Consider the following 72,089-nt stretch of genomic DNA (forward strand, 5'->3'; position numbering starts at 1 on the left):
TTGCATGTTGACATGAATAAGTCGCATGTCTACATAATTATGTTGCATGTTAAAAAAAAAATTATCTTGCATGTAGGGGCAGAAATATCTTGCATGTAGGGGGCAGAAATGTGCCACCAGTATGAAAATTAAGTAAAAAAAAAAAGTATCCGCATGTTATATTGATGGAAGAGCCAGAGACTCGGTTGAGAATTATTTAATATAGATGGCTTTTAAAAACCGGTTCTATCTAGTGTATAGTTTGTTTTGTTTAAATGTTTTAATAGATCCATCAGTCTTCATTATCTTCACCACTTTCCTTTTTAGGAAATCAAGGAGAAAATATTTAGTGGATGTAAATATTGAAATAAATTCAAATTATATTTGGACATATCAATTGGGCATTATATACTGAAATAGAGATTTCATCTGTTCAAAAGCGGTGAATCTAATCTAGTGTGCATGAATTTCAGATCAACATAGAAAAATGCTAAAAGCGTGAAGTAATATATCACCAAAAAACCGCAGCTGGGGCAGTCGGCTTTCAGCGGTACTAGTTTTACCGCCTGCCCTGAAGTTGGTCAATACCAGCTAGAACCAGAAGAAGGGTATTTTAGTTCGCATTATGTCAGACTGTTATGATTGTTAGATTTATAACGAAGAGACTATTTGCATACCCAAAAGCAAATTTTCTACTTAAGATGGAGGATGCCAAAGTTAGAGCTCTATGTGATGAATTTTGGCAATGGAGAATGCGTCAAAGTCCTGAGTTTGCCTCATTCTGTGGAGATCAGCGATATTCTCATTTATTGGATGATATCGACCCAGACAACTTCGAGGAATTTGAGGTAAAATTTTGAAGCATGCTATACCACACCCAATGTGTGTGTAATATTTAGAAATATTAAGACATTACAATATACAGCTGATCTTTGGTATTTGGATTATATCAAAACTAACGTCATATTCCAGGAACATAAAAATGTAAGGACCTAGCCTTGGAAAAGATTAAAAAATGAAAAGCAAAGCAGTGAGGACCACGGCACAGAAAATGCGTATATTATTATCATAGTTGTAAATGAAGAAACGATTAACACTGGCTTTATTTTGTTAGAAAAACTTTACTTTGTTGGAGAAAGAAGTTTTTCATAAAAAAAAAATATTCAGTGACATGAATTTGTTATTGTTTTGTTTGCAGTAACTTTAGCTAGTTGCTGGTGCTTTCTTCATATGACCTAGACAACTTATCAGCATAATATATTTATAATATATATATTATGTAACATTGTGTATTGCCCCTCCAGCATAGCTGTGGTCAAAATCTATCTGTTGACACTGTGTCCCCATGCAGTGGCCTGAAAAAATCCTCACTGCTTTGCTTTCTTGCTTAGAGATAAATCTACCCATTTAACTTATCATCGAAGAAAGGACACTTGCTTCTTGTTATCAACAATGATTAAGATACACCTATAGATATTGGGTTTCACCACCTACCACTAGATCTATGGGAGATCATTCTCAAATAAATGTTTCAGGGGCAGATTACTCTTCATTTAAAAGTGGAAAATAAAACCCTAAGTATTAATAAAATGTTTTTCTTTTGGATAACCGTGCCTTGCCAATGACAATTATGGTCATTTGAATATCAAATATGAGATATTGAATCTGTGAGAATCTAATTAGTTTTTAGTATTGTAGTAATTAGTTAATTAGTTTCCCTTAGTCCAACCATGTTAAAAATACATTTGTTCAAACATATATATAGAGTACTTAGAGAAACTATCATTTAAATACATGGTAGGCCACTGCATTAATCATTTAGGAAATGTACTGATTATGACTTTGTATTATTTTATAGGAAGATGTTTCCAAACTTTTAGAGAAGGCGGAGGAAATTCAAGTGAATCAGTTATCAAAACGTGCCAGAAATGCACTTTTACTCGTGAAGGACCAAATGGACACATTTGTTGACGGAATGAAGCATAAGTGGTTAAGAAATAGTAATATTTACTTCAAGGATCACAGACATAATTTGTTTTAGCATTGTTGAAGAAAGCTAACCAAATAAAAAAAAATAGAAAGCATATGATTATAATGTAAATGATATATGAAACTTTAAAAATATCAACAAAAAATATCAGAAGATATTATAATGATTATCAGTGCCAGAAAATGTAGTAGAGAGCATGGTTTTGATGAATAGGATAAAATTATGATATCTTAAGGATAGAATTATAATATCTTGTGCAATTCTTTCAGTTGGTATTTTCCAATCAACTTTATGGACGGCTTGCATGTAGATGCTCCCAAAGTTATGAGTACCTGTCCAACGAAAACAGTGGAAGACTTCAGAAATCTGAATAAAAGAATTAGATGTTATGAAAAGAAAGTGAGTGGGTGATATATAATCTCAATAAATGTTCCACTAAAATTGTGAATAATATCTTTATTTGAATGCTGCTTTACTATGATCCTGCTTTACTTAATGTACAAATGGTAATGAAATGTTATTTAAGAAATGATGTATCATTTTTAAACATCTATCGGGATATAAATACGGGTTGGTCACGAGATCAAATTCCATAAAGCCCGAAGGGCTTTATGGTAAATTTGATCTCGTACCAACCCGTATTTATATCCGATAGATGTTTTAAAATGATACATTATTACTTATATTTACATTTGTGACTTATTCATATTTTATGTTTTCCTGATTATAATCTTCAACGCGTGAAATGTTTTATTTTTCAAACCCAACGGCACGTATTTGATCCGTTGATTGCGCGTCGACCCTTTATGACGTCACTGAGAAATTACGTCGAACGTTTATGACGCGAGGAACCCGTGTTTATACGGATATAGATACGCATTGCTTTTAATAGTGTTATATAAAAGAAAACATTTGCAAATGTAAATATATATATATAATATACAAATTGATTCATGTATATACTTTAAACCTATGAACTGTATGGTTCTTGGTAATAAACAATACAATACAATACAATACAGCTGTCAGTGACATGGCCTAAATTTTCTGGGGGAAGAAAACGCATCACGACCTTTTGCAAATACAAAAAATAGCACATATCACTATGTAAGAGTTATTTCTTACATAATAGTTATTGAGAACAAGGAGCAATAAAATTATTACAGCTTCAATTATATCTGGTAGCAAAGTTGACAACTTGATTATTACCTGTCATCAAAGGCATAAACAGATTATCTACCAATTATTAATAAACAGTGCATGGCCTCCATTTTTTATGTTGATTTGTTGATATTTTACAAACCAGAGTAGTTAAAGAATTTGGATATTTTCAAAATCAGTAGAAATAGTAATTAAAAAAAAATATTGGGAGACATGACATGAAGGTTCAAAACTGGTAGCTAGGTCCCTGATAAAATTGGGAGAGTTGACAGGTACAAATGTATGCATATAGATTAAAATTATACCTATCATTTAAAGTTTCAGCTACAGTGTATCAATTATTTGAGGAATATAAATTGTCAATTAAACTTTTATTATACTTTTAGCACTTTGTTACCGTATCATTCACTTTGTGAGTAGAATATGTTTTTGTTTTCTTGTAGGCCAGAAGTTGTATACACCTTCTGAAAGAAGGGGTAGACCATGGTCATGTTAACCATCTATACTCAATAGTAAGCAAAATTTATATATTTCTTCAGTTCAAATAAATTGAATATTTTAAAAAGAGGTAAGTGAAAGCTTTCAGAGTACTGTCAAGTGTGTAACAGTGGTACAAACTATTAAAGATGGCAGATGAAATAATAATAATGATAGATAAATTCAGCTCATATTACTGTACTAAATGGTCTATTTTGTTGTGTGTATCATTTAGGAAGGTGTGCCAGAACAATTAGATACCATGATTACTGCTGAGCTTACCCCAGAAAAAGATGTTTTTCTAGCACCTTACAAAAAATTTCCCGCATCCATCGAGCCTTCTATAAAGTAAGTTAAGTAAATACTTACAGAAATGTAGTCAAGCTTATTATCTCAGATATGTTGTGATTGAGGAAAAAGAGTTCAAGATATCCAAGGATTCAAGGTACCAAGGTAAAAATACATAGAAAAAATAGATGGGTAGCATCTAACTTTGACATATACAAGGTACATGTACTTCAGACATCAATGTTGAGGATACCAAAGTTCAGCTGTATTTGTAATCTTACTGAATTAAAATCTTAAATAATGAAAGTATCAGGATATACTTCATATTCATTGGTACTGCTATAGTAAAGATGACTCAGTTTTTTTGTCAATTTCCAAATTTTCCTCAGTTACTAACCTAACACAGAGGAATATTTGCATTCAGATTTGGAATACATGTATATCCCATATCTAAGGCTATGTGTTGCCACTAAAAATTATACCCATTAAATACATCTGTTGTTGATAATTTTCTCACATGGCCTTTTAAAACTTCACTGCTTTGTCATTGCACAGAGCATATTTTATCACTTTAAACTATGAAACTTGTCTATTTGTTTTTGACATCATTTGTAGCTGAACAGGATGAAAACTAGAGGAGCTTATTCTGTTATGGTCAAGATCTAGTAAATGAGTTTAGGCCGTCTGTTTGGTGCTAAATCCATCATGAAGTCATAATTGATCTAAGTATACTTTACTCATACTTTACGACTGTAATAGAATTATGTAGAAAATGAAGCATTTTCATGTCATTGAATTAGAAATCATGTGAAAAGTAACTCTGATACCTATATTAAATTCTATTTCATTTTAAAGTAGATGTCAAGAAGAAAAACCGTTTTCTTTGAGACTGTGGGCAATATTGATACATTTCCTTTTTCTAAGATGAAAAAAAAACTCTGAAATTCATACTTAATCTTCATTTTGCATTGAAAGTGCCAGTTTAAAATAGGTTTTTTCATTGAGTTTCCTAAATATTATGTCACGATACACCTTATTTTACCAAGCTATATTTCTAAAGGATCATTGAAAGAACTCATTTCTCAAATTTTAAAATTAAGTAAGCACCTTTCATTGTCTAGATCTTGACCTTAAGATATATCTGTCTGTCTTTGTTTTTGTAAACATTTTTAGCTCACCTGAGCTGAAAGCTCAAGTGAGCTTTTCTGATCACATTTTGTCCGTCGTCTGTCTGTCTGTCCGTCTGTAAACTTTTTACATTTTCGACTTCTTCTCCAGAACCACTGGGCCAATTTCAACCAAACTTGCCACAAAGTATCCTTGGGTGAAGGGGGTTCAAGTTTGTTCAAATGAAGGGCCATGCTCTCTTCCAAGGGGAGATAATTAAGAATTGGTGAAAATGTGGTGTCATCTTTTAAAAATCTTCTTCTCAAAAACCATTGGGCCAGAAAAGTTGAAACTTAGGTGAAACCTTTATTACATAGTGTAGATTCAATTTTGTACAAATCATGACCCCCAGGGGAAGGATAGGGCCACAATGGGGGATTAAAGTTTTACATAGGAATATATGGGAAAATTCTTTAAAAATCTTCTTCTCAAGAACAACAAAGCCACAGTTAATCATATTATTATGGAATGATCCTCAGGTAGTGTAGACTCAAGTTTGTTCAAATCATGACCCCGGGGGAAGGGTGGGGCCACAATGGGGGATTAAAGTTTTACACAGGAATATATGGGAAAATTCTTTCAAAATTTTCTTCACAAGAACAACAAAGCCACAATTAATCATATTATTATGGAATGATCCTCAGGTAGTGTAGACTCAAGTTTGTTCAAATCATGACCCCCGGGAGTAGGGTGGGGCCACAATGGGGGATCAAAGTTTTACATAGGAATGTATAGGAAAATTCTTTAAAAATCGTCTTCTCAAGAACAACAAAGCCACAATTAGTCATATTGATATGGAGTCATCTTCAGGTAGTGAAGATTCAAGTTTGTTCAAATCATGACCCCAGGGGGAAGGGTGGGACCACAATGGGGTATCAAAGTTTTACATAGGAATATATAGAAAAATTCTTTTAAAATCTTCTCAAGAACAACAAAGCCATGATTAGTCATATTGATATGGAATCATCCTCAGGTAGTGTAGATTCAAGTTTGTTCAAATCATGACCCCTGGGGGTATAGGTGGGTCCACAATGGGGTATCAAAGTTTAACACAGGAATATATTGGAAAATTCTTTAAAAATCTTTTCAGGAACAGCAAAGCCATGATTATTCATATTGATATGGAAGCATCACCAGGTATTGAAGATTCAGGTTTGTTCAAGGCATCCTCCAGTAGTAGGGTGGGGCCATAATGGGTGATCAAAGTTTTACAAAAGAACATATATAGGAAATATCTTTAAAAATATTTTTCTCAAGAACAACAAAGCCATGATTAGTCATATTGATATGGAAGCATCCTCAGGTAGTGTAGATTCAAGTTTGTTCAAATTATGACCTCCCCAAGGGTATGCCTAGAACAGGCGATCAAAGCTTTACATATGAATATATAGGAGAAGAAATCTGCTGATGAAGAACAGCAGGGCCATATTGACTCAGGTGAGCATTATGGCCCATGGGCCTCTTGTTTATGCCCTGCCATGAATATAGAGTTTGTCATGTCCATCTGCCCTTCCATCTTTCCACTTTACATTTATAATAAGCTCAGTTTCAAAGAAATTATTTAAGATATTTTTATCAAGCTCCATATGCTGATACATACTGATGAGAGCTATTCCTTTGACCTTGACCTCACTTTTCATAAATTAGTGTGTAGCTCAGCTATAAAGAAACTGTTCAAGATAGTTTTATCAAACTTCATATGCTGATACATACTGAAGTGTGCTATTCAATTGCATCAACATTTTTTTGACCTAGACTTTTCCTTTGACCTCACTTTTCTTTAATTAGTGTTTAGCTCAGTTTCAAATAAATCATTCAAGATATTTTTTTTTTTCAAACTTAATATGCTAATACGTATTAGGGAGAGTTATTCAACTGCATCAAAAACATTTGACCTTGAACTTTGATTTCACTTTTCTTAAATTTGCATTTTGCTTAGTTTATAAGAAACCATTTAAGATATTTTATGTAAGCTTTTGCACTTATATACATAATTTGGTGAGAATTTATCGTCTATATCCAATTTTTAGATTTCAATATCAATTTTAAAGAAACTATTCAAAATATTCTCATCAAACTTCATACACTAATAGAAATTTTTATGTTGCATTACTAATATACCCTTGGCAGGGCATTTGTGTCCTATGGACATTTTTCTAGTTTCAAAATGCTGCTCCTAAAGTTATGATCTTATTTCTTACTGGCTACATGGTGTTGCCATGGTAATTGAAGTCCCTAAAATTTTCTACTTTCCCTTTTGAATGATGAGTTAACTGAGTAAATGGTGTATGAATGCTGAACGCAACTTAGTGTCCATTTATTAAACAGAGTGAGCACAATCAGTGAATGCACAATGATTGCAAGATGACCGATTTATATTTGGAATATCTCTGGTTTTTTCCTTGAATTGTACTTGCTTCATAATCAGGTAAGAAACAAAAAAGAGTAATTTTAAACAGTAAAAGATAAATGCAGAACTGTGATTGGTTAGAGCACTGTGAATGATACAGGAACTGTAATAAAGAAAATTGCTTTTTTTAAATGCTACTCCCCCTACAGTTTTTAGCAGATCTGAGCCAATGGCTCAAGTGAGGTCTTCTGATCGAAGAGTGTCTGGTCTCTGTCTGTCTGTCACCTGTACAGTAGTGTGTTTGTTAACTTCTAACATTTTCAACTTCTTCTTTGCATGGGAGGTAGGGTATGGCCATAATAGTAGCTAAAATAAAAGTTTTACGAAGGAATATATAAAGAAACATCCTTCAAAATTTTCTTCCCAAAAATAAAAAAAACTTTAAGTCATAATAATATCAAGCATCCTCAGATAATGTAAACTCCTGTTTGTAATCATGGCCTCCTTGGGATAGGTTGGGGTCACAAAAGGAGATCAAAATTTAACATGAGAGCTAGTATATTGGAAAAAAATTACATTTTTTTTTTATTCCTGAGCAGCTGGTCATAATCTGTTATATTAATATTCAAGTATCGTCAGGTAGTGCAGTTTTAAATTTGTTCTAATTATGGCCCAGGGGGTAGGTTGGGGACTCAATAGGAAATCTATAAAAGTGTACATACATGTAGGAATGTAAACTAATTACATGTTTAACAGAATTGTTAACTGGTAATGAGACTTTGCAGACTTGTAGATAATATTTGTCAAGGTGAGCTTTGTAATCTTTCATACCTGTGTTTTTTGAAAGCAGGAGGCAAGAGAATATTTTCAATTTTTATATTTTTGTTCATTTTTATTTCAGAGATGAACTTTTAGCAGAAGCAAAAGAGATTGTCCAAAATGTTGTAAGACCAGCATTTAAAGAACTGGCCGAATATATAGAAAATGTACGTACATATAATTAGGATAAGGTACATCTAATTACTCTCAAACTTAAGTCCTTTATATGAAAATTCAATTTTTATTCTTGACTTTATTTTTATGATGAAAAATGTCATATTTTGAAAAAAAAAATTATTGTTAAGGCGGCTGATGGGGGTTTTCATTGCGACATACTTCGTGCAGCATAGTAAAATAATGCGTATTTACTCTTTTAAAGCAACTATTTTTACATAATTGATAAAAATTAAAAAATTTAGGAAATCTCATGTTAAAAAATCTAATAAGTACATTTTTTAAAAACTGATTTTTTAAATGATTTTTCAAATGATGGGTAGATAGATGTCATAATAGTGTGTTCTTGACGTTATGAATAACCGAAGTTCTTTAAGCGGGGTTGTTAATAATGTCATAAATAAAAAGTATGAAATGGATGCTCTTGAAATTTTAAACAAAGGAAATTGAGAATCTCAAAATCATTTTTATTATTTTTTATGTAAATCTGTTTTGTTGTACTCCATAAAAACAGGAAAATATCATGAATTTTGACATTTTGAGATACCCCTTCTGAAAACTAGACGGTAGAATTTTGTGCTTCTTGCATAAAGTGTACAGTATAGTATTACCCATCAAATAATATAATTTGAGCAAAATTTCTATAGTAGCATTTGTATAATTTGCTCCGAAGTGCCAAAAAATGGTATTTTCCTATATAATCCTATAGTAAATGTACCTGTATTTTGAGATGGTCCCTAAAAAATAACCAGATGGTAGATTTTCACTAAACTTGGCATGTATACTGAAGTCAATGTAAGGTACATATGGTATAAAATTAAAGAGTTTCTCTATAGTAGTTTTCACACAATAAAACCCCAGTCGGCTCCCTTAAATGTGCATGTTTTCATGTGTGGAGTTCAGGAGAGATATACATTGTTTTGTTCTGTTGCATTTTAGGATTACATGAAGTACTTGCGTACTGATATATCCATTTACTCCCTCCCTAATGGGGAGGAGTTGTATCAGGATTGTCTGGAGTTCCATCTGTCTCTCTCAATGACCCCCCAACAAGTGTTTGACATTGGTAAGGTAGAGGTAGAGAGAATCACACAGGCGATGCATAAGATTACCCAGGAGGAAGGCTTTGGAACAGACATTAGGAAGTTTAAAGAAGACATTTCCAAAAGGGATGAGTTTCATTGTAAAACCCCTGTATGTTTATCTTATATATTACACAGGAATTCTTGGTGATATAAGCATATTTGATATATATTTGTTTTTTTTCATTCTCTGCCATTCTCATACTTGTGTTCCTTCTTTGTTACAGGAAGAGCTCATAGATTATGTCAAGCATATATGTTTTGACCAAATTCAACCAAAGTTACCACTTTTATTCAAAGAATCTCCAAAGTCAAGGCTGAAGTAAATTTCTCTCTCTATCTGTCTTTCTCTCTCTCTCTGTCTTTTCATCTGGAATAGATTATGAATTTGTGATTTAAACAGGTGTTATTTGTTTGACCATCATAAGACAAATACAACTGTACTATAAGGATTCCATAGAAATGTAGTACAATTGTGCTTGCTTGTTCTTATCTGTACAGCAAAAAGATTATGGTAGGAAAATAAAAGATTAAGATATACTCTCCTTTTTTTTTAAACATTAGAATTGAGCCCACTCCACCTCTGATGGATGATGGTCCTGTGGCATTCTACTTCAATGGCTCCCCTGATGGCAGTAGACCTGGTGTGTACTATATCAGTACATCTAACTTACAAGTAAAGTATGTGATAAAAAATACTTACTGTGCTCATACAGTGCTCATTAATTGTTTATCCACAATGTTGATTCTTAATCAATGTACACTGGAAACGTGGAAATTTACGTTGGGGAAGTTTTTGCTAAATACATGTTTGTGATATAACTTTATTGTAAATATTCCCAGTGTTAAGATGCCTTTAATCATATTTGATTCAGTTTTAACAGTGCCTAAGCCTGCTATGGCAGAAATTACACCCATGTGTAATGTGTTTGCTTCTAATTCACACAATGAGAACTTGTAAATTCCACATTTGCAGTACATGAATGCTAATTTCTATAAACTTGCTACAAATTAGTAATTGTTGTATAATTTATTTTCAGTCCAAAATATGAACTACCAGCATTATGTTTACATGAAGGAGAACCTGGGCATCATTTCCAGGTCAGTATCTGGGATAATATATGAAATCAGACACTTCGATGTAAGTTAGGTGTGTCACGTGGTCAGGGAGAGGGTACTGTAGGATCATCATTGTTCATGGGGGGTCAATGTTCGTGGATTTCATGGGTAGCCCTTATTCATGAATTACTGTCCCCATGAACTTTGAAACCCACATACATTTTAGCATATTTGATTTATTTATCTTTATAAAATTTGCAAGTTAAACACCAAATTACGTACCCACAAACCAGTCAAATTTTGGTTACCCATGAACAATGGTGATTCCACAGTATTGTTTTTTTCAGTGTCCATTAACACATTTTCAGTAGTGGTCTAAATCATTAATCCATAGGTAATCCAATGATAAATATCTTGATTTCAATAAAAAAAAAAATTACTAGAAACAATGTATACTAGTTTTTAATTTAAATGTTCATCATAATTTTCCAGGAAAAGGATTTATTATGAAAAATAAATGAAAATAAAATCTAAAATATGAGTGAAATTGTAGTACATGTACTAGACTTTTATATTGTTTTCTGCCTTTGTTGCAGTTTTGAGTGCTTTGAATGCATGCCTGTCAATGTTCAATGAAATGGTATCATCAAGATTTTTTCATTTTTCCATATTTCTGAAAGTCGATTCTGAATGATTAAAGGAATACATGTACAATATTCTATTCTTCTCATACAAGTAGACTTAATGAAGTGTGATACTTTGTGGGTATTGACATTGTTCATAAAATCAAGTAGAAAAATGCAAAGCTTTCAAGGCTTCTCCAGATGAAATTTATCTTATTTAGCTTAATTTATTAATTTAAAGGAATTGAAAGGAAAATGTACTTGTGTGAAATTCATATTTAAATTTTTTTTATTATAATTGACTTTTAGGGAATGATTTCCATGGAAATGAAAGAGCTCCATGCTTTTAGGAGAGCAAACGAGGACTTGAATTACGCTTGGGTACCTTCTAGATTTCCAATGTATACTGCATATTTAGAGGTTTGTGTAGATAAAAAATATACAGAAGGTTATGAAATTTCTTATGTATTATATTAGATATAAACTTTTACTGGAGATTGTAAGAAAACACACATTTATTGGTTTATTAAGTATTTTATTAGGTCAGGGCTATTCCAGTAAAAACCCAACCCCTGGAGGACCAAAAAATACTCTTCTATCTATTAGGATACTTATTAATATATTGATTCTTGGGTGGTTTGTTCAGATGGATAATTTACATGTATCCATTGTACTACTTTCAGAAATCTCTTCTAACCCTGCTTGTTTGAGTTAATAAAAATTATCATAAGATTTTTTCCCCCTTTAAAATTCAATTGAGTTCACATTGGTGGCATTTAAATATTTAGAGGAAATTCAAACTGGCATTAAAGAGAACATACAAGTAGAATCTCAGGTTGGATTCATTTTTCGGTTACTTCCTCTTGTTTCAAGACGTCATTTTTGAAGCCTTGTATACTGAAGTAATAAGTGGAAATGATAAATGAACACCTGCAGATATAAGATCATTACGTTTTATAATACAGTGAAACTTGGCTAATCCAGACACCGCTGGTCCCATAAAAATTGGCCAGATTAAACAACATTACAGATTAGACAACATTTTAGTCATTGAATTTACAGATTGACATCATATTAGACAAGATTTTGGAATGCACAACATTTGAATTAGACAAATTTCACTGTAAAATTTTATGACAAGATTTTCATAATCTTTCTAAAGTTTATATAAAAACATTACATAAAAATCCCTACCAAAATTTTCACAACAAATAAAATTTTATTCCAGGTCCTTGTATGAAAAAAAAATAAATTCAATGAAATTTTCTGGAGTATGGTAGATTTTTTACTGGAATAGCCATCACCTGAGACACTCAGGTGACCTATAGTTGCTGTCTGTTTTTCTGTTTTTGTGCATCGTGCAACATCCATTGGTTGAAATTTTTGAACATTATCATCCTTTTCTCTGGAACCACAGAATTTTGATTTCAACCAAGTTTAGTAAATAGCGTCTATAGGTGAAGACTGAAGGGGACAAAAATTGATAATTTCATGATCTCTGTCTCCCTGGGACCCCCAAGGGGTGGGACCAAAACAATTAAACTAATGTAGTCTTTTAAAAAATCTCCTTTACTCTGGACATCAAGCATATGTTGACACGAATATAATGAGCAGACATAATTTATGATTTTACAATTGACAGAGAATGCATTTTCCAAAAACTTGCTCTTTTCCTCTCTTCAAAAGCCAAAAAGGTAAATTAAGCAATATCTTTTAAAGCTGCATCACCTCCTTAAATAATTATATTCACAATATCCTTATCATATTTACTTGAAGATATTCACAGTATCCCTACGATACCTTCAGTGTTTTGATATAATTACAACCTGGCAATGATCTAATATCAACATACAATTCACAATCTCCAACAAAGTGCTCTTCATCCTCCATACAAGTTTTGTGTTGCATTTAATGATAAAGATATTTTTAATTTACATATTGCTTTAATCAGAATGCAGCGAATCTCTTAACATACTGCACCTTAATTGGAGATGAACCTATTTGTTGAAAATTTTCATTATTTTATTTTTCATTATTTCATTAGTTTCAAAAAAAAAAAAAAAAAAACTTGTGTAAAGGATACATTGAACATCTTCATAAAGTTATAGACAGTAAACAATGCTTTTTCTGCAGACACCCTGAGAGACTTCTTTGTCATTCCCATGACATTGTACAAAATCTATACCCTTGATATTTAAAAAAAACCCAGCACAATTTCAATTCCTCCTCCAAAACTGATTCTCTGTCCTTATCATTACACATTCTTAATTTAACATCATGATATTCAATAAATTAATTTTGTAACCATACTTATTGTAAAGTTTTTCTAATAACTGAATTTGATTTGTAAATGTTTAACAGTATCTGCAAAATTCACAACATCTGCACAACACAACTGCATAATATTTGTAAGAGTTTCATCAATATAAATACCTTTACATTCCACTGATTCTTATAATTACACTGTATGTGAGTTCACTAATAAACATGAAAAATAATAGAGGACTTAATGTGCAACCATGTCTAGTACCTATATTACATGGAAAAAAATCAGAAAAATGATTCTGAATTTTGATATCTAACACATGAAGTCAGTTGGGAAGACATTGACTTTAAGATCAGTAAGATTTTGTACTGACCCCTTGCTTCAATGGTGTATACCAAAGAATGTGCACAGTAGAAAGCTTTTGAAATATCAATAAAGAAGCAGTACATTCTACCTTGCCTTTGCTTATAACATTACATACTGTAAATCACCTTTTATTCAAGGGAACTTTATCTTTAGCATAATTACTCGAAACTGTCTCCTCGTGAAAATTTCATTCTCATGTGTACTGTAAAATCAGATTGTTCACTGAGGATTTAATTTAATTTTGTGGGTAACAATTATCAACTAAATTAAATCTCAAACAAAATTTTATACTGCTATATATTGAATATAGTTACTTTTTAAACAACAAAATTAAATCCCTAAGAAACAGTTTTTGGATCACAAATCAACAAAATTTTATCCCAACAAAAATTGCTTCTACAGTATTGTATTATTAAAGATTATATACAACAGAACCAAAATTCACAAAAAAATTGTCTTGGTTATAAATGTCAAATAACTGCCTTACAAAAATAAAATGTCACAAAAATTTGGTTATCTACAATATATTTGCTTGGAGAAGAGAAAAATATCAGAAATTGATAGATCGACTTGGTTTAAAATCACTTTCTTGTTATAACACAAACACTACTTCAAATTTCGTCCAAAATACAGATCTAGTAAGAAATGTTAATTTTTAAAATCTTAATATATATGATATTTAGAGAAATGTTGTTGATTTTAGGGTTGGGGACTGTACTGTGAATACCTAGGAGAGGAACTTGGATTATACGAGGATAACTACACTTTGTGAGTTACAGAGCAACCGTAAATGAAAGATGGGGATGTTTTATGTAAAATTTAGCATTTGTTCTATTGTTAAGTTTAGTCCACATCTAGATCTGTAATTTAATATGCTCATTTGTTTAGGTTTGGAAGATACTGTGGAGAGATTTTGAGAGCTGCTCGTCTTGTAGTTGATACAGGAATCCATGCATTCGGGTAGGTGATCACACTGTACAGCTTATAAATTACAAAAGAAATGTCCCTTGCAGCAAAAATATTTTTTTTTTTTACAAAAATGACATTATTTTGTTCTTGTTTATGAAAAAGAAATATATTCAGTGTTCAATGTTGTTCGAAGTAAACGTTATGCCTTATTGGAAACCATTCAACAAAGTTATGCAAGGGGTATGGCATAAATAAAAATATAGTAGTCTTTCACACAAACATGCAACTTTTCCTGAGAATATATTTGTCCGTCGTCATGCAACGTGCATTGTGCATTGTTTAACATTTTGAACATTTTCAGCTTCTTCTCTGGAACCACTGAACCAATTTCAACCATTTCAGCATAAGTATGTATAAATGAAGGGGAACAAAAATTGTGAATATCATGGTTCCCACCCCCATGGAGCCTGAGGGGGTGGGACTAAAACCATCAAAATTGGTGCTATCTTTAATAGTCTTCTTCTGTACTCCTGGACATCAAGCAGTCAAACTGTTAGCATAATTGTAACAAGCCTTAAGGACATATGCAACATACCTTACCTACTGATAATTTTTCAAGATATTCTTAATTTAAGATTATAGTGCCATCAAATGTTTGTAGACAAAAAATCAACAATGCATTACCGGGGTTTTGAAAAGATATCAGTTGATGAAAGTTCTTGTATAATTCAAAGAAAAATATACAAAAATTTCTAAACATATATTCTAGATGTTTTGTTTATCCAAACTTGTTTTAGAAGAAGTGTTCAACAGCATATATAGACATTAAAATGTAGCACAGAGTTCCTTTAAGTATTGGAACTCTTCAACTCCAGGGGAAAAGACAATAAAGTTCAAACTATGTTGCATATGTCCTTAAACCCTCTACAAATATTGTGAAATTCATAGCCACAGGATCAGGGAATTCCAGAGTTAGGATTGGGCTCTTAGTTCATATAGTGAAATGCATAAATTCTTGAAAAATTTACTCCTCTTTCCCTGTATATTTAGCAAACCTACTAAATGCAAAGTTATGATGAGCAAGGGAGCCTCTTCCAAAATGGGATTTCCTACAAAAATGCAGAATTAACAGTGCATCACACAGCAGATAGTGTAAATCCATTCATCCCTTGATGAGTTGACATTTATCCAGTTAAAGATTAATTGATGAGTTCAATGTGGTAGCTGTTAGCACATCTCTGATTAAGCAGGTGTTATCTGTATCTCCTGGGAATTGGGCAGAAGAATTAGGGAATTGGGCAGAAGAATTAAGAATTAAAGATCTGTTCTCTAACTCTTTTAATTGCAATTGATAGACTGTCAAATTAAAATACATACATGTAGTTACTGGATGACCAGCCTTTTATTTTCAAAATTAATTTGATATAATTTTTTTTCATATTTCAGCAAACGAATTGCAGAGTGTCATGTCTCACAAGCTTGACAGATAGTTGCAATTAATTCAATCTAATAAAAAATATCATTATTAGTATTGATGTTTTATTAGCGGCCTAGTTCATCATTCAATCTCTGTATATTAAATGTTCTTCAAAGACCAAGAAAGGCCAATGTGAGGGGAATGAGATGGGTTTACCAGTAGTGATAAGCACTAATGTTTTGTTTAGGTTACAAATGGGGGCAGGTACAGGCAATAAATAGATCTAGATTAGGATTTATTAAGGTCAAGATCTAGTAAATGACTTTAGACTGTCTTTTTGGTGCTAGATCCATTATGACGTCATAATTGATTTAAGCTTGATTTTTCCTGTACTGTAAAAGAAATGTAGCAAATGAAGCATTTTCAATGTATTCAATTTGAAATCATGTCAAAAGTAACCCAGATATCTATATTCAATTTAATATCATTTTGAAGTAGAGGTTAAGAGGAAATGAAAAACCATTTTCTGAGAGGCTATAGGCAATATTGATACATTTCTTTTATCTGAGATGGAAAAAACTCCAAAATTTATACCTGGCTTTCTTCTTTTTTCATTAAAAACTGCAGTTTAAAATATGTTTTTTCGTCTAGTTTATCAAAAAATTATGTTCCGAAACACCCTATTTTTGCAAGCTATATTTGTAAAGGATCATTAAAAGAACTCGTTTCTCAAATTTGAAAAATCTGTAGGCATCTTGCATTTACTAGATCTTGACCTTAAGGAGTGCTAGACTAATTATGTTGTTGATCTTTTATCATTATATTTCTTGCTTTTGGGCAACATTGTTCATCTTTCTCAGTTTATTTTATATACTTCTATCGATTCTTTACAGTGTTGTAATATACTCAGGTGACTATTAAGGCCCTTGGGCCTCTTGTTTTTATGTACTGTTTAAGTCAGAAAGTGTGATTGTTCTAATGGTAATGGTAATGGTTAATGGTATTAAATATTTCAAGTATTTCTTTTAAGATGGACATTTGAGGAGGCTTTGAATTACATGGTAGAAAAAACATTCTTGGATGTGAACACTTTGGAGATTGAGGTTAAAAGATATGTTACCTTACCAGGACAAGCGTGTGCATATAAGATAGGTGAAATCGTATTAAAACAGCTAAGACAGAAAGCCAGTCTAGCATTAGGTAATAAAACACAGACAACTTGATAATGCTCAGTCACTCATACATAGAATTTCCTAAAAAAAAACAACAAAAAAAAACAACACCTTATTTTAAAATTGCTAAGTATTAATACGGGTACAGTTGAACTTCGGTATCTGGAACAAGGATATCTTGAATACCATGGACATGTCAAAGTCCTAACCACATATTTCTTAAGTATTTTACCCTCGATATCTCGAACCCTCGGATATCTCCAAAAAAAATTTCTCGGTCCCATCAAGTTCGAGATAATGAGGTTTGATTGTTTTTGTATTTCAAAGTCCTTCAAAGTAAAAAATAGTTTAAAATACACAGGAAGAGAATTCCGTGGAACTGGAGCTGTAATTCTAAAAGATTTTTTTCAGTACACAGTTTGAACCTTTTGAATTTCTGTGATATTTTTGGATTTCATATATATAAACATATATTTTACACATGAAAGAAATTCATTTTTATCTCTTTTTCATATTCTATTTTTTGTGGTGTCTCATCACATACATGATATAAATAACTGAATATTGCAATCTGTTTTTTTTTTATTTTAAGGAGACAAATTTGATGTCAGGGAATTCCACTCCGTGGTTCTAAGATGTGGGTCTGTGCCACTAAAATTTCTAGCACAAAAAGTTGATGAATATATCAAAGACACTCTCGAATCCTAAGAAGCTATAGGAAATGGATGTTTGGAACATGATTATACTTGAACCTTTTCTGTGACAAGAATATGTGTACTTTCCTTATTTATTTTGCTTTTTCTATTTGTTTTTGTTATCTAAAATTCCAAATCAACAATTATGAAAGTTATAGAGAACTGTTTATATTCAATTTTAGGGCTTGCGCAGATTGTCATAGGTGCAGTATAGTAATCACTGTCTGTCCATCAGCAATTCTGTCCATCTAAATATTTCCTCTTTTTTTTTTCCCTAACTACTTTTCTAATTTTTGTCATATTATTTTCTTATTTGATATGTTGGTTGAAAATTGATTCTGTATGTCTTCTGGAATGATCCGATGGGGAGAGGAAGATTCCTAAACTTATGAAAGAATGAATTGCTAAAGAGAGGTAATGGTTAAAAATGTTTCTTTTTATACTATATGAAAGGATGACAGCTGCAGTAAGTCCCCTGGTATCAATTGTTTTGCTTATTGCAGAAAATCCAGAGTCTAATTTTTATCTTTATCCCCCCTCCCCCTGTGATGGGGGTGTCCATCTGTATGTAACACTTTGGGTTACCCAACTCTTAATCTGCAACTCCACTGAATAAAATTTAATGAGAGACTTATAGAATCTTTATTACACAGTGCTATTGTGCACTTATTATTTTACATTTTGATGAGACATATTTTGGATTTCTCATAGCAAAACATGGGCACAACCATTCTTTCTACAACATTGAGGGTACCCATCTCTTATCTGCAACTCTCTAAAACCACTGATTAAAATTAAATGAGACTCTCACAGAATCTTTATTACATGGCTCCATTGTGCACCTATTTTACATCTCTGAACAAAAACTGCACACTGCCATTCTTTGTATAATATTAGAGGGTACCCATCTCTTATCCACAACTCCTCCTATACAACTTACTAAAATTTAATGAGACCCTCACAGAATTTTTATTACTTTGTCATAGGGCCATTGTGCACCTCCGATTTTACAATTAGATTGGACAGATACATGTATTTGGGGTTTCCCATTGCAAAAAATGGACTTTCCCATTATACTCACATGGGAACTAGGGGTTTTATTTTGTGAGTTCAGTGCTTGCAGTTCCTCTTATTTAAAATTAATTAACACCTCTGTCTGCAAGTGATATTTGTTTTTAAGTAAAGCCTTGTTGATGTTTGCATTCACTGAAGGCTTGCATTTAAAAAAAAAAAAATTAATTTTAATTTTACATTCTGTTTAAACACACAATTGATTGAACAGATATATACATGTAATTCTAAGGATCCAATTTTTGAAAAAAAATTAACTTAAGATACTCTTTATACGGTACATTGCAAACTTATACAAGGACAAAATAAATCTTAAGAGACAGTGAAGTTAGGATTAAAAAAAAAGTTTTGCCAATAAGGAAATATTCTCTAATGTCATCACATAGCGGTAACATTCTTTTTCATTTACATGTATTTTAATTTTTTAATTTTTTTTCTTTTAGCAAGGCAACATTATCTCATACCTTGAATCCAACTGTTAGATAGATATTCCTCTGCAGGCCTTTGCTGACTGGTCAGTTAGTTATTGCTTCATTCTGAAATTCTAAAAAGATTTAAGATTCCGTTTTTAGTTGTCTTGAATTGTCAGCATATTTAAAAAGAGTTCTGGCTGTTCACTTAAGAGATACTTTTGTTTTTGTTTTTTTTCACGAAGTGTGCTAAATGGGATCAAATAAAATTTGATACATCATTCATGGATTTTTTTTTGTATCTTTTTTGTGAGATATACATGTATGAATTTTAGTTATGTCAATCGTAATCTCTCTGTTTATTTGTACAGAATAACTTGAATTATGAAGTATTACTTTTTTTTTAGCTCTGCAGCCTGCTGGTCAGAGATTAAATGGGCTTATGCGATAGTAAGGTGTCTGTTGTCCATCCATCTGTTTGTAAACAATTTTTCAAAATGATACTCCTCCTACAGTTTTGGTCTGATTCCAATATTACTTGGCACACATGTATACTACTCTAAGATACATAATTCTTTTTAAAGGTTTTGATTTTGATGAACAGTGTTGGCATGGTTACTCAAAAAAAATTTCTATGAAATACTTTCAAAACACTACTCCTCCTACAGTTTTAGTGTGATTTTATTATAACTTAGCATGCAAGTACTTTACACTGAGATTCATACATGTAATTCTCTTTATGGTTTATTCTATTTTCATGAATGGTTACTAAAAATAGAAAGTTCTGTTAAAGTCTTGAAAAAGGCTTCTCCTTCTACAGTTTTAGTTTGATTGCAATAAATCTTGCCACAAAAAAGGACCATTATTCTAGTTATTGCTGGTGCATAGTTGCAAATCCAAGTGCTACTTTTCTCTTGAAGTACAAACCAGTAGAGATACAGTCTCATCAGAGACTTTTGGTTCCCTCTGGTCTTGGGTGTTTAAAATGTGAATAAATTTTAATATAGTGAAGTGAGTTGAAGTGATTTTTTCTGATCAATGAGTATCAGGCATCTAATTTTATACCCGCAATTTCTTAAAGTTCAGGTATAGGTCTGTCCATCTGTCTGGCAAACTTTCTTCTTCCTCCTTAAACTCTTCTTTTATTTGAAGCAGTAACCAATTACTCTTTTGGAATATGACAGGTGGTGTCCCGTAGATGTGCAATCAAGTTTTGAAATTTTAAATATTACGAAAGGCGGGGACCAAAAACTGACATTTTTTTCTACATAGAACTGATTTCCAGAACTCTTACATTTTATGCAGTAGCCTAATCATATTTTGGAAGATGATTGGTGTGCAATAAGGTTTCGGAATTATCTTTTCCACCCTGGGGGTCAATTAAGGATCGAAAATGATGTTTTTTTTTTGTTTTTTGTTTTTAAAAAGTAAAATAGTAATATGATTTCGCTCCCAGGGACCCGTTTTACAAAAGAACTTACGACTAAGACCGAGAACTTAAATTGATTGTAAAATTTTGCAAAATAAATGATTTTGTTTATAATTGCTAGTGTAAAAATATATTACTTCATTCCTTTTAAAATTATTAAAACCATTTTCAATATAACTTTAATTAAAAAGTTACAAACAATAAAATTTTGGTCTTAGTCGTAAGTTCTTTTGTTAAACGGGCCTCTGAACTCCCCTTACATTTAACACAGTAGCCTAATCATCTTTTGGGAGATGATTGTTGGTGTCCTGTAGATGTGAAATAAGGTTTCGGAATTTTCATATTGACCTTAGGAGCGAAAAAATGAAAAATACAAAATCCCTCTTACAGGTGGATGATGTTAAGTTGGTCATATACTAAAATTAGTACATCTGTTAAATTTTTCATTTACTCATGGACATTTCATTGTTTCCATGATTATAATGAGCTGCAGAGCAACTAGCTCTTTACAAAAATAACAAAAAAATATATCCCCAGGAGTCAGGCCCTAGGGTGAGGCTAAGTTGGTCATATATTGAAATTTTCAATACATTGTATAACTCCTGAATTTGCATGACCATGATAATGATTATAAAGTCCTCACCAAACTGCAAAATTTTAGTGACGCGAGTTCCAGGTTTGGTTTGGGCTAAGAATGTTATATCTTGAGAAACCCATGATATTCCGGTGGCCATCAAGGCCCATGGACCTTTCCCACATAAGACTAACAAACCCTATTGAGACCCTATCTTACCCCATTAGAAGGTATAAGCTGGGAAGGTTGGGTTCAAAATAAGGGATCCATTTTTACCTGGAATATGTAGGAGACAAAAAACTCTAAGTTTTTCACATGGGAATATATATTGGCGACAAAATTTAACATAACTCTTCAGACCAGCAGAACTATGATTTATGTGCAAGCATCTTAAGGGTCGGTAGTGCAGGTTCAAGTTTGTGCAAATCATGGTCCCCGGTTGCAGGATACAATTAATAGGGATCCACTTTTACAAAGCAACGAGGCCACACCGAATTATTGAATGTGCAAACATTTCTAAGTTTTCCCTATTCAATTGTAGACTTTAAGGTTTGGAGGGGTTAGCCTCAACAAAAATATACTATAGTAAGTATCAAAGTAAATACTTTGATCAGCTATCATGTGGATATATGTACAGGATTAAACATCACTTTGAAAAATTCTTGCAAAACATATTTTATACATAAAGCCATGTTTTTCATATTGATAATACAACATCCTTATGTTGTGAGAATTCAAGTTCAGTTATGTCAGACTCCATCTCCAGGGGCTATGTTGGGCTTACAACATTTTTATGGGAATAAACAAAACAAGAGACCAACGGGCCTTAACGGTCACCTGAGTATAATACAACACTGTAAAGGATCCATAGAAGCAAAATTAACTGAAAGATGAAGCTAATATGCCCAAGAATTTCATACAAAGGTAATCAGAGATTACAAAGCTCACCTCAGCGAAAGTTTTATATAAGTAAGGCAAAGTTCCATACTAAACTAATGATCCAGTAGTGTGCATCCCTAGATGTAACATTTATGCAGTTTTGGTTTGATAGGGCTTGAAGTTACTTGGGACTGGACTTCTCAAAAAACTTTAAACGTCACTCATCCAGAAAATGTAAGTCAAATCCAGCATCTGTAGCAAGTTTGAGAGTGTTCATTTCGTGATGCATCATTCATGCAAGTTTGGTTCAGATAGCCCTTATAGTTTCTTGCTAATGGACCTGTTCCAAAAACTTCAACCTGGTCACTCATATTGAAAATGTAGGTCAGATCCGGCAAGCCTGGTAGTGTGCATCCTTAAATGTACCACCCTTGCAAGTTTGGTCAATATAGGGCTTATATTTACTTGGAAATGAGATCTGCTCCAAACACTTTAACATGTTCACTCATCCGGAAAATGTAGGTCAGATACAGCATCCGAAGCAAGTCTGGTAGTGTGGATCCTCAGATGAAACATCCATGCAAGTTTGGTCAATATAGGGCTTATAGGTACTTGGAAATGAAACCTGCTCCATAAACTTTAACCTGCTCCAAAAACTTTAACTTTCTCTAAAAACATTAACCTGGCAATTCTCTAGCTGGAATTGCAGCGTATGAAACCTTGACTGGTACAATGAAACATACTAGAACCATCCTCCATGCATCTCTGATTAATATAGGGCATAGAAGTACTTGAAAAGAAATCTGCTCCAAAAATTTTAACCTGGGACGCCGATGCTGACGTTGACACCGACGTCGAAGGTATTACATAAGCCCACCTTCCACCCCCACCCCCTTCTCACTTCGTTGAGGTGAGCTAGAAATCTGATTAAAATACCCTTGCTTATTGTAACATGCGAGACCTGAGTGATCTCAATTGGGTTGTACTTGGTTTGACCAAGTCTTGCGAGGAGGATGATGAATGCAAAATATACAATGGACACTTGCATAGAGTGTAAGGTATTTAATATTTACGGATATGTTTTTGTCACTTGCCTGGTGTACACAAAGAGAAATCTCTAATGCCTGTATATTTACTCGTGGTGATGCCTCTTGGCTACACAAATAGCTGCTTGCCACTTCGGAACAACACTTGCCTCTTGGGTATGCAAACAACTTGGTAATACTTGTTACTTGGCTATACAACGTGGCCATTTGACATTTGTCATAAACTACATGTCCCCTAATCACCTTGGTTCTCTGTGATCACTTGGTCACTGATAAAATATGAAACAATCAACTTTGAGCAGGCATTTTACCAACTAGTCTATGGTCTCCATGCCTTTACTTAACAATAACTCATCAATTGTTAATCAGGACACCACAGTATACCCATACTCTTCATAATTGGTTATTTTGCTCCATAAATAATCGTTTTGTCAGTCTTTATTGCTTTACAGGCAAGGATCCAACTTTGAGCATGCTTTGTTAATTTAAACCAAACTTTCATGTTTATTTTCTCGCTCTCTCTCTCTCTCTCTCTCTATATATATATAACATTCTTTCTTGTATTTTCAATCAATCAAATAACCTGTTAATTAATTACAAACAATGATTTTTCAATTAATACAATTTAACAAAGGGGAGTAACTCTCATTTGCTTCACTTAATACAATTTTGAACTTTGTTTGCCTCCTAGATACCCAGGAGCAGAGAAGAGGTACATTTATTTATAATTACATTTATATTATTGCATTTAGTTTCTTTGCTTAATATTCAGGAGCAGAGAAGAAAATTTCAAAGAATTAAGCATTTTCACTATATAATCACAAGAGCCCCCCCCCCCCCCCCCCCCCCGGAACCCCTGACCTTTGGGCACATCTTTCACAATTTTGGAAGCGGCATCCTTGCTCATCATAACTATGCATTATTTCATCGGCTTAATACCTAGGAGCAAAGGAGATTTTCAGTGAAGAACATTTTTACTACAGTATATAGTCATTACAGCCCCGTCCTAACAACAGAAACACTGTCCCAGGGGCAATGAAATTCACAATTTTGGTAGAGGCACCCTTGCATATAATAACTATGCATTTAGCTTGTATAATCAATACCAAGGAGCAGAGGAGGATAATTTTTAATAAGTAATGCATTTTCGCTATGTATTCAACAGAGCCCCGCCCTAGCACCAGAGCCCCTGACCCTGGTAACATGAATTTCACAATTTTGGTAGAGGGCTCAATACATTAATTCATGCCAATAGTTTGACTTCTCGATGTTCAGGAGTAAAGAAGAATTTTTTTAGCTCACCTCAACGAAGTTGGGGGTGCTTATGTAATAAACTCGGCGTCTGTGTCGGCGTCCCAGGTTAAAGTTTTGGAAGAGATTTCTTTTCAAGTACTTCTATGCCCTGTTAATCAGAGGTGAATGGGGGATGCTTCTAATGTGTTTCATTGTACCAGTTAAGGTTTCAGATGCTGCATTTTCAGCTAAAGAATGACCAGGTTAATGTTTTTGGAGCAAGTTTAAGTTTTTGGAGCAGGTTAAAGTCTTTGGAGCAGGTCTCATTTCTACGGAAGCCGGTAGGTGCCAGGTAGAAAATATTTTTTTTCTGGCGGCCGCCAGATATTTATCTGGCGGCCGCCTGAAAATTATTTGGTCGCCGCCAGATAAGTTTCTGGCGGCCGCCAGTTATTTTTGTGGCGGCCGCCAGATAAAATATTTTTTCTACCTGGCACCAACCGGCTTCCGTACATTTCCAAGTAAATATAAGCCCTATATTCACCAAACTTGCAAGGGTGGTACATTTAAGGATGCACACTACCAGGCTTGCTTCGGATGATGGATCTAACCTACATTTTCCAGATGAGTGACCATGTGAAAGTTTTTGGAGCAGGTCCATTGCCAAGAAACTATAAGGCCTATCTGAACCAAACTTGCATGGATGATTCATCAACGGACGAACACTCTCAAACTTACTTCAGATGCTGGATTTGACTTATATTCTCTGGATGAGTGACTAGTTTAAAGTTTTTAGATAAGTCCATTCCCAAGTAACTGCAAGCCCTATCAGACCAAAATTGCATAAATGTTGCATCTAGGGATGCACACTACTGGATTATTAGATTAGTGTTGACTTTGCCTTACTTAAAGACAATATTCGTTGAGGTGAGCTCTGTAATCTCTGATTACCTATGTATAAAATTGCGGTAATTTTTATGGTTTTAGTCCCACCCTTCAGGCCTCAGGAGAGCAGGGGCCATGAATTTCACGATGTTTGTTCCCCTCACCCATAGATGCAATATCCCAAAATGGATCAGTGGTTCCAGAGAAGAAATTGTAAATGTTCAAAAGTTTACGACCGACGGACGACGAACGATGATGGACAAAAACAGATAGCAATAGGTCACCTGAGTGACTCAGGTGACCTAAAAACCAAGAACAACAGGACGAACAAAGTGACTTTAACAATTAGGTGAGTGTTGTAGCCCATGGGCCTATTATAATTAGGTCGAAGCATTTTTATAATGACCATAAATGTCATGCCTTAAAAATAAAGATATTTATAATCTTATGAGCCTTACTGTTATTTTAATTCAAGACACTTGTTCTTTTTTTGCCTATTCAAAGGTTGTATAAGAAGCATAGAATCGATTTTGACAAGAAATAAGTGGCAGTAAACAGAGCATTGTTGAAAGTGTACTTTAAACTACGCCTGTATGTTTGTCTAAAGAAAAGTCTCTTGCACACTACAACGAAAAAATGTAAGTAATGATTGAAGATTGTTAAGACATTTTGATGTTTTTTTAATGAGTCGGTAGAGGGGGTAACATTTCTACTTAATTAAAACCTTGCTGTGTCATTTCTTTGTTCTTGCAGTATAAAATATTACCTGTGGCAGTCCGATATTAGTGAGCAGTCTAATATTAAGTTTAATATCAGACTGTCTCAGTACTGATATCCTTCAAAACTGGACTGTTACTGAACAAAAGAAATTAGAATGTGATTATTTACAATCAGCAATGCATGTTAGATCTTAAGTGCACTATGATTATTTTAAAACAGAATATTATATACTGATCATACAGAATTGAAAAATAAATGAAAAAAATTCCAATTAAAAGAACATACTATAATAGAAAGGGAGAAAATGAAATAATAAATTCAAACACGAGCTTCCCGAACTCGTAATAAACTTGTTAGACTTTCAGTGATGTTTTCATTTAGTTTTAAAAATTCAGAAATTCTCTTATTCTGGGTTGAAGCCATTGAATATTTATAAAGAAGAGTTGGCTGGTTAATTTGTCGAATTCTACTTCTTATTACATGCGATCCTTTATGGAATTATTCTTATTATAAATGTTGGTAAGTAGAAATAAATATACCCTCAGCAATTGCTTTATTTTCTGTGATTTTTCAATTCAAATCAAAGTTCCAATCTGCATTTTCCTTTCCATTCCCAAAAATATCATTCACTAGACTGTGTATCATAATTCAATGCATTAAGGATATTTCAGCCCTTCTTTCCATTCCAAACAATTATATTAATTACTTTAAATACCCACAATTGTGTAGCTGATTAAAATATACTGAGTAGTTCTTAGCTCACCTCAACGAAATTGGGGGGAGCTCATGTGATACCCTCGGCGTCGGTGTCGGCGTCCCAGGTTAAAGTTTTTGGTGCAGTTTTCTTTTTAAGTACTTCTATGCCCTACATTAATCAAAGATGCATGGAAGGTGCTTCTATTGTGTTTCAATGTACCAGTCAAGGTTTCAGATGCTGCAAATTTAGCTTAGGAATGACCAGGTTAATGTTTTTGGAGCAGGTTAAAGTTTATGGTGCAGGTTTCATTTTCAAGTAATTATAAGCCCTATTTTAACCAAACTTGCATGGATGATACATCTAAGGATGCACACTACCAGGCTTGCTTCGGATGCTGGATCTGACCCATTTTCCAGATAAGTGAACAAGTTTTTGGAGCAGGTTCATTCTAAAGTTCTAAAGTAATTTTAAGCCCTATGTTGACCAAACTTGCATGGATGATACATCTAAGAATGTACACTACCAGGTTTGCTTCGGATGCTTGATCAGACCTACATTTTTCAGATAAGTGAACAGGTCAAAGTTTTTGGACAGGTTCATTTACTGATCGTCGGATACCCAGACGTATGACCTCGTCTTTTACTGATCGCCGGATACCCACGGGTGATTTCGTCTTTTACTGATCGTCGGAAACCCAAGGGTGATCTTGTGGTGAGTAAAAGAAAGATCACCCGTGGGTATCCGACGTGATGATTAAAAGGCAAGATCACTCGTTTGTATCCAACGTGATGAATAAAAGACGAGATCACCTGTGGATATCCGACGATGGCTACATACCGAAAGATTCTGAACTCGTTCGCAAGGGTGATACGTGTATAGCCAAAGTGTATGTACATGTATGTTATTTGACAGAATGAATCAATATTGAACAAAAACTAAAAACAATGAATGCCTGCAACAAACCTCTTTAAAATCTCGTTATAATCCTTGATGAACTATGGTTTTTGAGTTATTGGGCACAGAAATCAGCAATTGAAACATTATTGACCTGAAGTAGCTAATCAATAAAAAATTTAATATTTATTTCAAGTACAAAGAGATAGAAAAAGGCCACTGGCTTATAGAAGTCTTAAAAAAATAAACAACAACAACAACAACATGTTTTTATATAAATATTAAAATTTGAATTATTTTTAACTCACCTCAACGAAGTCGAGATGAGCTTATGCTATACCGTCGGTATCGTCTGCGTCCTGGTAAAAGTTTCAGGAGCAAGTCCATTCCCAAGTAACCATAAGCCCTAACTGGACCAAACTTACATGTATGGTGTTATCTAGGTACAGACACTAACAAATTTGCTTCGGATGCTGGATCCGACCTATATTTTCTAGATGAGTGAACTGCATGGTTAAAGTTTTTGGAGCAAGTCAATTCCGAAGTAACTATAACTATAAGCTCTACCGGTACCAGGACGAAACCTGCATGGATGATGCCTAATAAATAGATGCATCTTTGGACCCAAAGGCTTCTCAATTCAATGACCTAATTAAAAAAAAAACAAAGACGAAGGTTAGATGGAGAGCATGCTGGTATCAGCATTTCCGATGTCTGTATACATGATGTTGTTCTGAAAATTTTCTTAGGATTTGTCTGAAAAATTTCACACTTGATCCTTATTAATCATATAAAGATATGGTACTGGTATTTTAATTGGAAAGGGTTTTTTCAGTTTAAAGGACTTTGTCATTTTGTTTGTTTGTTTGTTTTTTGTTTGTTTGTTTTTTGTTTTTCAGTTTAAAGGACTTTGTCATTTTGTTTTTTTTTTTTTTTTGTTTTGTGTTAGTTATAATCATCTGATAACTTAAAAACTACTAAAAATCTCAGGGTGACAAAAATGCCCCCGCTGACATGTATGCAAGTTTTAAATATGTTATTTCAAGTTCAAGAAAGGTAAAATAACAATGGGTGGAAATGGCACAACAATAAAATGTCATACTGCTGCTTTGTTTTCTGGAATTAGTTGTCTATTGCACAACAAAAAATGTACTTATGCTGCATTAAATGGTGATCAATTACTAAGTAATTAAAAAAGTCTAATAAATTATAACTGAATAATTAGTAGGGATGTCAATTTTGTCAATAATTCATATTCGAATATTCAATGAAAGTATTCGAATATATTCGAATATTCGATAAAATAAATAAAATCTGTTTTATTTTAAATATGCATCATCCTACTCTCGTAGGTATACTTATATAGGAAGTAAAATTGTATGAAGACTTTGTAGGTGTACATTAAGAAATTCCGTTTGATATTTGTCAATGTTTGAAATAAATAATTGATTTAAATGTAGAAAAGTATAATTTTAACAAATGAAACGTGTATTCATCGTAGCCCCACCTGAGGAACCAGTCGTCTCACAAAAGGCAAGATAGCCGTAACGGTATACTGTTCAGATTTCAATACGTGTAATAAATTACAATTATCTGCCTGATAAGAGATATGATTATAATCTTTGATACAATGTAAACAAATATTTACATAGACAATTTTCCTAGGTAATTAACTGTTTTCCCGATAATGAATATAAATTATGTACAACCCGAGATAATCAAGTAATTTACACATTTATTCTGCAATTAAGCCCTTTACAATATTAATTACAGATTAATTCTATCGGACATTCATTCAATGATCAATTAATTTTATTTTGATAAGTATACTCTTCAAGCCTTTTAGATATTCTTAGATTTCATTTGTTGTCCTCGATTCTAGATCCGATCGTATCTTTAACTAATAAAAGCTATGAAAGTACGTTTTGTATTATACATAAAGCATTATTATACAATTCTTTACAACACCTTACTTAAAACAAAATACATGTAATTTAGAAGATTTATAAGATAAGAAAGTAGTGAAAGAAATCAGGCGATCGGAATTGATCGCTAGTAAATTAAACAGGGATAATTCCAGCACTGTTCTAATCAAAATTTATTAATCACAGTACTTCTTTTTATGAAATCTGAAAAACACCGAATATTCGAATCTTAAATTCATATTCGAATATCAACTCATAGAATGAATATTCGAATGTTCGAATATTCGTTGCCATCCCTAAAAATTAGTCATTTTAAAGGGCATAACTTTTGTTAAAAAAGGGTCTATCATCACGAAACTTGAACTAGTGATCCTTTTCACAAAAAATCTTACGACGAAATTTACCCATTCTCCAACAGGTACATGTATCTGAGCTGAAGTACGTCACAAAATTATAAATAATATTTCAGAAGAAAAATAAGTAGCAAATGATTACAGTATTGTCAAATTTTAATCTTGGACGTTTGATTTGTGAAAAGGACCACAGATCTGTAAGTCATCTTTATTGAGAGACATGTCAGAAATTAACTCATTACACTTCGAGGGGTGATCAAAAAGTTCGCGACTATCTCTACATTTATAAAACCACAATTCAGATCAGAATGAAATTTGACACTCATATAGTCATAAACATGATCTATAACTAGCAGATGCTACGTAATGTTTTGGTCCATGTTTTTGATGTCATAATGTGAAACTGACGTCAATATGTAGGTGACTTGTGACGAAAAATGGGTGACTCGGTCTTACTCGAGCAAGGAACGGCTGTAAAGATTAACGTAAATCTTGGAAATTCCTTTGCAGTGACATGTAATAATTTGTACAGGGTTTATGAAGACAAAACACTTGCAAGAAGTTCAATCATTAATTGGATTGATTGTTTTAGTGATGGAGGGGAGGTGGTTAAAAATGATGTTTGTTTTGGTGCCCATTGAAAGTATGCTGAGAAAGAGGTGTATCCTTCGTTGAGCAATTTGTTATGAAAGTTAGAAAAATAGCTGAATATCTTAACAATTAAATAATCATTAAATCCCTAAAATATCATTTACTTCAGATTTTAAACATATCAGATATGATAAAGAGAACGCGCCTATACTTGATTCATATATATTAATTTACAAAAACGACTCATCTAAGACAGAGGAGTTGGGTTGTGATGATCACCATGCTCATTCTGGTGAAAGCTATCTAGATATCCTTATCGACAAGCATAGCAATAAAAAAGGGGCGGAAAACAGTGAATTATTAGAAATTTTCAAATTTAAGTCTAAGAACCATATATAGTTACACGAAACTTGAACTTGATCTGTTAGTTATTAAAAGTACTTACTGCATGTGTTTGAAATACATAATTATCTTCAAGAACTGTTTATTTATTCTCGAAACGGCACATATAGAACATAAGTTGACACATGGAATCTAGAGAAATTATATTAAAAAAAGAGAGTAAAATTACATAGGTTCTTAAAACAGCAACACTATCTTATAAAAAATAGGTAATTATGAAGAAAAAAAAATATATCGATATGTCTAAATGAACATAAATATATAGACACTGTGTATAGTCATTTTCCCGAGGATGACCAGGCCATGATGAATTAAAGCCATAGAGGCTTATTTCCAATAGGGGTCCTCAGTTTTCATTTTGGGTTCAACAACACACACACAGTTATTTTAAGCAGTTTATGTTTCTAAATTAGGTCTACTTTTACATCAAAATTTTCCAAATGTCCATCCTCACAATGTCAAGGTTTTGTGATTTCGAAATCACAAAACCTTGACATTGTGAGGATGCCAAATGTCACGTTCTACTGTATTTTTAAGAAAATAACTTTCGTTTCTGATCGGGTTCGACAGCAGTAAGTCTACTTTCTTTTTCACTAAACAGCCGTATAATTTAAAAGGGGTAAGTAAGTGACTGGACGAAATCAGACAGTCAACTCCATTTAAGTTTGCTTTAAAAAAAATACACTGAGGTGAATTTAAGACTGAAGTCCTCCTTTAAATTGAGTCATTGATAATAGATAAAGTTTCATCAAACACACCAGGGACGTACATGTAGTAGGCCTACCTGTCGTGTCAGATTAGGCCTAACGTATAAGTAAGAGGACCAGGCAATGAATACTGAATAATGATTTCGAGAAATTGCAATGATTGTTAGATTTTTAAAGAGGACACTCTTTGCATACCCACGCACACCTACTTTACTCGTTAAAAAGATGGGGGATGCCAAGGTTAGAGCTCTATGTGATGAATTCTGGGAATGGAGAATGCGCCAGAGTCCTGTGTTTGCCTCATACTGTGGAGATCAGAGATATTCTCATTTGTTGGATGATATCGAACCAGACGCCTTCCTTGAGTTTGAGGTAAATTTTGAAGCTTACAATCACACACAGGCACTGGAAGTAAATTTAATTTTTTTTAACATATGCACATACTCAGTATTAACTTTCAGTGTCCGTGTAACCACTTAAGAAAATGTACTGTAGGCTAATGATTTTATAATAAAAAGAGCTAGGTTCACTTTATGCATAAAATGGCTCTGTAGATATGCCAATTTATTGACTAACACTTTATGTTCCATTTTAAACATCAAGATAAAGTAGAGACTTAGTGCTTTCATTTCCTACTAAAAAATTTCTCCTTAAGACCAAGGTCTTGGAAAACAGGCTTCAAGGAATTGCAATGTTCTTGAATTTTAAGGAAAACAAGTATATCTGAGTACTTTCACAGAAGAGAAATAATATGAGCGCACCCTCTGATCTAAAAAATAAAACATGTTTTATCTGTAATCCTCAGAAAGAGTTCTATCATTTAATAGTTGCATATTTTAGATCAGAGGTTGCGCTCTATATTAAATATTGAAAAATAGCTTTAAAAATTGGCTGTTTTTGTAGAATTTTTCAGGATATGAGGAAAATGATGTATTTTATGATGTCATAATGCATTGACTAGCCAGAAAATTACGTCATTTTTGATAGATACGCAGTCACCAAAGGTGTAAATGATATTTAATGCATTTTCAACTAAAATCAAGTAGTTTCAATTTTTCTGAAATTCACAGGGCCAAAAAAGGCCCTAAGTGAACCTTGTTCTTTCTTAGTTTAATATAATCATTATAATCAGGGACCTACATGGATATATACAAACTACACATACAGCAATTATGGCTGCACAGCCTTTGGTATTTCAAAAACAAAATTCTAAGGATACAGAATGTTTATTTAAAAGCATGGTGGTTTCATTTTAATCTCAACTTTGAAATTTTAAATCCTTGAAAAGCTAATAAAATTTCCTTCAGTTGAACTATTATGTATGTACAGAGAACAAACTTTAATTTACATACATGGTACATGGTTTACATGTTATTATTTCTCTTAATTTGTAGAAAGATGTATCCAAGCTTTTAAAGAAAGCAGATGACATTCAGGTAAAGGATTTATCAAAACCTGCCAGAAATGAACTCTTACTTGTGAAGGACCAGATGCAGACATTTTTGGCTGGAATGAAGCACAAGGGGTAAAGAAAAAAAGTAGTATATATATACAATGTATATATATATATATATATATATATATATATATATATATATATATATATATATATATATATATATATATATATATATATATATATATACATATATATATATATATATATATATATATATATATATATATATATATGTAAGTATAAAAGTAACCAACGACACGAACTAGTGCTTTATATAAATTTCCATCCGTGACCTTGTATCTACTTAGTAGATCAGACACTTAGGATGTACAGGTTTTTTAGTGCTTAATTATATATTATAAATAAAGTCCTTTGATTATTTATATGAATGAAAAGGTAGTGGAAGGCATGAACATGATTTAGTTCAGTAACGAATGAAGAATATCGAGTACAATTCTTTCAGTTGGTATTTTCCAATCAACTTTATGGATGGCTTGCATGCAGATATTCCTAAAGTTATGAGTATGTGTCCAACCAGGACAGAGGAAGACTTCAGAAATCTGAATATAAGAATTGAAGGTTATGGACAAAAAGTGAGTGGGTGATATACATGTATCTTGTTTCAAAAACATGCATTGCTGTTAGAATTTTTTTTAGAAACTTTATTCTAAGATGACAAAAGAGAACAAACTTATACCTAGCATTTAAAGAATCGGTCTCTGGCTTATAAGAGGGATATAAATTGTCAGATAAATTTTGTGTCATGATTTTGAGGAGCCATAATTTAACTATAAGCCTTTTGTAGTTAAATCATTCACCTCTTTACGGGAAGATGTTTGTTTGCTCTTAGGCAAAGTCTTGTATACAGATTTTGAAGGAGGGAGTGAAAAATGGATATGTTTGCCATCTGTACTCAATAGTAAGCTATATGTATTCTTCAAATATACACAGTGTTTTACAAAATATTAATAAACACTGAAGATATTCAGGTATCAGTTTTCAGAAATGAATTTCAAGCTATCAAAAGGCAGTACTAAGGGTCAACAAAATTACAAAATAAGATGTTTTAAGAAGGTGAAACAATGTAACAAAAAATATTAAAGATACATCTAATTCATTAATGATATTGATTAACTTAATGGTCTATTTATTGTTGTATGTGCTATTTAGGAGGGAGTGCCAGATCAGATCTATAACATGATCAGTGCTGAGCTTAGTCCAGAAAAAGATGCCTTTCTTTCTCCATACAAAAAGGTCCCTGCAGGATCCATAGAAACTTCTATAAAGTAAGTGAAATGATATATTTGGAGAAATCACACAGGCAAACCTCATTGTCTCGAACTTGATGGGACCAAGCAAAAATTTCCTCTAGGGATCTCTAGCTCACTTGAACAATAATTGTGTATGCTATCTCTGAAACCAAAAAAAGTAGTTTTCACAAAAAATATTTTCATACCAGTTTTCATAATTTTGTGTTGTGTTCTTTAAACTAAGTGAAGGACAGTATAACAATTAAGAATATGAAAACAATTTTAAAACAAATATGTATTGAATACATGAAAAAATGTATACATGTATGTCCTATGAAAAAAAACATAAAGATCATTGTCATTGAATATTTTGATACATGTATGTCTGAAATTTTGATAAGTGTTTTGGGGAAATAACAATTTTGGGTTGAAGAGTTTTATAAATAACCATAATAACAGAGTGCTTCAGTGTCTGATTTTTATTGGTAATAAACAAAAATTAATAACTAACGATACAGCTGCATCAAAAATATATACACTGTATGTTTGGTGATATTTTAGGATATTGAGTAAATGTACATGTTAATTATAATTAATTTTTGAACAGTTTTCATTGTTACTGGTAAATAAATTCTGAAATAATGTACACTTATCCACTGGCTGTGAGTGGGATAACTCTTTTATCAAACCCGTGACAGGAACTATTCCCCAAGGGCTTGACTGAGGGGAATAGTTCCTGTCAAGGGTTTGATGAAAGAGCTATCCCATGCACAGTCTGTGGATAAGTGTTTTATTTTACTGATGTGTATCATAATTCTGAGGGTTTGTATTACCTGATACTACGTACAGTTTCATAGGGAAACATGAAAAGAATAATTATTAAATTTTGGAACAAGTATTTGGAATAAGATAACACTGCTAGAATGAGCTGGAATCCTAATGATGTCACAATGCTACTGAAGTCAGGATGACATCATCAGTCTATAGATTGATTATAGGAAATCAAAATTGGCGGCAAAAATTGCATGAAAATTTTCCGAGGGGTGGGTAGCACAAACTATACCCCGGGGTATAGCTTTGCTATGCCTGGAAATTTTCAGACTATAAAAGATAGTTATTTTACCTTCTTAACTTTATATAGAAAACATTTTAACAGAAGTATAATAAATATAGATATTGTTTTCTTTGTTTCAGAGATAAACTTTTAGCAGAAGCAAAGGAGACTGTCCAAAAGGTTGTGAAACCAGCATTTAAAGAACTGGCTGAATATATAGAAAATGTATGTACATACAATGTTTTTTAATAAAAAATTGTGTTAATATAGTCCTTTGTAGATAATAGCCAAGTCTGGTTGAATATTCACTTATTTATTTACAGTAAAAAATAGTTACAGCAAATATGCTTAAATTGAATTTACTCTTACAGAAAATTGACTTTTATTCTCTATTAAGTATAAAACCTTTTATGAACTTATCATGATGATATGATGTAAACATATATAAATAGGCATACTTGAAATATAGCAGTCTTCCTCAGCAACTCAGCAACTTACCTTCACGGTAGCTCAATCGGAAGAGCGCTCGCTCAGTGATCAGAAGGTCGTGTGTTCGAATCACGGTCACGACTGACCTAAGTCGATAAAAAATAGGTAGCAATTAACTGTTCCTTTGCCAAGTGCTCAGCACTTTGAAATGAAAGTTGCGGGTCCTTCGGATGAGACCTTAAAAATCGAGGCCCCCATGTCACAGTAGGCATTGACACAATAAAGAACCCTCACTGCTCAATTGTCCTGAGTGCAGAGTAAAGGTCTAAATTTGAAGCCCTTCACTGGTATATGGTGACATCTCTATATGTGTGAAAAATTCTCAAATGGGACATAAAACAACATACAATCAATCAATCAATCCTCAGCAACTTCTTATTAGCATAATGATAAATTAGCGCATTTGAAGCCAAGCTTCTAAATGTGTTTGATTTAATCATATTAGCATGTTCTTAAATAAGCAGACAAGAAGAAGTGCAAAGGTGCTAAAATAAGATTACCACAATTATAACTAAAACTAGAGATACTGAGCAATGAGCTCACAAAATGATACCCCCGCCTCCCATATGATTATAATGGCAAAGTCCATTTTTTTGCTATGGGAAATACCAAATATCTGTCTGTTCAGAACATGAAGTAGGAGGTGCTCGTTGGCCTATGTAATAAAGATTGAAAGTGAAAGTATCATTCAATTTTATTCAGTGGTATAGGAAGAGTTGAGGATAAGAAATGGGTACCCTCGATATTATAGAAAGAATGGCAGTGTCTATGATTTGCTATGGGAAACCCTAAATATGTGTTCGTCCAAGAATTAAAAAAGAGGTGCACAATAGCCCTATGTAATAAAGATTCTGTGAAAGTATCATTAAATTTTATTCAGTGGCATAGGAGGAGTTGCAGATAAGAAATGGGTACCCTCAATTTCATAGAAAGAATGGCAGTGTCTATGTTTTGCTATGGGAAACCCGAAATATGTGACTGATCAAAAAGTAAAATAGGAGGTACACAATGACACTAAGTAACAAAGATTCTGTGAAAGTCTCATTAAATTTTATTCAGTGGTATGAGAGGAGTTGCGGATAAGAGATGGGTACCACAAAGGGTAAAGGACGGATGGACGGACATACAGACAGACGGATGGACAGACACCCCCATCACTATACACCACCCACTTTTCAAGTGGGGTATAATAAGTAAGTTTACTGTACAACAAATTAAAATTATAACAAATCAACATTGTCTCTGGCACTTTGCTGTAAGCATGCTTTTACTGTCTTTATTGTTGCAGAAGTAACTTTCTCAAATTGAAGTATGTTGTTTGAAAATTTGATTTTAATTTGATTTCATTTTTATAATGAAAAATGTTATACAGCTGATCTTAAGTATTTCGAACACTGATATCTTTAACCCTCAATATCTCAAACTCTCAGATATCTCCAAGTTTTTTCTTGGTCCCATTGAGTTTTAGACAATGAGGTATTACTGTATTAAAAAGAAATTATTTTGTTGAATGTGCACTTTTACAAATGGTGAACCACATGTGCTGAGTTTAGCATGTTTAGGAGAGGTATACAGTGGAATATCCTGTGACATTTGTAGGATTATATGAAGCACACGCGCTCTGATATAGCTGCTTCCTCTCTTCCTAATGGCCAGGAGCTGTATCAGGCATGTCTGGATTTTCATCTTTCTCTGTCAATGACTCCAAAGGAAGTCTTTGACATTGGTAAGGAGGAGGTAGAAAGAATCACAAAGGCGATGAAGAAGATTACCCAGGAGGAAGGCTTTGGAACAGACATTAAGAAGTTTAAAGAAGATATTTTCAAAAGAGATGAGTTCCACTTTAAAACCCCTGTATGCTCTTGTCTTGTTTTGTGTATTATATATAAGAAAATCATATTATGGCTATAAGCATATGTGATAAAAAGTATTTCTTACACTTTGCTTTTTCTATGGCTGTTTCAGCATATTTGTGTTATTTTTTTTTTACAGGAAGAGCTAATAGATTATGTAAAGCAGATATGTTTTGAGAAAATTCAACCAAAGTTACCTCTTTTATTTAAGGAATTCCCAAGCTCAAAATTGAAGTAAATTAATCTCTCTCTCTCTCTGTTTATAAATACATATGTAGCATTTTTGCATTGAAATTCTTTCTAAAAGTCTAGAATATTGTTCTCTTATTCAAATTTTTATCAGTACAACCAACTTAGGATTTTACTAAGAAGAGAAAATATTTAGATATACCTTTTTTTGTTTTGAACATTAGAATTGAGCCTTCTCCGCCCCTGATGGATGGTGGTGCATTGGCATTCTACTTCAGTGGGTCCCCTGATGGCAGTCGACCTGGTGTGTACTATATCAGTACATCTAACTTACCAGGAAGGTAAATGATACAATTTGGGTTGTGCTGTGTCGGTAAATCTAACTTACCTAGAATGTAAATGATACAAAATGATGAGCTGGGATGTACTACATCAGTAAATCTAACTTACCCAGAAGGTATATAATACAAAATGACCAGAGCTAGTTTGTATTAATTTATCTGGAAGGTAAAAAATACAAAATTATTAAATTCTGTTTGAAAAAATGTTCATTAATTGTTTACTTACATTGTTGATTATTAAACAAAGCATGAAAAAATAAATGCACGAATACTAATGTATAACTTTGCAACAATACTTCCTGTATCATCAGTTGTTAAAAGTTATTAAATTAAAGTAGTTTTTTATCCTTATGTTAATTTTGTTTGGAATAGGTTCACTTAGATTTCTTTTTTTTAGATGTACATTGCAGATATCACTAAGATATTGTATTCCAAACTGTATGAATTTCTTTGTCTTGAAATCAATAGGCAGAAATTGTTGTATAATTCATTTTCAGTCCAAAATATGAACTATCAGCTTTGTCTTTACACGAAGGAGAACCTGGGCATCATTTCCAGGTCGGTATCTTGGGATAGTCATCACAAATAATAAATAGGCATGATGTAAGTTATAAGTCAAATGTTGAAGCAAGAGTTAATTTTTTTGTTCAATATCCAACACTGTTTTAGAGTGTATTCAAGAGCAATCTATCTCAATCATTTATCATAATTTCAGTAGGCATGTATCTCAATATTCACTACAAATACATGTTTAACAACATATTTTTAATTCAAATACTATTGCAGGACATTTTCCGACTTTTTTTCTAATTTTTAGAGCTTTGTATGCATCTTAATATCTAATTAAGTTGTATCAGCAAAGGTTTTTTTCCTGTATATGAGTGGGAATTCATGAAAAATGATTTATTTCAAACGGATCTAAGAGGAACTGTACTTGTGTAAATTCACATTTAATTTTTTTTATAATTATAATTCGTTATAATTCTAACTGACTTAGGGAATGACTTCCATGGAAATGAAAGATATCCATCAATTCAGAAGAGCACACGAGGACCTGCACTATGCTTGGGTCCCTTCCAGATTTCCACTGTATACTGCATATTTGGAGGTGTGTATATATATGTATATAACAGTTACAAAATATTAGGAATTTTCCTGTAAATAAATAACATTTTACTGATGATTTGAAGAAAGTACATATATACATCAATTATGCATTATTTTATTTTCAGATTAAATCTAGTTAAAAATGTTTGTTTTTAAAAACTTATTTAGAGAAATGATGTTGACTTTAGGGTTGGGGACTGTACTGTGAGTATTTGGGAGAAGAACTTGGTTTATATGAAGATAACTACACTTTGTGAGTGACATTGTAATAGAAATACAGCGGATATAGCGAAGTTTTTGGGGGTTCCCGGCAAAATTCTTAATTCTTTGTAAAAGTTTACAGTTATAACGAACTTTGATATAACGAATTTACGGATATAGCGAACTGATTTTGAGTCCCGTAGAGGCTAAAAATAATGAAGTTTACATCTTTTACAACGCATTTCCAAAGATCCCAAAATTTGACATATTGAACTTACATTATTTTCGTTAAGCATTTGTATATAAAATTCAATTCATAATAAAACCTTAGTTACCCAAGGTATGTTTTGTAATAAAATGTGTATATTGCGAATTTGCTATATATACTTAAACGAATTCGTTACACTGATATAACGAATTATGGATGTAGCGAAGTAAATTCACAGGTCCCCAGGACTTCGCTGTAATCGAGTTTTACTTTAGTGATGAATTCAGCATTTTGTTCAATTTATAAGGACCCCTCCCAACCATTGGTTACATGTAAAATGCTCATTTGTTAAGGTTTGGAAGGTACTGTTTTGAGATTTTGAGAGCTGTTCGTCTAGTTGTGGATACAGGGATCCATGCCTTTGGGTAAGTCATTGTAGTGTACAGTTACATGAAATGATAATTTCTTGTTAAAGTACAGTATGTACCAAATAGCATAGCAAATGGTTAAATATATTGTAAGTCGATGCATTCGCCACTGTTGTAAACATCAGTCCATCAACACTTTTTTGTGACATGATAACTCAAACAATTTTTTAATGTAACATTTTAAAATTTTGTACACAAGTACTTTGATAGGAAGACTCCTATACATTTTGGGTTCATATAATTCGTCTGTCTTTATGTATGTCCGAATTTATTTCCATGAACACTTTCTTTGTGAAGCGATAACTCGAAGTATTTAACAAAACATTATAGGATTAAACGTTCTTTTTGAAAAATTTATCGATGTGTAAACTCTTGACATTTTACTCACAAACTAAATAAAAGTGCGAAGCACTTTTATGTTAAGTTTGTGTGTAAAATGTCAAAAGTTTACACACCGACAAATTTTTCAAAAAGAACGTTTAATTTTTATAATTCCAATTACGAAGTTTTAAAATTATTTCTCTTTGAAGCCTCCATACAATCCGTTATTTCTGTATACAGCGTAGGAATACTTTATGCCGTGATGTGGAAATGAAACGTAATCGAGATGAACATCGATAAAGTTTAACTTAAATTGTAAAAATATTCAATAAAAGAAACTTATAAAAACTCTTCGAATATTGTTTAAGTCAACGATTGATTGATTGATTGATTGATTGTATGTTGTTTTACGTCCCATTCGAGAATATTTCACTCATATAACGTCACCATATACCGGTGAAGGGCTTCAAATTTTGACCTTTACTCGGCACTCAGAGCCATTGAGCAGTGAGGGATCTTTATCGTGCCAACGTCTACCATGACACGGGGCCTCGGTTTTTAAGGTCTCATCCGAAGGAACCGCAACTTTCACTTCAAAGTGCCGAGCGCATGGCGAAGGAACAGTTGCTACACATTTTTTATTGACTTAGGTCAGTCGCGGCCGAGATTCGAACTCACGACCTCCCGATCACGGAGCAAGCGCTCTACCGTGATCGTTTTAAGTCAACGAATATCGTAAATACAAGTAGACTTCAGAAGAATTCGTCCTTGACCATGTTGGCATTAACGACAAACGCTCTAAAATGAAAGCAGCATACTGACGACACCCTTGATTTGCTCTGATTTGTTTAAAGACGGGGCAGAATTTAGGCTGTAGAAATATGAATTTGATGCTAATAAGGCAAGAGTCTGAGGTACGTTTCTCTTTCCTATCACCTACCGAGAACTGAGCTGATTTGCTTAGCATTAGGAACGACGATCCTATGAGAGATTTTAAATAAAAATTCACAATTGTGATCTGACAGTTACATAAACATAACATTGCTGTCTGTCGATCAGTCCTGTAAGTCGTCAGGTTTGTTTTTGTTTGATTTAAAGTTTCTGTAATCATTTAGCTAAAACAGATTCGATGTAACGATTTGTTTCATTCTTTTACAATTAAAAGCTAGGCCAAGAAAGTAGTTTTGGTTGAGAAATTTATCGATGTATAAACTTTTTCTTGAATTTGTTCTCGTCCAATCAAAACACAGGAAATCAATAAATAAAATTAAGATTGGAATTATTTTCATATATTTTTTTAGTATTTTTACTGTTAGAAGAAGACAGTCACCTACTTATTTTGTTGTCTGTCCCTCTGACAACACTTTTGTTGAGAAACGATTAGAAAATAGTGTTTGAACTTGATTGTTCCATGTCACCTTCCTTGCTCTAAACATAAATATATGAAGTACAGTTTTCACTTTCCTATGGTAGTCCTAAGTGGGACCCTCTCTGACTTTGTCAGTTTCCTAGTCTTGCTTAGTTTAAGGAGGCCTCAGTTGTGATTGTTCTATTAATTTTTTATCATTGATTTAACGAAATCTTGAAAGTATTCGTTTTAAGATGGACTTTTGAGGAGGCCCTGAATTACATGAAAGAGAAAATCTTCATGGATGCCAAAAGTTTGGAGAAGGAATGTAAAAGATATGTTACTTTACCAGGACAAGCATGTGCCTATAAAATTGGTGAAATCAAACTTAAGCAGTTGAGACAGAAAGCCAGTCAAGCATTAGGTAATAGAACAAGAAGAAATAGATAATGGTTCTAGTTTATGAATAAAATTTACTCAAAAGAAAAATAAACTTGTTTTAATAATGTTACAGAGTATTATGTTTTGTTTCATAGCCCCTCCCCCTTCTTCACTTTTGAAAATTTCTACACATAAGAAAAGCTTTATTTGAAGTTGTTCTCTGCTTGACAAAGTGACATAAGTTCTATTTAGCTTTCTAGTGACAATGATAACACATCCATATCAACAAGTAGTAAACAGTAAACATCAGTATGTTACAAACATACACATATAATACACCTTACAAAAATTTGGACTGAAGAAGACACGTGCATGAAAAAATGTTATCATGATGAACAGAAAAAACAGATTTTTTTGAACAATATAATTATACAATAGTTCTGTCTATTCCAAGAGTTTACAAGAGTATTCTGAAAAAAAATGTTTTATTTTTTAAATGCACAGAGTTCCAGAGAGTTCCATATATCTTAAAGTCATTTTTCTGACCTTTGGAATTTCCTTGATATTCGAGTATCTAGAATTTAAAACGAATTATTAAGCTAAGAAAGACACACATTTTGTCTCGACTATTTAAAACAGGTTAAAATTCAATGAATAAAAACAAGGATTTGGTTTCCTAGGAGCACGCATATATTTACATCTTCATAATGTAAAATATTGGTTTGTTGGGGTAGAATGTTCGAATTTGAAACCATGCATGAAAATAAAATTAGATTATTTTGTATTAGTATAATTATGTAAAACTTCTAACCTGTCAGCCTTATGGACACATAATGGACACATTTATATGTACCAGATAGTCTTGCATCCTGCAATGTTACGAGCATTTACATCTAAAAATTGTTTTAAAACTACTCATTTGGAATTTTCATTTTATTATTCTGATTTCTTTCATTATAAACATTATTAATTGATATTTATTGAATTACTGATGAACAATCATGAAACAATCTTATTCCTCATATGACCACAAGTAAGTGTTCGATCCCCTGTAAATGTAGATATCTTGACGAGCAGTAGTTACCCGACGTCTTCACAACTGACTTTAAGATGGCATCATTCTGGTCACTCGAAACTTCCGGTACAACAAATGAACAACTTTATGGTGACGATGTAATTGTATAGCAACCTGATAATTTTGTGTGTGTGTGTGAATTAATGCAAAAAATATCGATAAAGCAGATAATATTGCAGAATCTGACCCCTTTTATGCGGTAACCACCTTGTATTGTACCAATGGTTCTTCCTGTGACAGCATAGGCCGTATTTTATTCGAAATATTTAATGTTTTTCGTTAAAACAATTGTTCAAAGAAACAAAAACGGAAATCAAAGAATCATAATTTTTCTACAATATACAAGGCACGATTTTTCCTAGAACGGGCTTATCACGATAAAATCGTCACGGTTCAGTAAATTTTTCAGTTTCAGTGTTCTTGGTTTTAAATAAATGAGTATTACTAAAAACACTTGTGTAAAATTTGTTATGGTTCTGTCGAAAAGGACAATAACTGTTGAAAAAACAACAGGATGACAGGTCAGAAGTTTTGACTAGTATACTTATGAAACCTTTAAAGAATGTGTTATCAATATTTGCTGCGCATTTAAGTCTATAAGCAAAATAATTTTGTTGCATTGATTATGATGTACATGACAAAGTGTGGTATATCAGGCTTTTCCCCCCTTTATTTTAAGGAGAACGATTTGATGTTAGAGAATTCCACTCTGTGGTCTTGAGATGTGGGGCAGTGCCACTTAATTTTCTGGAGCAAAAGGTTGATGAGTACATCAAGGAAACACTGGTGACTTAAGCATCTTTAGAAAATGGATGCTTAAAATATGATAATCAGACTTTTTTCTTCAACATGAAAACATTTACTTCTCAAATCTCTTCTGTTTTTTCTACTTGTTCTGATTCCACATTTAATATTGACATCTAAATTCAAAATTATCTGTTCTCATATCTGTGGAATTTCTTTTTAAAAAATATGATTTAACTCTGAAGTTGTGAAGAGATAAACAATTCCACACTGTTTGAAGTAGGAACAAATTTTTATTTCAAATTAAGCTAAACAGGCAGAATTAATAATATATAGTACTTTGTCAGATTAAAATTCTATGTATGCATCATTCGAAGATTTTCCTATCTTATGTGTTTGATATTTGTTATATCGTTATGTCAATGGTGTGTACAGAATGATTTTGAAATGTTTAATTGCCTAGGTATATTACATTTAAGGACAGATGATACAAACAACTTTTATCAAAAATCCTGAAAATAACAACATAAGTTATATTTATATGAGTAAAATGAATAAGTTTAACCGCTCAGATTTTAATTTTTCATTCAAGGTTTCACAATTAGGGGATTTTAAGTGACAAAAATTGTATAGATTAATAAGGATGGCTGCAGAAAGGTTGGATTTTGGACATCATAGAAGGTTTACAAATTCTTAATATTTTAGAAATTTATTAGTCACCTCATTTACAACCAAAATAGGTAAAAAAATTATACCAATCCAGGCATTCATATTTTGTTTGTATCATCTGTCCTTAAAGACATATAAATCTATCCTGAATAAAGGTCTTATTATTTCATTTGACAATTTATATTTTTCTTTTTCTTGGAAGACTTTTATTTATCCTAGTCTAGTCTAGTCTAATTTCAGGGATGATGGTTTGATCAGTTTTTACTCTGTGCCATATGATGCTGCTTTGAAACTTATTATAATAATTTTATACATGATCTTCTCAATATTTTTTTTTAGTATACATGCACCTTCAGTTTTATGAAATGGAAAACCTTGGATGGAATTATGACCTGCCTGGGATGGAGTCCCGAATATTATGTTTGAATAGTATAGTACTCCATAAGGCTGATAACAAACAGTGATCGATATCAGGAAGCCTACAAACAAATACAAATCTGTGAACAGAGCGTAAAACATGGAGCTCTGGAAATTTTTGAAGTGGGATCAGGTGCCTAGGAAGAGTAAACATCCCCAGTCGACCGGTCACACCCGAAGTAAGCCTTAAGTATTGATCAAGTAGACGGAGTAATCTGTAGTCAAATTTAGTATAAAAACAAAGGCCTTACAATTGAAATATATGTCAAAATACGACCCAATGATAGGTTGAATTCGCTAACAAGTTCATTATAACGACCGTAGAATTTACGAAATGCTGACTGTAAACGAGGTTGTTGATATCTTCGTAACACAACCTTACTTGTCAGCAGCTAATGCGCGGTATTCAATTTGTCTACACGGTCAGGTGCTGTTACACGACCGACGATATCCAAAAATAAGAATTCAATGCTTAAAAGAATATTTATACAATCTACCTATATAGAAACTTATAATAGATAATTATATAGATAAACTGTAGGAAGAGTAGCATTTTGAAAGAAATCCATTGACATTTCTATTTTATGTAAACATGGCACAGCGTTCGTCAAAATTACGGATATACAGAATTATGTATCTTGGTGAAGTCTTCTTTGTACCAAGTTTATTGAAATCGAAAGAATTTCACTGAAATTTCTATATTTAGTAACGATTGCAACACCATTCGTCAAAATCAAATACTGATACGCAGAATTACGCATCTTAATGTAGTATACTTTTGTAGAAAGTTTAATGAAATCAGACCAAAACTGTAAGAGGAGTGACTTTTTGAAAGAATATCACAGAAATAACTTTTTTTGGCAACACCGTTTTTCAAGATCAAAAACAAATACACAGAATTATGTATATTTGTGTAATCTACTTGTGTACCAAGTTGTATTGACATCAGACTTAAACTGTAGGAGGAGTAGCATTTTGAAAAAAAAATGTTACAGACAGACAGACAGAAGACGGACACCCTTTAGTCGCATAAGATTTTCCGGTCTCTGACCAGTAGAGCTAACAAATAAGGGTAAATTAGATTGATTGCACAATGAAGTTATCAGAAATTAAGAGTCTAACAAATTAGACACTTTTCCTAATTTTAGTAATTTTAGTATACTCATCGATTCAGAATATTTTGGCAGTTTAAAAACAATAATAATCAATCAATCTACGTCATAAGAAATTTTCACAAACACCCGTCTAGTGATGAATATTCCACACTTATTGAAATTTTTCCAAAACAAGTTTATTATTTAGTAAATTTCAGAAATTAAGTATTTGCCTTTGTTCTTTTTTCCGGTCATGACAAGGAGCACACGGCAGGTGTGACCGGTGAACAGGGGATGCTCACTCCTCCTAGGCATCTGATCCCACCTCTGGAATTTCCAGGAGTCCGTGTTTTATGCCCTCTTCACATATTTGTATTGTTTATGGATTTTTTGAGATCGATCTATGTTTGTTATCTTTACCCTTTACATCTAGACAATAATCTTAAGCTTGACTTTAAAATGACCCTCTAGCAATGAAAATGTATTAAAGATAGGTACATTCATAAGGAGGGTACGAACGGATATCCCAAATTTAAAACGGAATAACCGATTGCAAGTTTATTAAGATTTATAAACAGTTATTAACAATACATGTATAAAGTGTAATAATATAGAGTGTTATGAACAATAACAATAAAAAGTCCTTAACCAAGCAAAAGTGCAATAGGTTCTGTCTCAGATTATATATGAAAATTTTGAAGTCCTGGTTAAAATTTAAACAAAATGGAGTCGAAATTAAAAAAAAAAAAAAAAAAAAAATCAACACTCGCACTTTAAAGATGAAGAATGACCCAGGATCCTATTTCCATCAGGGTCAAATGACACTCTGTATTTAGTTTCATACCTGACAATGAGGTACATTGAAAAAATAATCCTACGAAAGTCCACATGTGGGAGAATCGATTTTCCGGAAATGGAAATAATCCCAAATGTTCGTCTGAGGAGTTCCGATAAGACCTTATAAATAAAACTCCAGCATCTGTAGAGATTGGGGATATTCAATTAGTATCACAACGAAGATGAAAAGAGTTAAAGCAGTTGTACTAATGCTGTATGTATAATGTATTGTACGTTCGAAAAGTGATGGAGACCGGTCAGCAAGATGGAAATCAGGAGAAGCTTCAAGAACAATAGTTGAAGACAAAGCAGATCTGAATGCCTTTAAGGAACTAGTGAAGCCTATTTTGATCCCAAGAATGCCAGACACAGACGGCAGTGCAAAATTCAGAAATTATCTCATTAGCAAGCTAAGGGCCCTGAATTGGCATATTGAAGAAGATGTGTTTCAAGACTTGACCCAATATGGCACCAAAACATTCACCAACATTATAGCAACACAGGATCCTAGCAAACCGAAGAAAATGGTACTGGCTGCTCACTATGATTCTAAAAACATTACGGACAGAAATGGAAATGTCTTCATTAGAGCTTCAGACTCAGCAGTTCCCTGCGGGATATTATTGGTTGTAGCTTTGCAGCTGGATTGTTTGTTTAAGGGGTCCTGAGTAAAAATACATCGAGACATCACCCCACTGATCGTCTTCTTTGATGGTGAAGAAGCTCTCAGGTTTTGGACAACCGAGGATTCTATTTATGGAGCAAGGAACCTTGCAGAGAAATGGGAAGCAGAGAATGTATTACCAAATGTGAAAATCTTTGTTCTGTTGCATTTGATTGGAACAGCCGATGTACAATTTCGCAACTTTTTCCAACAAACGACAAATGCTTTTGAAATCTTAGCAAGAAGAGAACGATATCTTAAAAAGAAAAAAAAAATCCTTCATGATAACGAAAGAATTCTTTTCAGTAATCAGACATATTTTAATGATGGAATTGAAGACGACCACATTCCGTTTTCACGCAAAGGGGTACCTATCCTTCATCTAGTATCGGCACCACGTCCTAGCGTATGGCACAAAATGACCGATGCTGCTGCACATAAAGACTATCGCACAACAGTAGATTTCATCTAGACATTCCGTCTTTTCGTAGCCAGCTATTTACACTTTGATACCTTTAACAATCAGTACAGAATAAATTGAAAAGAAATTAATTGGGTTTCTGAACTCATAAAATAACCTATCGACATTTGGATAAAAATAATATCTGTAGAGTTTAGGTATTTTATATTATATTCATATTTGCAACATCAATTCAATTATTTAAAGCCACAATTTTTACTTCATTTTTTTGAAATAGTAATCCTGGGAGAAGCTGTATAACAAATTAGTAAAAATAAAATTTAGACTTAGGAAATTATTATGCCAAATAAAGGAAATGCAAGTGTTTAAAATCCGTTTATTTTTTTCTCTTGTCAAACATCTATATAATTATTTTCACGCAATGTTACATTCAAAATCCCTTTTATGGTCAATAATGTAATTACCTTTTCTATAAAGTTGATCTAGTACAAATTCATATTATGAAATAATACAACGTAAATTGTACCTTTTTACGAATGAAAATTTCAAGATTTTTTATTTTGATTTGGTGTATTCATTTTTTAAGCATCCTGGGAAAGGCCTGTATTTTTTTTTTTTACTTTAATCTACTTTTGTGGGATTGATTCACACTTGAGCTTGCATGTTATAATTATCCAGTGCATGTAACATTAAACCCTTTCTTGGTGTTTGGGTAGACAGGGTGATCAAACAATAAAGGTATGATGTTATGAAATAATAAAATTGATTTTAGTCAATAATGCACTTTGAAAATAGCATGTACGCATATGTACCACGATCACCTAAAACGGTTGATTTAAAGTCATTTATTTGAACAGACATGCTAAAGCATGTAGTAGGCATAACTGCCCTAAGTGAAGAAATATTCATATATACCCAATTTCGCCCCAACCCGGGGTTGAACTCTTTCTCATTGAGAATGACCTTGTAGTGTAGGATAGCGCCGCGAGAATTCCATCTGCATCGAAAGCAAGTTTTTGACTTGCCTAGATGGCCGAGCGGTTTAGCGCGCCGATCCTGCACTGCTAGGATACAGATTCCGTATAGGTCGAGAGTTCAACCTCGGGTTGGGGCGGAAGTGGGTATCCTTATAAAAGTGAATTTCTTTGTACTTTATATATATATATATATATATATATATATATATATATATATATATATATATATATATATATATATATATATATATATATATATATATATATATATAAAGCTGTATATATAATAAAAATGCATTAGATTAATTATTAGATTTATATATAAATTCATGAATTATTTTAATCTTCTTTTCATCAATACACATGGCAGCAATTCTGAGCGGCCTAACTCTAAATTCGGTTTATTGAATAAAATAAAGAATATCAAATGTCACTTCCTACGATACTTTTATAATGCACAGCTGTTTAAAAAGAAATGGTAAAACATAATCATATCCTTTGTTAGGGTTTACTTCATTTCAGCAATGCACAAGGCAGTTATTCTGGGCAGCGTATTTCTAAATGTTTACCTGAAGGTTATCAAATGTCGCTTTCTACGGTTATTTTAAGATACACAGCTCTTCAAAGGAAATGGAAGAACATGACAGTAATTTTTTTTTTTTATCAAAATTTAATGTGAGGTTGCATGATAATTTTATGATGCACAGCTGATAGAACAAATACACAGATTTGTTTTCTTGTGGTAGTCCAAACGTCAGGCAAATTGATATGCCATCGTTTTATTTTTAGCTCACCTGAGCCAAAGGCTCAAGTTAGCTTTTCTGATCGAAATTTGTCCGTTATCTGTCGTTGCTGTAAACTTGTCACATTTTCATCTTCTTCTAAAGAACCACGAGGCCAATTTCAACCAAACTTGCCACAAAGTATCCTTGGGTAAAGGGAATTCAAATTTGTCCAAATGAAAGGCCACGCCTTCTTCCAAGGGGAGATGATTATGAATTGGTGAAAAATTAATGGCATCATTTAAAAATCTTATCAAGAACTACTTTTCTTGGAAATATGAATCTTATATGGAAGCATCCTCGGGTAGTGTAGATTCAATTTTGTTCAAATCGTGACCCCCGAGGGAAGGGTGGGGCCACAATGGGCCATTAAAATTTTACGTAGGAATATAAAGGAAAAATCTTCAAAAATCCTCTTCTCTAGAACAACAAAGCCATGATTGGTCATATTTATATGATAGCATCTTCAAGTAGTGTTGGTTTAAATTTGTTCCAACCCTGACCCCCGAGGGTAGTATGGGCCACAATGGGCGATCGAAGTTTTACATAGGAATATATAGGAAAAAAAACTTTAAAAACTTCTTCTCTAGAACAACAAAGCCATGATTGGTCATATTTGTATGAGAGCATCCTCAAGTATTGTAGGTTTAAGTTTGTTCCAATCATGACCGCCGGAGGTAGGGTGGGGCCACAATGGGCGATCAAAGTTTTACATAGGAATACATAGGACAAATCTTCAAAAGAACAGCAAAGGTCATTTTTATATGTAAGCATCTTCAGGTAGTGAAGATTCATATTTGTTCAAATCATGACCCCCAGGAGAATAGAGGGGCCATAACAGGGGATCACATTTATACAAAGGAATACAAATGATATATCAATAAAAATTGTCGTATTAAGAACAAGAAAGCCATTATTTGTCATTTTAATTCAAAAGCATCCTTATGAAGTATAGATTCAAATTTGTTCAAATCAACACCCCACCTCGAACCACTTTTATATCAAAACTTTTCAAGACTGAACTGATTTCTGATTTTTCCTAGCAAGAGTGCTCAGGTGAGCGATGTGGCCACTTGGCCTCCTGTTTATTTAAATTCTACTTTTTTGATCTACATTAAAAAAGAGAATAGATATGATAGAAGTTTTTTCAATCAAGCCTTTCTGCACTTTAAATTGAAGCAGACTCGATACCTTTTTTCCTTCTGAGGAATGTCTCATTTAATCAAGATTTTATCCTCCAAAATCAGAGGATAGTGGTCCTGCCACTAACAGTTTATGAACATTCGCTGATTTCTCAACCTAAAGAAATAAAAGATATATCTTCATATAATGATGAAAAAACTATATACTGGAGCAGTTTTACAATATTTGTGTAATTTCTGTCACTCATTATAATCAGTTTACAGCTTACTATAACAACAATTACACTATCCTGCCTGTGAAGTTTATTAAAAACATGCTGATTTTCCCGTACAGTAGTTATGTGATAATTAAGCTAACAGTTAAACAGTTTAAAAATTTAATTAAAGAAAAAATACTATTTCAATATTCAATATTTCATTTATTTATATAATGATATGTATAATTATATGTATGAAAATTACGCTTTAAATGTGTTGAAATATCTCTTTTTTTATTTATTCTATTTAAATTATTTATTTATCTATTTTATACTGTCATAATGATTCATTCATTGCTAGTTTTATTTGCTTATTTAGCTTATTTTATAAATTAAGCAGGGTAGATTTTGCGTTTAAATACATTTCCTTCCATGTTTCTTTTTTTCTCTTTTATAAAAGTAAAAGAAAATATGTAAGTAATTTTAAAGTACCCTTTTTTGTAACAATAAATATGCAGTAAAGATGGAGCCAAAAATGTTAACTTTGAGAATAAATTGCAAAAGATCTAGACATAGAATCTGAAATCGCCACATACAATCTATAGCTTGATGTTTAAAGTCCAGGCATTTTGACATCATAGAAAGCTGCTTTTTAGCTCATCTGAGCCGAAGGCTCAAGTTAACTTTTTGATTAAAGAGTTTCCGGCGTCTGTCGTCTGAAACCATTATTAGACATGTTAAGGACATATGCAGCGAAAGTTTAAACTTTATTGTCTTTTTCCATGGAGTTTAAGAGTTCCAATACTTAAAGGAACTGTGTTCTACATTTTGATTTCTATATATGCTGTTGTACACTTCTTCTAAAACAAGTTTGGGTAAACAAAACATCTAGAATATATATTTAGTCATTTTTGTTTATTTTTCTTTGAATTATACAAGAATTTTCTTTAATTGATGTCTTTTCAAAATCCCTGGTAATGCATGCTGTTTTTTTTGTCTACGAACCTCTGATAGCACTATAATCTTAAATTAAGAATATCTTGGAAAATTATCAGTAGGTAAGGTATGTTGCGTATGTCCTTACCCTGAGAGTAGGGCGGGGACAGAGCAGTTGTGCATGGGAAGATATAGGTGTAATGTTTAAGGGGCATCTGAGTAAAACGCATTGAAGACTTCAAATAGTGGAATGACCTGACAACCCTTGGAATGGACTAGCCTTATGGTATTTAAGGCAAAGCTTTGATATAGTCAGGAATTCAGGACTGGGTTGCTCAAAACCTTGGTTAGCGCTAACCGCTGGTTAAATCTCTTATCCAGCGGTTAAATTTTAACCATTGGTTAAATTCTGTTGCTCAAAATCTATCCACTGGTTAACTTTGCTATCCAGTGGTTAAATATTGGCCAAAGTTAGCCATTCCACAGAGGTGGGTTAAGTCTCTTATCCAGTGGATAATCATGGCTACCTAGTTATTGTTTGTTGTTGATTTTGGAGGATAATAAAAGAAACAAAGGCTTGTATATGTTGTAATCACGAATTTAATGTTGAATATTAAATGTTGAGTATTAACAAAGACACAGTCATTTATAAGTCAAGTAGAAATGGCTTTGCAGCAATATGGAAGAGGGCATAACAACACTTTCAGAGATATGATAGAATTTCATGTCTTCAGCTTCAGCAAGAATGTTTTGAATGGGTTCTTTCAAGGCTAAAATTGTTGGCTTTGCAAAGGATTTCATCAAAGTGGCCATCCCCTACCTGCTGATAAAAAAAAATGATGATATTAAATATATGTATGTATAAATGAATAAAATTGTTTGTCATTTGTATATAGGCTTAATAAGGATAAAAATAAATTGATATATTAGTTTGGTAACCAAACATAAATTATTAAAATACATTAAAATAAATTGGGAATCGACACCCCCCCCTTTCTTTTCAAATGTCTTCCTTTTTTATTTGATCATTTTTTACAATATTAATTATCATTCGCTTGACAATGATTTTTTATTGGCCCCATATTGTTTAGCGATGCTTCTTGCCTGATGCATGAGATAAAGAGTGTATCCCCTATTTCCTTTGATTTTACATTCATTTTGACTAGGTCCCTCTATGATTATAAATAAATAAAAATATTTATAGAGAAAATGATTTGCACATTTGATATTTATAGATATCTATATATAGTCCTTTATTTTCTCTAAATATTGATACTTATTAAAAGGTGTGGTATTTATTTAATAAACTTTGGATGATGCATTAATGTATTTTCGTTACACAGTGTATGGGTACGGAGCGAAATGCCTCAGTGACGAACTCAATTTATCTATGTATTCGACCATGTCCTTTCTGTTATAGGTTGCACAACAGTATTAAATTTTGCTATATATTCTTTCCAAAAATGCGCAACTTTGAGTAGATGGTATTAATTGAAAACAAACTTTTGAGAAGTTTCCTTTTCAGATCTTGTAAAACAATATATAAAGATTTTAGTACCAAAAAATACATAGCCATCCAGCAAGGCACGCAAGTTTGTCTCGCTCGAAGTCGAGCAGGTGCTTGAAAATCAAGTCCAGGACCTAATCACTCCCCACTCAAATACAGTATATAGAAAAATTCAGCACGCCCTAAATTTTAATGAATCTAGTCAATATAAGAAGTTTACATATTGTTTTTCATCTCATAAAAAAATTCAGCTCCAGTCTCGTGTTAAAATGCCCGAATCGGAAGGGAAGATTCAGGAATTATTTTGCGTCAGCCATGATTTGACGTGAACCTCAAGTGAAATACTGTTACGACACCTGCATACAGAAGTGCAAATAGTAGTGACTACTAACTATCGGTGTTAGTTAGACAGATATAAATGTGGTGAAAATTTATTTTTTCTTTGTAAGTGTTTGAAATGAGTTCTCTCTGGCAAGGTAACTATTGAAACAGAGAACGCAGCCAGTGCGAATTTCCTCGAATGTATAGCAGACTACGTTTACATTGTGATAACAGGTAAATGTGCTTAATCAGTTATTATTTAAGTATGAGACGATGCAAATTGATGTACTTACCTTGTAGGTGTAGCCAAGTATTAAACAGGAATAATTCCGAAGAGATATGGCGAGTCACTATGCATTTTCTTGAACACTATAGATTCAATGAGGGCTCTGGTGCCAACCATCATCAGTCTTATTTTACACAGCATATTATTCATCTTCGCCGTGGTGCTAATTCTCCTATACCACTCCACGTCTTATTGATCCTCCACTTGAATTTACAGCATAGTTAAATTCTTAGCCAAACCTGTGCTTTCTTGACTTTTTGTGACTTAAACCGTTTGTTTAGTGTTGATAACTGTTACATCTATAGGTGTTTCTCCACTTCTCTAATACAGTTGTAACATTATAACTTCCCACTTTTCACTCGTATGATATTTACCATGGTAGCCATTTTTTTTAGTTGACAAGTGGACAAATGTAATGCATTGTGTGATACTAACCACTGGTTAAATCATTTAACCTGTAGTTAACTAACCAGGGGCTAATTTTATTTTGAGCAACGGATATTTGACCAGTGGTTAGTTGGCCAGTGGATATAGAATTTAACCACCGGGTAACTTAACCAGTGGTCAAAATTAACCTGTGTTTTGATCAACCCAGTCCAGAAGGTAGCTGAAGAAGTTGGATGATGAATCAGCAATGAAGAAGTTAATGTATTCTCATCCTAATAGCAAAAGATTCAATGAAATTGAATGTATAACAGATATGTAGGTGTTGAACACTCAGTATATTTAGACATAATTCCTATTTATTACTATAAGCATGTGAAGATGGGATGTGTCCTAATATATGACCTTGAATTTTGGTAAAAGGTATCTCCCTCTGGTTTTAATCAATAAAATAATCAATTAAAAAAAAAAAAAACTTGGTTGTCATTCTATTTCTAATGCGTTTTAGTGCATTTTTACACAACAGTATTGATTGATATTCTTATTATTTGAATTTTTATTTAAAAAATGCTCTATAGACTTCAGTGCAATCTGTGTAAAGTACTTACTGCTTAGTTAATTACATTTTTGAAACTTCCAAATAAAAATAAAAGTCCCTGTTGTTCATTTTATTTTTAAATTTCCCGCGATCGTCAATGCAAGTGCACTAAGAAAATAAAATTATGTGCAAATAATTCGGCAATTCTGATTGGCTGCTTTAGTGAAAGCCATTATTATCATCCAATCAATTTACGTTTGTTATCAATTGTATCGGAAGTGTATAAGATGAAGAAATGTCAAATTTTACAAAAGTTGAGAATACTTTGTCCTTATACACGATAGTTTTTCCAAGTCAACCATAGCTACGAAACAGAAAAAAATTAATTAGAGTATTCCCGATGACGAAGTTAAGTTGGAGTTAAAAAGAAATTAAAGAAATGATCAGCCTAATTTTACTAGAGGATATGTTACCTGGTCACTTTCGCTGTGGGTACCATATGCAGTAGTTCTCTTTTACAATTTTGTTACCTTTGATGAACGTGATAAAAGATTGGAAATCGAAAATAGACGTTACGTTCGAATTTTGTGACGTATCTAACTTGTATGTATTTCCAAGAAACGTTTTCAAACTTGTAACATTTTACAAGATCATTTGCAGCACTGTACAGACTAGAAATTCGTAAGTATTTTATTGTGTGTTAAAAAAATTTAGAATGGATATAAACATGTACTGTAAACAAACGGTATTTAATGTGTTTAAACTTTCAGATGTTTGTTAATATGCATAAACATATGCTGTATTGTAAAATAAAGGTTTAAATCATGATTCTGGGTTTTATATAATATTGAGATTCTCTTTATAAAAAATTTTTCCATATTTGATTTGTTGGTTCATGATTTTTTTTCAGTACTTTGAGCATAATGAGGTTCTCATTTTAAACTTTTTTTCTTTGGTCATCTGGCTGTGGTCATGATAAATATTTTGATAAGAAATTCCTTAGATTTCATCCAATTTCTCATAGGGATTTAATAGTCTACTTTTAATTAATTTTTGTGTTGCGGTTATCATGTTTTAAGTTCCACACCTTATATATGGCAATGTTTATCGAATTATTGGAAATAAAAAAAAATCAGACACTTTTTCGAATTTTATTCTTATTTTTTTTAGTGGACTGCTTAAAATAGGGAATTTTATTTTTATTTATCCCCCCCAACCCAATTTTTTAAAAAAAAAATTTCCCGTAGATTACCCAGTCCCCATCTCTAGATAAGAGAAAATTTAAGTACTGTGTGATATACCCTCAGACAGACAGACAGAGCTGTCTTAATAATCATTCCAATCATTACCTCAAATAGAGTAAAAGGAAAACCTATATATCCCTTGTAAGAACCTGATCATACATGTAACATAGGAAAATGTCTTTGAAATGTTCTACTCAAGAACAGCTAAGGCAATTAGTCATATTTATACAGACGCAACCTTAGGTATTGTAGAGGCTGGGGGAGGGGGGGGGGCAAAAGAGAGTCAAAGTTTTGCATTAGAATATATAGGAGTCATCTATAAAAAAATCTTCTGCTCAAAAACAGCAAAGTCATCATTAGTCATGTTATTATAGAAGCATCCTCAAGTAGTGTAGATTAAAATTTATTCAAATTTATGGTGGGTAGGATGGAGTCTTAATGAGCAATCAGTTTTACACAGGAATTTAGTGGAAAAAAAATTCTTCTTGTTTAAGAACAGCAAAGCAGTGATTAGTAATATTGATATAGAAGCATCTTGAGGTAGTGTAAATTTAAGTCCCCCCCCCCCCTCCTTAATCTTTTCAATATTAACTGATTTCTGCTTCTTCCTAGCAAGTGTGTTCAGTGGAGCGATGTGGCCCATGGGCCTCTTGTTTTAATAATAATGGAACTCGTAAATCTACTCACCTTGTCATTGGTCATTTCCATAATTATTTTGTTAAAAACATTCTGATTGTACACACAAGTAAAAGTAAATGTACTCTGCAGTTGTTATTAAATGATGCTTGAATTTCTTACAATATATATCTTTGTTGTTTTTTGAGATCAGGTCTTCCAACAATCTGTCGGAATTCCATGGGTACTAATTGTGCCCCGTTATTTGCAGACCTATTTTTTATTCATCTTAAGCAGAATTTATTCGAAAACGTCTCCATGAAAAGAAGACGTCTCTTGCTTTGGCCTTTAATTCAAAATTTAGATATGTCGACGACGTTTTATCAATTAACAATATTCATTTTCATTCATTCGTTGAAGATATATCCCATTGAATTCGAAACAGAGGACAACACAGGGTCTGACATTTTTCATATCTAGATATTTTACTAGAAAAAGACTTTAATGGTAACTTAATAACAAAACTTTATGATAAATGTGATGACTCCAACTTTTTTTTTTATCGTAAACTTCCCTTATTTATGTACCAATATACCATTACCTCATGCAAATGGAGTTTATGTTTCCCAGTTGATTCGATACGCAAGAGCATGCTCTTCGTACCAACAATTTCTAAAACGAGGCAAGTCTCGTTTAAAGTCAACATTTCACAAATTCCTTTGCCTTTGTCAGCAAATACAATCTATCATTAAATCGAATGTTGACTGACGTTTTTCATATAAATTATTATGCCATTATTTACACTCTGATTTTTCTGTTTCCCAGATCATGACAAAAACCAAAAGGCGGGTGTGACCGATCGACAGGGGATGCTTACTCCTCCATGGCACCTGATCTCATCTCTAATGTTTTTAGAGGTTCACGTTTTCTCAGCTCCAAATTTGTATTGCTTAAATGGCATTTGAGCTTCAGTACTGTTTGTTATGTCGATCCATATTTCATGTTTTCTCATTTTATCGAAGATATTTGTTGACGTTTTGTATTTCCAATAATTTTGTGCACTTGCATAATGCATGCAATACAATTTATTTTGAATTTTTCATTTTGGTTTGATAGTTTTCAAAAAGTATGCTTTCAATATGACTGCTACTGGAACAAAATTTCTAAAATAAGTATTTGTCTTTTTATGAACGGTTTTTATTTTATGAGTTAGGCATATCATATAGGAATATCATTAAGTACACGAAGTAAGATGTATAGAGATATCATCTTGTACACAACATTCGAGTGAAAACGATAGTGAATCAAAGTTTCCACAGTGATCAATTCAGTAAGTCAAAGTTTTCAAAGTTATCACTATAGTGTCATAGTGATAGAAAATCAGTTTTATCAGTTATCGCTAAAGTAAATCAACGTATCAGACTTGTCATTATAGTTAGAGTTTTCATAGTGTCAAAGTTATCACTACAATTAACTAAAGTAAACTATAGTTTACCAAAGTTAACTATAGTATTTTTTTATTAGGGGAGAGCCACAGCCCCAGTCATTGAAAATACATGTTGAGTATATTTACCAAAACCTGCACATATTCCCGAGTTAAAACTTCGTATTTTTAAGCTGCCCTCTCCAACTATTATTAGCCATGTGTTTCTAACATATATTTTTTTTTTACTACTTCTTCAACAATATATTCCCCCACAACTGTTTTCAATAGCAATCTTCAGATCGCGGACATCAAAAAAAGCTTGCCTGAATGTTGAATAGGAGTAAAAGTCCTACAAATACATAAGATAATATTTTTGGATTGGAATTTTGGTCTTTATGAAATGTATATTATCATTAAAATATATCAGTCAATAAATTAAGTTGCCATTTTGAAAGAAACTTTTGAAAAGAATTATTTGCATGATATCTCCCAATTTATTATAAAGGTAATTGTTTATAAAATATCACAATTAATTTCCTGAGTCAGCGATTATGCTACAAATGGACATATTCTGTAATAATTCTTACTCTGAGTTATTTCTTTACGTTGTGAGAAACTATTTTTAAAGCCTTTAGATCTTTAATTTTTTTAATAGCTAGTTATTTATTAGCTATAAAATTTTTAAAACACTTAAAATTCTAAACATTAAATATATATTGTAAATGTTCTGTCGAATGGATTTAAAACACTTAGAATTTTAACAATTTAATTCTAGTCAATGTTCATTCAAAAGGTTTTAAAACACCTAAAATTCTTAAGAATATCGAATTCTTCAACTTATCGTAACATATACTCCAGGGAAATTCAGTTATATTCAGACAGTAGTTCTCCTTGTAAGAGTGGCGGGCATCAAAATATTCCGAATCAATTTTTTTATAGTTACCTAGTCAACAAACAAAGAATCAAAAGAATTCTTGAAGAAATGTTTATTTTTCATTTTTTGTACTTGAGACATTAAAAAAAATGAAATTCAGGCAGATCGTTGCTTCAGAGAAATAATGATTTGCAGAATGCCAGGGACAAACCTATTGATTACACTTTATAATTATTCGTTCTTTTTTCTTACTCAATTGGAAACAAAATTAAATTTGAGTCATCGAAGCATTCAAAAACCGTTTTTCTTCAAAGAAAAATAAAGGAATGATTGACCTGAAGTAAATTAGTTAATAGAAAATTTTGTATATTATTGAAAATGAAGAAGGCATATTTTGAAAAGATTTTACAAATTCAGGTGTCTTGAAATACCTCAGTCATTTGTGAACAAAAGACTTTGTATGAAATAGGTGAAACTTACTAACGGTGATCTATCTCCAAAAACCTACATGCTAATTAATCAGTTGTTCTCATTAGTAAATCTCATTTAAAACGCAAAGAATGTGTTTCGATTCTGACGATATTGTGTTTGATATAACATTGACAGTTTTCAGATATATATCGGATAAATGTTGTACAAAAACATTAGACAAAAATTTTGATTTTGTGATTAGATGTTACGTTGGATTTGCATTCGATGCAATCGAATATGGAATACTTACACAAACAGCGGATAATATTAATTACGAAGCCTTCCAATGGCTATTCATAGCAGTGGGAATATTTGTATTTATCATCACAGTTTTTTGTTGTTGTTGTAACAGGGTGTATCTTTTATTAATTCAATTTATATTCAAAGTCCTCTCGGTGTTGATTGCAATATTCATTTTCACAACCAACTCGGAGTTAAGGTGGAATACCATCGAAACCATCTTTACCGAAATTGGAAGTGCTGAAGATTTTTTCCGTGCAGCATTAACTTTCGTGGCCTTTGCTGATATTGTGATCGTATTATTAGGGGTTGTATATATGGTTTCACATATAGTATGTGACATTGTCTGTAATAAAGGAAAATATATTGATAAGCTATGTCAGAAAAGTCCAACGACATGCACCACGACATGCTGTATTCCAAACAAAGTGCATGACGCGGAGAATCCCTAACCCGAACATCATGACATAGAGGAATATATGTGAAATTATGTATAATCTTGATAAAGAGGACATTTTCCAATTCAAGTGGTTGTCACATTTACTGATCAAACATTGTTTTGAAAATTATTGAAATGATCAATTTGTTCCAGAAAATGTTTGCATATTATCTAGAAAGGTTAGAGACCAATGTAAAGAAACTTTTATATCACAGTGGAAATTAAATATTTTTATTTCTCCTAAATGTGTTAATTATAGGATCTACAAAACAAACTTTGGTCTAAAACATTATTTTTCTTTGTTAACCTATGATCTTGTTTATAGTTTAAGCGAATTTTGATGTTTTTGTCACTGATTACCTATTGAATGTGGAAGATTTTTAAATATAGACAGAGCAGATAGATTATGTGATCTCTGTAGTTTCGGAGAAATTGGAGATGTATATCATAACAAAAATTGCATTAAAACAGAATATTGTGGAATTTATGAATCTCGAGGGTAAAGTAGCAAATGTATTAAGATTTAGCCGATCGCGAAGTATAAAAATAGAAGAAAACAGATGCTGGGCATGAGTGCAGGATGAACTTTTCACCGCTGATAATTAGCTCCATGAAGGTTGCTATTTGTTTGTAGATGAAGAACTTGTTTATAAGATGCTGGTTTGGTCAAGAATAAGGGTGTAACCAATCAAAGAGGTTGATGCAAGGGATCAGAGGTCATGCATCTGTATAAATTACGCAGGTGAGTTAAGGCTAGGTCTAGGCATTTCTATGCAAATAAACTAATTAAAATGCCTAAGGGCTATATCTATTATACAGAGAAAGTTAAAACTTATTATCTAATACATACTTGGTACCCACGACATGAGATAGCCAGTACGCATTATGACGTCATATTATGACGTCATTGTTCTTTACTACACAAGATTATAATGGACATCAACAAAAATGCTTCGGTGCAAGAGCATGCTCTATTTTATTCAACTGAAACAAGGTATATTTAGAAGCAAAATATTCCAATGTTTGTTGGTATTGCTGCACAAATATCAACGGCTCACTTGTATAATTTCTATTTGTAAAGTTTTAAGTTGAATCAGGGTAAAAATGTACTGTCTGGTATAAGTTTCCCCAAATTCCGATCAAATGAGAAAATGCCTAGGATTTGTGCAGCAGTTTTATTAATCTATACAATATTCTTCTTAGCATTATACAATTTTTGTAAAAATGAATAGGGTAATCCCTTGCACCGAAGCTGTTTTGTTGATGTGTTTTATTACCTCCAGTAGGTTAGATCAGTGACGTCATAATATGACGTCATAATGTGTTCTGGCTATAACATACCGTAGGTACTAAGTATGCATAAGAAAATAAATCAACACTTTCTCTGACTAATTAATTTACCTCTTATGTTTTTTTTATTAGCTCATTTGCATAGAAACGCCTATACCTAGCCTTAACTCACATGCGTACCTACAGGAAATAAAAAGTCAAGATTATGCAAAAAGTTCAACAAGAATTTCAAAGAGCAATTAAAGATATTAAGAAAATTTAAGGACGGATAATATTAATTTAAATTCAGAGCAAAATTAAAAGTCATTAGTGCAAATTTTGAAGAAATGTTCAAATATGCAGGGCATGTACGGGGGTATAAATGTAGCGCAGTGAGACATATCCAGCCGGTGGTCTGCTGGATTTTGTCTCTCTCTGGTTGCATTTATACAGGTAAGATATTTTTGTAGACTTGCGCGACTTTTGTAAAATGGGAAATATTTTCAGATGGCTCAATGTATTTACAGGTTAATATATTTTATAATCTAATAGTAATTTCTTATTTATCATAATGTTTATTATATTGTGTATCTTTAGTAATTGTAAATAATTAGAATGTATGTGTTAATTTAATAAAGGGTGGTCTGCTGAATTTTGTCTCTTTCTGGTTGCATTTATACAGGTTGGGTAACAGCTAGGGCCACTCCCCATAACCTGTGATGCGCTATGGACAGGAAGGGAACATGTCCTAGGAAGAGTCGATTCAAACTGGAACGTCATTTTGAGAAATAAAGGAATATTAATAATCCAGCTAACTTGGGTCAATCTGGTCAAGACCAGGGGATTGTAAGAATTGTTCCCCTGTGTCTAAAAACCTCTCACAAGCAAAAAGCGCACAACGATCCCGGAGCTGAAAATCAATTTATCCAATGACCAGAGAAATTCTATGACCAAAAACAAAATTAAAAATAAACAAAAAATCCCCACAAGATATAATTTTTTTTCATGAAAAGTGGTGGAGAAATGGGGTTGTGATATTACGTTTCGGAAAAACGGGACTGTTGAGAGTATTATAAGAAAGCCAGTGTATAGAAGTCCCAAAACAAAATATTATCCTTCATTTACGATACCCTTCCTTTCAATTAGTTTATTTCAAACTATATTCGAGTATGAAATCTTGATTTAACTCTCTCAACCTAAATGAATGGTACGGCTTACCTTTACTATATAATAAGGCCCTTCCCATTTAGGTTTGAATTTGTTTTCTCCCTAGATTTCGTCTCATAACTTTTAACAACATTTCATCTTATTTTGCAAGTACTTTTGCGTTTTTTTTTTTCATCAAGTGTTAACAATCTTATGTAACTTTATCACCAAGTGTCAACAATCTCATGTAATTTTATCATCAAGCGTCAACAATCTTATATCAGGTACATTTTTAAAATATTGCCTATGTAAAAAAAAAAAAAATTCAACAATGTTACAACATTCTGAGTACCATCGTCTAAGAATCTTTCTAGCATAATAGCGGTAGACATTTTTGAAAAAATACTGTCCTACCTGTACTACTTTTATTTTCAAAGTTTTTGGACTAAAATATAAATTGGTTCATGTCCAAGCTCTGTTCCTTACTTGTGTGGCCCAGGAAGTTGTACCACGAACAATTTTGTTACTCGAAAGACGAGTCATTTCTGTGTCTCGGACGCCCCTACTCCGGCACTGTTCCAACTATTGGCTAGTTCGTCTTCCTGGCCACGAGTAAGCGACAGTCGTAGGGAATACATGATTAGCACGGGAGTTTTTAACGTGTGTATAACTTGCTGCAATAGACTTGTGGTCGAAATTGGCTTGTCAAGATTTAGTGCTGGTTTTGCCCAGGGTGTATCGGGACTGTTACGAAAAATGGCCTCGTCGCTCGTCTGACGGCTCTGGTCCTGCGTCAAGGGTTCTTGAGGGTTCGTCTGGTCCTCGTCTTGGTTGTGATAGAGTTCTCTGTCCCAATTACTAGTGGGATTGTCGTCTAATCCACGTCTGGGGGCGACTTCGAGAACTGTCTAAAGTTCCTGTCTGGAAATGTTCCAGCGACACTGTCACTCAGATGGTTCCAGGTTCCTGGGAACTTATCCAAAAATTTTGGATCCGCTGTTTCTGGGGCCCTTTGATGTCTAACGCTTAAAACCTCGTTGAATAAATGTGGCGGTGTAATATCCGCAATGTCTGTAGTTTCAAAGTTGTCCTCACAGAATAAATTGGTTTGTAAATCTTGGTCCGTTTGGTTTTCCTCCTCGAGCGTCAATGCGTTGGTAGTTTCTTTTCTTAGAGCTCCAGAGGAAATGACACTTGGCTGATATGTACTTGGATTAAACAAAATTTCACTGTCATCCAAATCCGGTTGAACAAATGTTTCAGGGAAAAATAATAGTCCAAGTCCAGCTATTCGTTTCAATCGTTGTAAGGGTGTTTCAGTCTTTGGAGCATTTTCAATAAAGAGGATTCCCACCACTTATCATATTGTCCACTAATTTAAAACGGATTCTCCCCATTTATCATAACCGGGTCAACCTCATTCCGGACTCCAGACTAATTGTTTTGTTTCCCTATACCTCAGCCATTGAAGTTTGAGGAGGCAGAGTCCCGAATGACATTGGGCCGATCATGCATTTTGTTTGTATAACCCGGGATCTTTGGCTATGCAAGTGAGAGGACACATCAAAATATAACAACTCTTTAAATCCTTGAGCTTGGTCGGTGTGACCCAAGTCAAATTCCTATTATTGCTAAAGGACGCTTGGCTAGTCAAATTCCACCTTCCATAAATGAGGACCTTTCCTGAGCAGAGCGGCTCACAGGTGTTGGGGAGTGGAGATGTTACCCAACCTGTATAAAATGCAACCAAGACAGTCACAATTCAGCTTTCCACTGAATGTATTTCACTATATTTTTAATTGCAATTTTTTTCATTGATGAAAGAAGAAAGTATATACCTGAAAAAGTTTACAAAGTAAAAAAATTAATAGTTTTGCTAACTTGTTTAATAGTGATGATAAATTTACCTTAATTGGCTTGGCAAAATTTTGTAAGATTGTATTGTCTTTATTTCACTCTTGAATTCCTTCCAATACCTCTAAATTAATATTGCATATATGTTAATCCTTTGCACATTTGTTACCTTTTCATTGTTGATTTATTTCTTGTTTGTACTCTTATGCCTCATGTGAGACCATAAAGTGAAATAAAATGGTTCAAAATGTTTCGTGTTCCATGTGAAATTCATACTAATACCATGTGATTCATTTTACATTTATCATGGTGGCACTTTTAAATACATGTAAATCAAAAATTTAATATAAATTTACATTTATATTGAATCATGCATATTTATACCTTTTTCACGACCAAAATCTTACCGTGTTAGTATTGTGTATATGTTTGAAGCAATGCACAGTAAAACTCGCACAGTAAAATTCTTCCCTTGCTCTGCAAAGAGTATTTACTAGTCACCTGCAGCTAAAACCGGAAGGGACTACAGATTTTTACTCCGTGTTCTGTTCCCTATATACGAAGGAGCGTTCTAAAAATAATGTCATTTTATCTTCGAGTGACAATCTGTAAATATCTTACTGAAATCACATTTACACGTCAGGTTGATCACAGAACACATGAAACCATAGCGGAAGAAAATTTCATGTTCACAATCTCACTGAATTAGCTACAGTGTACATTGCTTTATAGCGTATTAATTACATAATACTCAAAATGACTGGAAAAAGAGCAAACAATGCACCTGAAAATAGGGCCTATATAAAACATGTAAAAGGTAGGTCCTAACTTGGTATTAAACCCGTAGATATTCATTGTAAGGTCTATTATATCTATGGGAATGGTCAAATGGCACAAAGGTCTGTTTGTAGGTGGGTTGCTAAAGATCGAGGGCGTTTTTGATTGACATTCGGCAGGAATCGGGGCGCACTTGAAAAGTGAAAACTTTATTGAACTGTAAAATTAAATTTTAACATTCTTTTGATGTATCATGTTCCTATGAAATAGGTAAGGAAAACATTTTCCCAATAGTGTGTTTTGATTTCCTCAAAAAAAACTTGAAACATGACTATATGCTTCATTTGGTACAAAATATTACATTTTTAAACACGTTTTTCTAAAAATTTGTTATCTCTGGGTCATCTCTCCACGATTTTAAAAAGACATCTGTGTGCATTTGTATTCAAAGAAACGAACAAACATTTGCAAAAAATGGAGAGAAGACCCAGAGACTATAAAAAATGAACTTTTTTCCCAAAAAAACACCAATGTGTAAATGCGTTGCTTGTCATTTTAAATTCCTGAGTTTTTGTGTAGCGATGATAGCTCAGTAGTATGAATTACCAGTCCAGAGCCCTAAGGAGTCGAGAAGTTTTTGGTTCGATCCTCGCATGGAGCAATTTTTTTTTCTTTTTGATACAAACAATCAAGTGAATTTTATTTACTGATTTATAAGTTTTAAAAGAGATAAATTTTGGTTCAGTTGCACGGGGAGCGAAAGCAATTTTTCAAACCTACTGAAACTTCATTTCATATATCATAACCTAATATCTTGTTAGGTATTTATTATTTATGTGAAATATTACTGTGTTATCGTAACTATTAAGACAAGCATTCTGAGAGTATTGCATTAGCAATACTAGTCCCCTACCAGCAAGTGTAATCTGATTCCCACTAAAAATTGAAAATGCCATAATTCCGTCAAAAATCAATGAAGCGGAACGAAATGCGAACTTGATCTATAACTCATCAAGGTTAAGTCACATACCAACAATCAGCTCAATATCTGCAAGCGTTTAGAGGAGAATTGCGGAAAACCCTGAAAAATTGAAAAGGTCATAATTCCGTCAAAAATAATTGAAGCGGAATGAAATGCAAACTTGATCTATAACTCATCAAGATACACTCACATACCAAAAATCAGCTCAATATCTGCAAGCGTATAGAACAAAAGTGGGGAAAACCAAGTGGGACAGACTGACAGACAGACAGACAGACGGACAGACAGACGGACAGACTCAGAGGAAACCTATAGTCCCCTCCGGTTTCACCGGTAGGGGACTAATAAGTGGACTAAATACTTCAAATTTGAAAGCCATTTCAATGTAAATCTAAACATTTTCCTATGTGAGTAACTTGGTAAAGTCTGTCCACTTCTGGTAAGCCGACCAAATTGTGGACATTTAAACCATAAATGCTTCGTACACATGATTCCTGCATATCGCACGCCAAATACGCCCATCTTCTTTGAAACAGGTTACAAAAACCTGAAAGATGCTGCTCGCCAAGGTCGCCGTGCAACAGTTAAAGTTTACCAATAACAACATCGTACAAATAACAAATCCACTAATTGTTACAGAAAGACACAAGATATAACGTGAGGCAATTCAAGCTCGGATGACAAATTTTGGCGTTAGCACGTGTTCATGGTATTTTATGAAAAAAAAATTCTAATGCTTAAAAAGATAAACGCTAGGTGGATACCTCATTTACCTAGCGATGATCAAAAGAGAGTCCGTATTGAAAATACAAAGAAATTATTAAAATTGTGAACAGAACATACCAAAAAGACTTTTGACAATTTAGATACTGTGATGAGAAATGGGTGTAATATTTTGAGCCAAAAAAGTAAGAGGTCTAACAGAATCTGGGGATCAAAGAATGCAAAACCTTCTAGTATTGGTAAAAGATTACAAACCGTGAAAAAGGTTGACAGTAATTATAAAGGCCCTGTCATGCAATTTCCTAAGCTTAAGGGCAAAACAGTCGCTTCTATAAAACTGTTGTTATTGATTGGTTGGTTGTGTGTTGTTTTACGTCCCGCTCGAGATTTTTTCACTCATATAGAGACGTCACCATGGTGAAAGGCTTCAAATTTAGACCTTTACTCGGCACTCAGGGCCATTGAGCAGTGAGAGTTCTTTATCATGCACACAAAGCACGCATCTTGACCACGTATTTGGAAGCAGAAAGGTTACTGTCTTAACCCCCCCCCCCCCGTTTTCTCAAGAGTTAGCCCCGTCGTGCTACTTCTTTCTGTTCCCCAAGCTAAATTTCCATCTATCTGGAAAAAGATACAAATCAATTTGAATAAAGGACCTTGTCACAATTGTGTGCTTAACAGTTTCAATTATTGATGTACGAGTAGTATTATTCTGAGTCCTTTATGCTATCTTGTAGAACTAAGAATGTAGTATACTCATCGTTATTACTTTTCATACCCATTATATTAGAAAAATTAATATCATATTATTTCTTTGATCGATGTATCAAAGAAACTTGGACTGAAAACGTCATTTTACGCGCGGAAAAAATTTTCCGTCCAAGTTTTCATTGATTCATCCTTTTTTCTTTCGAAATTTTCCTTGTTACATCGATCAAAGAAAAACAAAAATATAAGAATCATTTCTTATCATTTAATTTTTCTCTTTCAATGATGAGATTTAACATAAAAACGAATGATTGCCCAACATTTAGCTAAGGTTGAAAATATATGACCTAAATTTTTCGACGCGGAGTAGTTCATAACGAACAAACAACTTTTCAAATTGTCGTGTCATTACCATCTGCTTCTCACAATTACGCAGAAAGACTTACCGGTTGTGTTATTAATTTTTGCTATTAAGTACTTCGAATTTTCCCCGGTAAGCTGATATATATCTTAGGATCGTAGGCCTAAATGCAAAGGGTAGCTACTCAAATATAACCCTGACAACTCTCTTCAGGTCACCAAAATTATGGATTTCATTTAGCATCACACCATCTGATTTTCAACTCGAACATATATATTCGTATCACAATCTGTCCATGAATAACACCTGACTGTAAAATATGGAAAAGTTTGTTGCCGACTGTTTAACATTGAAAGAATATTATTTTCAAAGACAAACAATTAACATATGTATGATGATTTCTTTCCTCCTTTTCCTGAACTCCATTGTTCTTAAGCTGATTTCATTAGCAAACGTAAACTTAAAGCAGAAAACTCAAGAATGTAAGGGACAAATTTTGAATTTCAGGAAAATAGAGTAAAAATATTTCATTTTTTTTCATTAAGTACTCTGGAAGGGGAAATATGTAAAGTCAGCCAAAGTTGTTCTGGCTACTAAGTGCAGGTGAACTCTTGATTCTATTGATGCAGTTATCAAAAGATTTTTTATGCGATCAGAATCAATTATTTTTTAGAAATTAAATGATTATGGAATGTTATGAACACTATGATTGATTGATTGATTGTATATTGTTTTACGTCCCATTCGAGAATTTTTCACTCATATAGAGACGTCACCATATACCGGTGAAGGGCTTCAAATTTTGACCTTTACTCGGCACTCAGGGCCATTGAGCATTGAGGGATTTTTATCGTGCCAACGCCTGCCGTGACACGGGGCCTCGGTTTTTAAGGTCTCATCCGAAAGACCCGCTACTTTCACTTCAAAGTGCCGAACGCATGGCGAAGGAACAGTTGCTACCTATTTTTTATCGACTTAGGTCTGTCGCGGCCGAGATTCGAACTCACGACCTCCCGATCACGAAGCGAGCGCTCTACCGACTGAGCTACCGTGAACGGTTTGAATACTATGACATGCTCATATTATTTGTTAATATTATTAACATGCTTGCATATCAGTCAAAGGTTATATTATTATTTATAGGGCTAAATAGAAATTATGATAAAAAATTTCAATTATAAGGTGTATTATATATTTTATCTAATTTGCAGTTTTCTTTGTCTTTTGATAATACTTCATAGGGTGACGCAGAAACAGACGTAAAAGATTTCAGATTTTATCAAGTCAAACCAATCAAATCAATGATTGAATGCAAACTTATCAAAACCTTGGCTTCCATCGTTAGGGAATTCCCATAAATTATTTTTACAGTTACTCTGTAGCTCTTTCAGCTTTTAGATTTGTAACTTTGTTATAACCGGGTGGACATAAAAAATCGTTTGCATTTTGCATTTTGCATTTTGATTGCCTTAGGATGGGATATCCATACAAGAAAAGAAAACAAAATAAAGAAAATCAGTGAATTTATTGCAGCAGACCCAATCTTTGGTAGCATTAAGAAGGGAAGCATTGTTTTTTTCCTTCTTGCTTTTCTCTTAACCTCGCAAAGGGATACAACTACGTTTACTTCTTGCAAAATGTAGATTTGATTTCGATCAATTAGGAATCCCATTAAAAATATTACATCGATCGTATTTATTAAATAAAACACTAACATATTCAAAATATACTGGATATTCATCATGAATTTAACAGATAATCTCCGGCTGGTTATGAACCATCTGCAGCAAGATCAAAGATAAGCAGATACCGGATAATATTTTATTCTCTTTCATTGTACTTTTTTAAAAAAGAATTTATATCGTAATCTTTCTAAATATGCCTAAAGTTTGAAACGTAATCGAGGAATGGTAAAACAAAAAGAGAGACGAATTTATCTATAATTATTCCATTTTAAGTAATGATACTACTGAATAGATATTCCCTTTTCAATACACATGCAGACCGCATGTCACATTATAGATTTACATTTATATTCTTTCTATTGAAAAAGAAAGGTGACAAGAGTTTCACCCTTGATTTGTCTGCTATTACAATAGCACACAGTAAGATGAGACCTGTGACACCGAGGTAAATTAGGTTTAAAGAGGTTCTACCTGTGGTGGAATTTTGGTATGCTTTGTTTTCTGTAGTAATTAAAGTCCCTCTGAAAAAAAAAGAAATTTTAAATCCAGCACTTCATATATAGAAATAACTGTAAAAATGTATTTGATTTATCTCTTTTGTTTTAGACAAATGGAATTTCTATGACTAGTGATGAATATTCCTAACTTAATAAAAAACTAATTTTTACTAACCTTTATGAAATCATCTTTATAAATCTGTACAACTTTTTATCGCTTTATACGTCATTATTGTGAAACTTTGAATGAAAAATTAAAGTTTATGTGGTCATTTTACTTGTATAACCATGACTTTAGCTCTTATTTACATGATTTTTGAAAAAAAGTTTGCATCATCCGTTCTTAATTTTCTTTTTACTTTTTTACTGAAAATAGTGGTTTTAAGTACCAGTCCATATAAAAATCAGACAAAAGGTGATACATGAAGGTTCTCAGAATTTGATGATTTTCCACACACAGATTTCTCTTGCACTATGATCCATGTATGTAAAATAAAAAATGTTTTAGTTCATGGTTACTATGGAAACCTGGCCAAAGAAATTTCCCTAGCAACCGGCCAATTTTTCCATGTGGTAGGACAAAAAGTCACCTATCTTTTAAGACTTGAAATGAAATGTAAATATGAATAAAATTATTCCTCTTCACTAGCATAAAAAAGATACACATTTTAAGTGTTTTAACAACCCAACACGAAGATATCAGATTTAAAGTTAGTTCTGTAATAGACATTGGAAGATGTACATGTTTTGCATTTTTTGCTGATTCAGCATTTTTCTTGATTTTGGCAGTATTCAAGGTCAAATTAAAATTTGCATCTAAAAATTTCAACTTTTGCATGTATTTCACATAAAAGCAACAAGGCCGCAAAGCTTAATTTTGGCAGATATTCATGTACAGTGGTAAGAAATGTTTCAAATTTAGTCCTAAAATTGCAGTTTCGCAAAATTAAAAATGTATTACGGACCTCATAAAAGTATTTTTGTTACATAAATTTCCCATGGAAACGATTTTGAGAACATAACAACCACTTGATTTCACTGAGTGTTTGAAAGATTCAAATTACTTTGACCTTTATATATGAGCAGGAGAATACATAGTCACAGAATTTCTTCAAACATATATATGCTATCAAAGAATTTGACACCATTAACTCACATAAGGCAAATATTTGTTGCTGTGTAACATGGTTACCATGGCAACATGCCCTAAATTTTGAAGAAAAAACAAACATGTATGAACATGTTAAGAGTCCCATTATTAGTGTTTACAGCAATTCAGAAAATGACAATGACTGTGTGTAAAAGTCAAAAACTAGCTGTCTTGTATGCAAATGGACAATGTAATTTT

At 32.8% G+C, this 72,089-nt stretch overlaps 2 protein-coding genes and 1 pseudogene across 2 annotated transcripts; all 3 read left to right on the top strand.

The window, feature by feature from the left end:
• Nucleotides 1-598: 598 nt before the first annotated feature.
• Nucleotides 599-19,756, top strand: LOC133185430 (uncharacterized). The gene is made up of 15 exons (XM_061320627.1): nucleotides 599-827; nucleotides 1,838-1,968; nucleotides 2,239-2,368; nucleotides 3,574-3,642; nucleotides 3,843-3,955; nucleotides 8,314-8,398; nucleotides 9,345-9,599; nucleotides 9,715-9,809; nucleotides 10,052-10,168; nucleotides 10,528-10,588; nucleotides 11,479-11,589; nucleotides 14,505-14,569; nucleotides 14,690-14,761; nucleotides 17,158-17,327; nucleotides 17,892-19,756. The coding sequence occupies exons 1-15, from the start codon at nucleotides 618-620 to the stop codon at nucleotides 18,005-18,007; spliced, it is 1,800 nt and encodes a 599-aa protein (XP_061176611.1). The 5' UTR covers nucleotides 599-617; the 3' UTR covers nucleotides 18,008-19,756.
• A 12,007-nt stretch (nucleotides 19,757-31,763) lies between these two features.
• LOC133185429 (uncharacterized) lies at nucleotides 31,764-45,096 on the top strand. The gene is made up of 15 exons (XM_061320625.1): nucleotides 31,764-32,182; nucleotides 33,205-33,335; nucleotides 33,733-33,862; nucleotides 34,120-34,188; nucleotides 34,440-34,555; nucleotides 35,714-35,798; nucleotides 37,662-37,916; nucleotides 38,055-38,149; nucleotides 38,329-38,445; nucleotides 38,943-39,003; nucleotides 39,443-39,553; nucleotides 39,741-39,805; nucleotides 40,315-40,386; nucleotides 42,313-42,482; nucleotides 44,194-45,096. Exons 1-15 carry the CDS (start codon nucleotides 31,967-31,969, stop codon nucleotides 44,307-44,309), a joined length of 1,809 nt encoding a protein of 602 aa, XP_061176609.1. The 5' UTR covers nucleotides 31,764-31,966; the 3' UTR covers nucleotides 44,310-45,096.
• Nucleotides 45,097-47,387: 2,291 nt separating this feature from the next.
• On the top strand, nucleotides 47,388-48,480 carry LOC133185081 (glutaminyl-peptide cyclotransferase-like; annotated as a pseudogene).
• Nucleotides 48,481-72,089: the final 23,609 nt, after the last annotated feature.

The sequence above is a fragment of the Saccostrea echinata genome, unplaced genomic scaffold, assembly GCF_033153115.1.
Source record: "Saccostrea echinata isolate AGI-Se365-2 ecotype Australia unplaced genomic scaffold, CSIRO_AGI_Sech_v1 ptg000012l, whole genome shotgun sequence".
Taxonomy (NCBI): domain Eukaryota; kingdom Metazoa; phylum Mollusca; class Bivalvia; order Ostreida; family Ostreidae; genus Saccostrea; species Saccostrea echinata.

Excerpts from the sequence above, each read along its gene's own strand:
- LOC133185430 (XM_061320627.1), top strand. The coding sequence starts at position 618 with ATGATTGTTAGATTTATAACGAAGAGACTATTTGCATACCCAAAAGCA. Across the intron at positions 9,600-9,714 it reads AGTTTCATTGTAAAACCCCT|GAAGAGCTCATAGATTATGT; the intron begins GTATGTTTATCT and ends TCTTTGTTACAG. Across the intron at positions 17,328-17,891 it reads GAAAGCCAGTCTAGCATTAG|GAGACAAATTTGATGTCAGG; the intron begins GTAATAAAACAC and ends TTTTATTTTAAG.
- LOC133185429 (XM_061320625.1), top strand. The coding sequence starts at position 31,967 with ATGATTGTTAGATTTTTAAAGAGGACACTCTTTGCATACCCACGCACA. Across the intron at positions 38,150-38,328 it reads TTCCCAAGCTCAAAATTGAA|AATTGAGCCTTCTCCGCCCC; the intron begins GTAAATTAATCT and ends TTTGAACATTAG. Across the intron at positions 39,806-40,314 it reads TATGAAGATAACTACACTTT|GTTTGGAAGGTACTGTTTTG; the intron begins GTGAGTGACATT and ends TCATTTGTTAAG.